This window comes from Symphalangus syndactylus, chromosome 13 (assembly GCF_028878055.3).
Source record: "Symphalangus syndactylus isolate Jambi chromosome 13, NHGRI_mSymSyn1-v2.1_pri, whole genome shotgun sequence".
NCBI classification, from domain to species: domain Eukaryota; kingdom Metazoa; phylum Chordata; class Mammalia; order Primates; family Hylobatidae; genus Symphalangus; species Symphalangus syndactylus.
The window spans coordinates 122,300,199-122,364,206 of record NC_072435.2 but is presented as its reverse complement, the minus strand read 5'-3'; the positions used below and the strand labels follow the sequence as shown (position 1 = coordinate 122,364,206).

General features: G+C 39.0%; 1 long non-coding RNA gene and 1 pseudogene across 1 annotated transcript; one reads left to right on the top strand and one right to left on the bottom strand.

Annotated features, from left to right (window-relative positions):
• Nucleotides 1-7,237: 7,237 nt before the first annotated feature.
• LOC129460407 (uncharacterized) lies at nt 7,238-11,240 on the top strand. The gene is made up of 3 exons (XR_008650217.1): nt 7,238-7,285; nt 10,112-10,207; nt 11,128-11,240. It is a non-coding gene; the product is annotated as an uncharacterized lncRNA (long non-coding RNA).
• A 7,568-nt stretch (nt 11,241-18,808) lies between these two features.
• LOC129460406 (NADH dehydrogenase [ubiquinone] 1 alpha subcomplex subunit 5-like) lies at nt 18,809-19,194 on the bottom strand (annotated as a pseudogene).
• Between the last annotated feature and the right edge of the window lie 44,814 nt (nt 19,195-64,008).

Genomic DNA, 64,008 nt, shown 5'->3' with positions numbered 1-64,008 from the left:
TTTTTAACTTCTGTTCCTTTGATCCAAACGTTGATTCCTATACCAATATTACACTCTCCCCATTTTTTTAATAATTGCTTTGTAGTAAGTATTGAAATTGAGGATTGTGAATCTTCTAACATCGTTCTTTCTTACCAAGATTGTTTTGGCTACTATAGGTTTCTTAAATTTCCATGTGAATTTTACAGTCAGCTTATCAGCTACCAAAGAGAAGTCAGCTAGAATTTTGACAGGAATTGTGTTTTGCCTTTAGATTAATTTGAGAGGTGTTACCATGTTAATGTTGTTAAGCCTTTCAGCTGCATAGAATCTTTTTCCCTATTTTAGATTTTTAAATTTCTTTCACCCATGTTTTTAATTTTCAGAGTATAAGTTTGTACTTCTTTTTAAAATGTATTCGTGATTCATTCTTTTTACTGCTATCGTAAATAGAATTTTTTTCTTAATTTTATTCTCAGATTGCTCATTGCCACAATCTAGAAATACAATTGATTTTTTTTGTTTTGTTTGTTTGTTTGTGACAAGAGTCTTGCTCTGTCATCCAGGCTGGAGTGCAGTGGCACAATGTCAGCTCACTGCAACGTCCACCTCCCAGGTTCAAGCGATTCTCCTTCCTCGGCCTCCTGAATAACTCGGACTACAGGTACGTGGCACTATGCCAGGCTAATTTTTTGTATTTTTAGTAGAGACAGGGTTTCACCATGTTGGCCAGGCTGGTCTCAAACTCCTGGCCTCAAGTGATCTGCTTGCCTTCACCTCCCAAAGTGCTAGGATTACAGGCGTGAGCCACCCCACCCAGCCACTTTAACGAAAGTTTGAAAATTTATAACTCAATCTACTTAATGAATGTGGACGTGTTTAGAACACTGTTCTCCTCCTCCCTGACCGGTCCTTTCTTCTCAAATTCTGCCTCTTGGTGAGTTGCCATTCTCTCTGTGCCCACTCATTGCCTTTTTACAGTGTAGAGTAGAAAAAGCATTGTTCTTCAGGGTTCTTTTCGCCCTTACAGAGTCGATTCTCATGACACACCACTGGGCCCCCAAGGAAACTGGTTGTGTAGCTTGTCATCTCCCGAACTTACCATTATGTGAAAAGAGCAGTTTTCTTGTTCTTTAAGGCAGTTTGATTTCAAGATTCTATGACTTCTAACTTTTTTGTATTTGAAATAACCCCAAACATATAAAAGCTGGTATTATTATATTTTCTCCTTTGTAGAAAATAAAGGTAAGTGACTTGCAAAATACCACAAATTCTGAAAGTAGTAGAACTAGGAATTGAATTTAGTTCTACAGATGAAATCAGAAAGGACATGCTTATGTAAAATGATTGACCATAGTGGAGTCAAACGTGGATTCTATGCTCATAGAATTATCAGGAAAACAAAACAAAAAGAAAAAAACAGCAACGTAATGCTTAGATTCCTCCATGACAACAGCTGCCTGGAGCTTAGCCCTGCATGCATCCGGAAGAAGCATGATGTCTTCAGTTCAACATATTCACTGTTTGTGTACAGTAATCTCATTGTCCTTCCTTATCTTGCATTGATCCTACTGGCATTTGAGTTTACCCCAATTGTGAGCTATTTCATGGCAGCACCTTATGTTTTTATCCCTCATAGTGGGGTTTCCAAACTTAGCTACCCTACAGCGGCTTTCCATTATTCTAGGTGTGGAGATGGCCAGCAAGCCAGACAAGACCAGGCCAAGGCCAAGCCTTGAGCAATTCCACCAATAGAAAACACAACAAGCTGTTTTTTTCTTCTTTTCTTTTTTTTTTTTTAATTATACTTTAAGTTCTAGGGTACATGTGCACAATGTGCAGATTTGATACACAGGTATACATGTGCCATGTTGGTGTGCCGCACCCATCAACTCGTCATTTACATTAGGTATTTCTTCTAATGCTATCCCTCCCCCAGCCCCCCACCCCCTGACAGGCCCCGGTGTGTGAGGTTCCCTGCCCTGTGTCCAAGTGTTCTCATTGTTCAATTCCCACCTATGAATGAGAACATGCGGTGTTTGATTTTCTGTCCTTGTGACAGTTTGCTGAGAATGATAGTTTCCAGCTTCATCTATGTCCCTGCAAAGGACATGAACTCATCCTTTTTTATGGCTGCATAGTATTCCATGGTGTATATGTGCCACATTTTCTTCATCCAGTCTATCACTGATGGACATTTGGGTTGGTTCCAAGTCTTTGCTGTTGTGAATAGTGTGACAACATGCACATGATGTTTATAATAAGCTGCTTTTAAATGCAGACAGTTGATTGCACCCTCAGTTCCTTGTTCCACACACAAAAAGACAACACTAATAGAGTCGATGCAGCTAAGTGGTTTTGTAGTCTGCTGCTCCATTCCAAAGGAGGAAAGGCAAAATGCCTCATGCCACATCAGAATCCAGGAGCTCATGCTTCATGGTAGCCTCCCAGAAGAGAGAGGGAAGAGAGCAAGGGAGAGTCTCAGAGCAGCTCCAGAGGCCTCCCCTCCTGTCATGTTCAAAAGCATCCCACGGGGTTCTTCCCAGACTTAGATCAGGTGTGGTTCATGCTTTGCCTGGGTGGCCATTGTAGATACACACAATGGCAGGGTTCCTCTACAGGGGGCCTGTTTGCAACCACGGTCTACATTTTGTGAATGTGAAACTGTAATAGAGAAAGTCAGAATTTTTCTTTCATTTTTTCACTCTAATAGAAAATTCAAAGGATATATAATTTTATATAAAATATAAGATTAATAGTTGTCTATCACTTCTATGAACTAACATTTTTCCATACAATTATCTTATGGTAAAAATATTAATATTTAGGTAGTAATATACAGATTTTCTGATGATATATAATCATTTTTAGCTTTGATTTTCTGAAAGCACATTATGCTAATGATGCAAAGCTTTTGTTTCTGAAGAGTTGAATATGAATGATGCGAGATTTTTCAAGGGTCAAAAATAATGATTTTCCCCTTAATTATTAATTTATGAAAGCAGAGAACAAAGAACACTGATTCGCAATTTAAAGCCATTAGTGTAAGCTGTCAATTATTGAGCCCTACCCAATCTTAACCCCTTCTGCACTGTAATTTGGAACCTTTGATTGCAGTTCACTGTAGGTCCTGTGCCTTGCCACTAATCCCCACTGCCTAGAGGCGCTCAGAATTTAAACTACAATATTTGCTAACAAACAGAAATTTGATGTGTCTACTGGGAATCACCCCAGGACGTGGAGCAGTGAGGGCCACTCACAAGAACGTGTTTTTACAACAGTTTTCACCTCATTTGAAAACAGTTCCTTTTTAATTCTCACAAGGTCGCATTTCCCTTCCCTGTAAAATCCTTCTAAATTTCAGACCATTTTACTTAAATCAGGGTTTCTCAACCTGAGCATTAGTGACACTGAGTTGTATCATTGTTTTGTGTGTGTGCTGTCCTGTGAAATGCTGAGGTCTATCAGCATCCCCAGTCTTCACCCATTCACCGCCAGGAGCAAGTCCTTCCCCAGCCCCTGAGTGCTTCTAACCAAAAATGCCTTCACATTTCCAGATTTTCCCAAGAATAAACTTACCCCCATTTGAGAACCACTGATTCAGATGATTAGTGACACACCATACTCCTGATTTTTTTTATTAGGTAACAGAAGATACAGATTTGGGGTGCAGAGAGTGGCAATTTTAAAGATATCGCAAAGTTTAGGGACAGAAAATGAGCAATCCTCATTCTTTTAAAAAAAATTAAAGCAACAAGTCCCTTTGGCTTAGCAATTGGATTATCAAAGAAAAGCTGTCAAGGTTTTTATGGAAATAAATAGTATTATCACTGAATTGTAAAAAAAAAGGAAAATAAAAGCTATCAACATTACTTACTGAAATAGGGTAGTTCAAAGGTGAAGTGAAAAGGTGGCAATATAGTAATGGTAAATGGATTCATATACTTTAAATTTGGAAACAGAGGTTTGAGGCCATGTTTTTCAAACACAAAAAGGATAAGAATTAGAAGTGAATATATTTCCAATAACGTAGAACCGGAAATACTTCAAAGAGGCTGGACTTTTCTTTTTCTCTTACCACTGTATAATTTTGTGATGGGTAGTCCAGAGAGAGTTCAGAGAAACTTAATTGCCATCATTTTTCTAAGGCTCATTCTACCTTTAAGCTTCAGTCATTTTCATCACCCACTGTCATCCTTACATTGTCTTTTTACTGCAAGTGGCTTCTGTAACACCAGCCATTGCATCAACATCCCCAGAAATGGAAAACTAGAAAGGATTAAATGCAACTGAGTCAGTATCTTTTTAAAGAGCTTCCCTGAAAGTTCTATTCAACAACTTCCACTTATATCTGGTTATCCAAAACTATGACCCTTGGCCATCTCTATCTCTAAAAAAGATTGTGAAAAGCAATCTTTATTTTTACCCAGGCTCATGGTTACCTCAACATGTCAGAGTGCTGTTACTGTGACATACAAATGCAATGGATATTGTTCAAGCAATACAGGAATACCTATCATAAAAAGATTGAATGTTAAGGATGGAGGAGGGATGTCAGGATTAATTTTAATGTTTCACAAGCATGTTATTTATGAACTAGTTACAGGTTTTGACATTTGCTCAATATGTATTTTTAAATACGTTTATTTGTTTAACTTCCTTTTATTTGCTTACAAAATAAACTTTATGATACACGATAATGGAAAAATCCTTTTCCCTGATATATGCAATGTATGTGAATATAAACTGTGTCACTAAGCTGGTGATGTTGCCATTTCATTGCATGGAATCTCTTTTTCTGCATCAAAGATAAATGTTTTTGAAAGAAAAATTCAAGGGAGTTTTGGAAAACAGAAATGGAACAGTAGCCACTATGCTCAGAAGGTTGTCATACAATGAGGAACAGACCCAGAGATGCCAGCAGCTTCCAGAACTTTCTCTCTCTCCTTGCTGTGCCTCCAGCTCCTGTGGCAACCTCTGGCCCTGATGAACAACAATGACCCCAGGCCCACCCCCAGTCCAGAGGCACAGCTGTCTACAGACTTCTTGATACTGTGCCAGCTTCCCTCACAGTTGGTAAGGCAGGGCTTTTCAACCTCGGCACTATGGACATGGTGGGCCAGACAGTCCTTTGTGGTGGTGATCTGTCCTGGACACTGCAGGATGTTTAGCAGCATCCTTGTCTTGTGTGTATAAATGCCATAAGCACATCCCCAATTTTGACCACCAAAAATGTCCCCTGGAGGGCAGGGAGAACAAAACCATCCCCTGCTGCAAACCACTGGAATGATGTTATGCTTATAATACATTCTCTATTCTACAACACTCGTTTCTGTTCTGCTTCCTTGGCTAAATTCTGGTTAATATAGAAGATAACTATAGAAGTACAATCAGGTGATTCAATAATGTAGAATTTTTGCTGAAGATTTTTTTTTTTTTTACTTTTATTTTAAGTTCAGGGGTATAAGTGAAAGTTGGTTACCTAGGTAAACTTATATCATGGGGGTTTGTTGTATAGATTATCTCATCACCCAGGTATTAAGCCTAGTACCCATTGGTTATTTTTCTTTTTTTTTTTTTTTTTTTTTTTGAGACGGAGTCTCGCTCTGTCGCCCAGGCTGGAGTGCGGTGGCGCGATCTCGGCTCACTGCAAGCTCCGCCTCCCGGGTTCACGCCATTCTCCTGCCTCAGCCTCTCCGAGTAGCTGGGACTACAGGCGCCCGCCACCACGCCCAGCTAATTTTTTGTATTTTTAGTAGAGACGGGGTTTCACCGTGGTCTCGATCTCCTGACCTCGTGATCCGCCCGCCTCGGCCTCCCAAAGTGCTGGGATTACAAGCGTGAGCCACCGCGCCCGGCCTACCCATTGGTTATTTTTCCTGATCCTCTCCTTCCTTCCACCCTCCACCCTCCAATAGGCCCCCTCGTGCATTGTTCCCCTGTATGTGTCCACGTGTTCTCATAATTTAGCTCTCAGTTGTAAATGAGAACATGTGGTATTTGGTTTTCTGTTCCTGCATAGTTTGCTAAGGATGATGGTCTCCAGCTCCATCCGTGTCTCTGCAAAGGACATGATCTTGTTCTTTTTGTGGCTGTATAGTATTCCATGGTGTATATTTACCACATTTTCTTTATCCAATCCATCATTGACAGGCACTGAGATTGACTCCGTCTCTTTGCTATTGTGAATAGTGCTGCAATGAATATACCTGTGCATGTGTCTTTATAATAGAACAGTTTATATTCCTTTGGGTATATACCCAGTAATGGGATTTCCAGGTTGAAAGGTACTCTTACACACTAACGAATTCCAATACCGAGACTGGGTCTCTATTTTCTAGACAGAAAACTTGGAAATTTTAAAAATCTTGTTAGACTCTCCCCTGATGTAGCAAGAAATAAAAGAAAGTTAAAATGGAAATAATTTCTCAGCAAATGATGCAATGTTTTCTGCTGTTGTGCCTAGTGCTGGCTAAAATCAGCTTGTGTTCTCATACAGCCACAACTCTCTGCTTGGGAAACACTCATGTATGTTAACTAAAGGCTAGGAAGACCAGTTAGAGGATGTGAGTTATCCAAGATTTGGGCAGAGAAAGAACACGTCATTAATTTTTATATTTTCTAAATTTCTGATATATCTATATTCATGATCATCCCAATATATGTTATCCTCTTTCAAGAATGCCCAGACATTCAGGCATCCATAATTCTTAGACCCTAGAATACAAGCTATGTGGCTGTATGCAGCTGGAGTACCTGTGTTTGGAAATCAGATATGTTCCCAGTACTCTGCAAGGTAATAGATTGATGTTGGTTTATTAAATAGATATGGTACATACCCTTGTGCAGTATAACACCTAATAGCTGATTTGCTTGAAGGGTCAAACACAACAACAACAAATCTAAGAAAACTTATTCTTCATCAAATAAAAAGTATGTATGGAGTTTATTTCAAATACAAAATATACGCACTTTGCCGTTTTTTCCTGTGTGTTTTTATTAATTGCATTTATCCACTAAGATGACCCTGATCCTCAATCTGACTCTGTCTTTCTGCTAAGATATAGCATCACTTCTATTCTTTGGGCATATAATTGGAACTGATGAAAAACGTAGTTCTTTGAGTTCAAAAACCAGTACATTGTTTTATTTCTGTCCATAGAAAAGTCAATACATTTTCCAGTCCAACTTGATTTTCTTTTCATCTTGTTGCTAAACAGATTTCCATGATTCTATTTGGAGTTACAAGGAAGCACAGGAAACATTAAATGGAAACATGCCGAGATCACGAAGCCAGACTTCAGTGGTGAGTGGAAAGACATCCATCTGTCTTAGATGAATAATGCCCTTAATATGCCTGCAGGCTTTGCTCTTTGTGCCTCATGATCGATTAAGCAAGTTCATTCTTCCATGCCTCTAAGCTCAGACGTGAAGGCTATGTCAAATGTAGCAAGAGCTGGTCTCTACGGCCTTGAGTTAGGAGGATTGCTAAAAACACTCAGAACCAACAGCCAGTGGCCCGCCGGGCTGAGCTTGCAGCATACAGACCAATCATCTGAAGCAATTCCATGCAGCTCAAATCCCAAATCGAAAGCCAAATCTGAAAGTTTTAACTGACTTCTGCAGGCAGCATTTTATCTAATGGCCTATTGCTTCTCTGCTTTGCCCATTTAGTGGTGACCTGGGCAATGTTAACAACAAAAATAGTTGCTTATGTGAACTCAAAACCTGGAAGCATTCACATTCAATGCCATATACCTGGTATCTCTTGGAAAAACTATGATTTCTGGCAGTTCTCAGATCATGCATCTGCCTAGCGACAAACAGGGAGAAAAAAAAGACAGCTTCTGCATCTATAGGGTGTGAAATCTGTAGTTCCCACAGTCCTTCCCACTGCCTTGGTCTGGCCAGCTTATTTTTACCAATATGGACCTAGTAAGCATATGAGTTTATGACTGTTAATTCTGTCTATATCTCATAAGTGCATAGTTTTATACTTATCCATTTTATTTGAGCCCAATTATATATTCAATGGCATCTTATACAAACCTATCTTTCAAAAAATGACTTGAGGATGTCCATACCTGTTTGAGCAACTGTTCTTCATGGTTAAGGTCAGGCACTGTGAAGTCAGACTGTCTGGCTGTGTGTCCTACCACTGATGCTTACAAGCTGAACGACTGGGACAAGCCTCAATCTCTCTGAGCCTCAGTGTTTCTGTTCTGTACAATAGAGATACTAATGTTTCTCTCTTGTTAGGAATAAATTAGACTGTGACTGTTAGGAATAAATCAGAGAGTGCAGGCAAAGCACTTAGCATGCTGCTTTGCATAAAGGAACTCTCAGTGTTTGCTGTTACTGGCGCTGCTGTCATCACTGCTGATGCTGTTAATTATTTTGCTCGGCAGTGATGTATACAGCAGGCGTTATGTCAGGCACTGCCAACTGCTTCCTTCATTCTAACCTAATCTCCCTCCTACAGCCAAAGTGATGTTTTCACCACAAATCAGATGGTGCTGCCTCCCTCTTTAGAAGAAATCTTGGTGTCTTCCTCCAAAGTATGGCATCCTCAGGCATCTACTTCTCTGTCCAGCCTCCTCCTTCTGTGTGATAGCTCATCTTCCAGCTCCAACTGAAGTAGGAGACTGGCAGGACTTCTTTTCTGGTCACAACCCTGCTGACCAAAACAGGATCTGGTCCAGATGGGATGAAGTGAAGAAACTGGCTGAAACCAGCAGATGGTGCTGAAAACAATCCCTAGCTGCCATCACTGTGATTTAGCGTAAGACATTCCCACCAGTGTTATGACAGTTTACAAATGCCATGACAACAACCAGGAAGTCACCACCCCTTTCCATGAAAGTGACCTGGAAGTTACCACCCCTTTTCTAGAAAGTTTGAAATAACCCACCTTCAATTTGCATTAACCACTCCATAATTTGCATATAATTGACAGTAGGTGTAAGTGGGTATGAATACAGTTGCCCGTAGCCCATAGGCTACTGACTCTGGGCACACTGACTATGAGTTAGCCCTGCTCCACAAGGAACAGTACCATTCAATAAACAATTGCTGTCTAACACCATTAGCTCACCCTTGAATTATTTTCTGGACAAAGCCAAGAACCCTCCCAGGCTGAGCCCCAATTTTGGGGCCCACGTGTCCTGCATCACTGCCACAAGGATTTTCTTCAGTTTCTTGTCTTCCCCATGGTCTTTCTTGCTGCAGGCCCTTTAGATGTGCTTTCCCCTCCTTCTGGAACTCCGGTCTCTCCCATCTGCATCTTCTTATCTTCTACTTGTTGATTCACCATAGTGAGATCAATAGTCAGTTTCTCATGGAAGAATTCTCCAACCTCCTTAACAGGGACACATTCTTTCATCATGAACTTTTAAGAATTTTTTTTTAATTTTAAATTTTTATGGGTACATAGTAGGCATATGTATTTATGGGATAAATACCTCATATTTTGGTACAGGCATGCAATGTATAATAATCACATCAGGGTAAATGGAATCTCCAACCCCTCAAGCATTTATCATTTCTTTGTGTTAGGAAAATTCCAGTTATACTTTTACTTGCTTTAAAATGAGCTTTTAATACTTGTTCTTTCATAATTTACATTTGTTAGTGTCATTATTTAGTATCCTCCAATGCATTGCATGCCCTAGGAGAAAATGCTTTGCTGTCTAGCCCAGAATTTGGAACCCCAACAGTGAGCAATAAATATTCGGATGAATAATTAATAATGAATTAATAAGACTACAGCAGACTCACATTTAAATACTCTACTCAAAATCATCATAAATACAATTCTGTAATAAATCCTATGTGAAGCGAATCACCTACCTTGAAATTCAAGCGTAACACTGATTTCAGAACACCAGATTTAGTGATAATGAGGTCCATTCGAAATGCCAATATTTGGGGAAACATAAAAAGTGATCCTTGTGATAGCTGGGGTTCTTTGGCTGAAAATAACTTTCTATTTCTTGGGCTACTGAGGAGGGCTTAAATCCCAGGAGTTATCTTTGTTGTGTCCAGAAGATGAACAAACTTAGTCAACACAAAAGTCTCTGAGAAAAATAAAGAGAATTCTGTTTTCTCCTTCCCCCTACATAATGTGTTTCAGTATTTGGAAGTCTAAATGAAACACTGAAACCCCAGAGAGGTGAAGAGACTCTGCAAATCGCATTGGGAATTCCTTTTCAATTGATCCTACTCAGAGGTAACTGATTTCTCCCTTACTTACAAGATTTTTACAGCACACATTTCAACAGGCGTATGATAAACTCTGTTAACGTTCTACGGTATATTCATTCTTCTCTTCTTTATTAAGGTGAGTAACTCATATTCTATTAAAAAGCAGGAATCTGGCTGGGTGTGGTAGCTCTTGCCTGCAATCCCTGCACTTTGAGAGGCTGAGACAAGGCAGATAACTTGAAGCCAGGAGTTCAAGATCAGCTTGGGCTCCATGGTGAAACACTGTCTCTACAAAAAACACAAAAATTAGCTGGGCACGATGGTGCGCACCTGTAGTCCCAGCTACTCAAGAGGCTCAGGTGGAAGGACTGGTTGAGCCTCGGAGGTCCAAGCTGCAGTGAGCTGAGATCCTGACACTACACTCCAGCCTGGGTGACAGAGTGAGACCCTGTCCCCGCCCCAACCCCCACAAAAAAGCAGGAATCTTTCTTTTCCCCCTTAGCTTTCTTTGCAGTAGTAAGTGTCCATTTGACTCAATTTTAACTAATAATTACTAAGTATACATCTTCTGTGGAGATGGGGCTTCCTGGAAAGCTTTTGTGACACTGATACCTGGGAGACCTAAGTGGTATTACCCTTCCATATTACCTTTGTCTTGCATGGAATTGGGTTGTAATGGCTGGAGAGGCAGCACACATCTTAAAAACCATGAGGAAAAAGTGAGAAGACCTGCATAGACATCTTCTTTGATTCCACTGAGCTTCTGAATGAATACCAGAATTCTCTGGAATTTTGTATAAGAGAACTATCACCTCTCTTTGTGGAATTCTTACAGATTTTTTCCCATTACTTGCAATAAACACAACCCCAATCAATAGAAAATCAGAAAACTCATCACAGTTTGCCATAGATGATAGTGATGCACATTCCCATTTGTTCTTCCAGATTGAGAGTTCTTCGGGGATAAAAACTATGATTTGTTCACGTGTATATCCGTATGGTGTCTTGCTTACAGTACGCTATTTTATTTTGAAAGCTAACCCCTGAGGTGATGGGATTAAGAGGTAAGTCAGCCTTTGGGAGGTGATTGGGTCACAAGGACTCTGTCCTCATGAACTGAATTAGTGACCTTATTAAAGAAGCTGAGGGAACTTGAGGGGTGTTGGTCTCACCCCTTCTGCTGTGTGAGGACACAAAACAATTGTGCCGTCTTTGAAGCAGAGGAGGGGCCCTCACCAGACACTGAGTCTGTTGGTGCCTTGATCTTGAACTTCCCAGTTTCCAGAACTGTAAGCAGTAAATCCATCCTGTTTATAAATCACACAGTCTAAGGTATTTTGTTATAAAAGCCCAAACTGACTAAGTGCCCAATTATGCCATTTTTGTCATTTTTACATCTGGTTCTATCTATTTATTAGCATCCTGGATAGGAGCTATTTTTTTCCTGCTTCTTTTCATGACTGGTAATTTTGAATTGGATGATAGAAATTCTAAATCTTATACTGTGGGATGTTGGATATTTTTATATCCCCATAAATATTCTCTAGTGTGTTCTGAAACACAGTCTTGTTACTTAGAGTAAGTTTGGTTTCTCAAGCCTTGCTTTCAAAGTTTGTTAATGCAAGTTTAAATTATATTTTAGGCTGATGAAAATTCATCCTCCTACAGGGTAAGCATCCCTAATCTAAAAATCTGAAATCCTAAATGCTCCAAATCTGAAAATTTTTGAGTGCCACATGATACCATGTTACATTATTTATTTTCACTGTATTAATGGTGTGTCATATTTTTTAATTTTTAAGTATTTGTATGTGCATAAGTATAAGAAAATATTTAGGCCAGGCATGGTGGCATATGCCTGTAATCCTAGCACTTTGGGAGGCCGAGGGAGCTCAGGAGTTCAAGACCAGCTCTGGCAACATAGCGAGATCTTATTCTACTAAAAATGAAAAAAAAGTAATAACCAGGCATGGTGGTGCATGCATGTAGTCGTGGATACTCAAGAGGCTGAGTCAGGAGGGCTGCTTGAGCCTGGGAAATCAAAGCTTCAGTGAAAGATGATTGTACCACTCCATTCCAGCCTGGGTAAGAGAGGAAGACCCTGACTCCCAAAGAGAGAAGGCGGGGGTCAGGGGGAGGGAGGGAGGGAGAAAGAGAGAATAATTGCTTATTGGTAACATACAAATTCAGAATCAGGAATGATAGCTTTGGCAAACATTTGCAGATTGTCCACATAGGTTGCTGAAATAGTGACACCTTGGCTTTCTGACAGTTAAATGTACACAAACTTTTTTCATGCACAGAACTATTAAAATATTGTATAAAATTACCTCAGGCTATGTGTATAAGGAGTATATGAGACATAAATAAATTCTGTGTTTAGACTTTGATCTCATCCCCAGGATGGCTCATTTTATATATAAACGCAAACATAAAATTTGAAAAAATACCCAAAATCCAAATCACTGTGGTCTCAAGTGTTTCAGATAAGGTATACTCAACCTGAACCAAGGGAATAGCTTTTTGAGGACTCTATTTGATTTCCCAATTATTAAAAGGCGCTTACATGTTTGTCTACTTGGAGCAAAATCTAATCCGAAGCCTGTATGACTGCAGGCGTTCTGAGTATAATTCCGCATACTTCTCTCTAGGCACGCCTCCCTGGCCTCAGATGGTTTGCAGATTGGAACTCACACAAAGACTCCAGGGGGCTCCTCTTCAGGTGTCCACAAAATTCTTCCATGTAGCTCCCTCCACTCTGTTGTTTTTTCTCACAGCTGATGGCTATCTTGGCTTATGTAAGATGTGTCCCCTCAACTCAGTGAAATCATAAGCCATTCTATTTTATGCTGCAGGCTACAAAATCTCCTAATAGGTGGGGTAATTACAAGGTTTACTTGTTCCTCTCTCTGAGATCAGTGTCTTGCACTACCCATTATCCAACGCCTGGAAATCAGTTTTTCATTTGTTTGTTTTTGTTTTTCTTTTTGTTTTGAGTCAGAAGGTTAAATTCAGTCACAATTACTCCTTTGTGACCAAAACAAATATACCTTTTGCAATTATTTTAGAGAAGTACTTGTAGTGATCAGTATTCTGGTATCCACAAGAATACTAAAAATTATTCCAATAATTTAACTTGGCAAGTATTTAGAAACAAACATTGTGTGCCAGTCACTATACCTGACTCTGATCTTTAAAAAATGAATAAAGTCCTTTTTCTACCCTCATGGCAGTCACAGTCTTCCTAAAGAGAAAACAAACATCTCAAATGCAAAGTGATAAGTGTCATAGCAGAGACATATGAAGAACATAGTAAGAACAAATCTATTTGCACAAATACAGAATTTACACAGCAGCTACCAAAACAACAACAACAACAACACACACACACACACACACACACACAAACTTGACTCACTGGATTTATGCCAGAAGGAGGCTTGCTTATTATCGTCCTGGTTAGCCCAACATTTGTGGAGATTCTAAATGTATGGGCACCTCAAATACTATAACACTTTTTTATTTTATTTTTTTTAATTTGAGACAGAATCTCATTCTGTTGCCTGGGCTGGAGTGCAATGGTGGGATCTCAGCTCACTGCAGCCTCTGCCTGCTGGGTTCAAGTGATTCTCCTGCCTCAGCCTCCCAAATAGCTGGGATTACAAACACCCGCCACATAGCCCGGCTAATTTTTGTATTTTTAGTAGAGACAGGGTTTCACCATGTTGGCCAGGCTGGTCTTGAACACCTGACCTCAAATGATCCGCCTGCCTAGGCCTCCAAAGTGCTGGGATTACAGGCATGAGCCACCACACTCAGCCTATTATAATTATTATTTATTATAAATACTCACTGGTACTTGGGAACTTTCTAATACTGACTTTTTCATGTGAAGAAAGATGAGTGAAAATTTTAAAATTTTTATTTTCTTTCCCCCTGACTCCTGCAACCTGAAACAAGAAGTATTTCAGGAAAATCCAATCCCCACTTGGAGGACAATGAAGATCTTTCCACAAAATTTAGTCAACAAACATTTACTGAGTACTCACTGTGTTCTTGGCACAATCGTCACTGGAAAATAAAACACACAGAAAATGATCATTTTGTCATTTTGATCATTTGTCCACATAGACAGTCAGGAAATTTATGCCAACTTATAACACGATTCTCAGAGCAACATCTATTTACTGCATCCCTTCAGTAAGTCATATATGCCCAGAAAACTTGAAAATATGACAAATTTTAGTATGCATACATATAAAAGATAAGTTGTATTAGCTGAGATGCCTGGGTTTATTGCCAATAAAGATCAAGTTTTTGAATATTAATTGAAATGTAAAACTACAAAGATTTACTATTCTGAAAATTGAGTGCTGCAAATTGGTCCCACAGAATTAAAAGGGCATTTGAAATCAATATTTGACTCACATAAAAATATAAAAGTTGGGAATATTACAGCACCAATTATTAAAAGACAAACTATCATTCTAGACTCTTTATCCTGATGTTTCTGATCTTCAAAGTAGCTTATAGCCTCATCAAATGTAACTGGACTGATCTAACTCTACAAAGCCTGTATTATTCTGTTTGTGCTGCTGCAACAAAGAATCTTAGACTAGGTAAATTATGAAGAACAGAAATGCATTTCTTGTGGTACTGGAGGCTGGGAAGTCCAAGATCCAGTTGTTGGTATTGGTGTCTGGTGAGCATTGCTCTCTGCTTCCAAAATGGCACCTCGTGGCTGGATTCTCAAATAGCAGAAGGTGCAAAGGCAAGAAAGCACTCCCTTCAGAGTTGAACCCTTTTATAAGGATGCTAATTCCCTTTATGAGGGTGGAACTCTCATGACTTAATCACCTCCCAAAAGCCACAGCTCCTAATACTGTTGCACTGGGGATTAAGTTTCAACATGAATTTTAGAGAGAACACCACATTCAAACCATAGCAGGGTACAATATGATTAATACCCCTGGAATTGCACAGAAAAGAGATACTGGCCTTTCCCTTCAAACATGCATACACCGAAGGCTCTAGGTTAACAGGCCAACGCCAGAAGTGATAAAGGAGGCTGGATCCCATCACCCAGAAGACTGACCTCTTCAGAATTTCAGATGGCCCTAGCCTGAATTTTTATGGACATCCCAATGAGTGGGCTCCAAGATGAAGACCCTTCTCTGGGCCACATTTTCTCTCTTCTCTTTTGTGCTTTGATCTCTGTTCTAAAATCCTGCCTTTTATAGGGACAGCTAGAGCATGTGGGGAGATGGTGGTTCAAATATTTCCTGTAGATCGTCCAATTCAACTCCAACCGAGCCACTGTTCTCAACAGAGCACCCTGAGAGGCTGCAAGCAGCTGTGCCCTGAAATGTTCAAGGGCAGCCAAAAATGTTTTCGAATCTTGATCAAGACATCTGGTGAAGCCATCTCTAACATATAATCTAATTTGAGATGAAATATAGCTGTATGTAAATAAAATACATCCTATATATGCACAGCAAAGTCCACTAACTATAATTTAATGACTTATATGTTTTAAATGTTTGAACTAAAAGATGATTTACAATTACATAAACTAAAATATTAACTTAAAAATAATTTTGTATTTAGGAAACCCAGATATAAAGAATAATAAAAATAATAAGAATTAAAAAAATAAAATACAGCTGAATACAAATTAGTTATACAAAAATCAGTAGCATAACAATATCATAATAATTATAAAAAGGACCTAAAAATGCAAATGGGAAAAAATCTCTAAAGTGACAATTATGTAATATCTAGGAAAAATGAACAAAAACTTCAGTCTTTCCTTTTCAGTGTAGCTGTCCATACAGATGCAGTCTCAGACCTGAATTCTAACTCTTAAGATAAGTCTTCATTTCCTGATGCTCGCTACCGTATCTCCTTCTTGCCCTGGATTAGCAGAGAATGCAAAGCAAACACCTCTCTATAAAATTACAAAATGATTAAAATTGGGTATATAAACTTTGAAATGATTAGTAAGGGATATTTGCAATGTTATGTACTGTCAAAACTTTGGCAGTTCACACAATCAGAAGTAAATGACATACTGATCATATTTTCTAATTTAATTTGGATTTTTAATTCTAGTTTTTAACTCTAATTCAATTTCTACATGAAATTTAAAATATTATAAAAATCAGAAGATTTTCTGCAATTTTTTAATATTATTATAAAGGAGATATAAAATCATAATAGAAACTAAAAAAATTGAGAACAAAAGAAAATATCAAGTGATAGATAATTTTTATGTGTGTCTCATGTGTGTCCATGTGTTTTTATGCACATCAATGTAATAAAATTTTAAAAAAGAAAACGAAGCATTTGTTGGCTCTGATAAAATGAGCACATTGATTGATTGTGTCCCACTGCTTTGTGGCATATGTCACCACCAGAAGATAAGCTCTGAGGATTTATTATTTCATCATGTGTCTTTGAGGTTGGGGAATTATTTATTTTCTTTTCCTCTCATTTGAACTGACCTTGATTTCATAATTCCGAAGATAGTAAAAATCATCTTATGTCTTACAAGATATGTGACTGCTTCACACTTTCATCATTTTTGGACTGTATTATGAAAACATAAAGTACTAAATCAAGTACATTTTGCCTAAACACCCATTTTGTGTTAGATGCAGCAACATTGCCACATCTATCCATCATTAGCCATCTCTAGAGAACCATTAATTCGGTGTCAGACAACTTGGAGGTTGTGCTGCGGTAACAATTATAAAATTTGGTGGCTTGACAAATTGAAACTTTTTTTTTCCTTGCTCCTGCCAGTCTAATGTAATTGAGTGTTTTTTGTCTAGACACAACTTTTTAATTTGGACTGCATGTTTTTTACAAAAAGCTGGTACACTATATTACAGTCATCTGCTTTCACCAATCCACATAAATGAAAAGGGAGAACTATTACATTTTGTTATTAAACAGTCTTTTATGAAAAATATGCAAAAGTATTATCATGTACTCTCACTTCAGTGCAAGAAAGACTTGGAAATGCAATTTCCTGTGAACCCAGAAAGAGGAGAATATATAGGATAAAGAAAGTTCACTGCAGTTTCTAAGTGATGGGTTTGCCCTACAGATACACACATTGTTTCCCAGTAGGTCTGTCATATTTTTAACATCTCCTCAAGGTTGATAATGTTGGTCTGTAACCAACACCATAGGAATTTTTTGAAATTAAAATTATTTTAATATGTCTTTTCCTTTGGCATAATAAGCTGTAGAGATAAAGCTGGAAGTCCCTGAAGCTGTCTTTACTAACAAGCTGAAGAAACTTTATAAATATGAAGGTCCCAGACAGAAGGCAGATCTGAAGATCTCCCCAATCTAACTTTGCCTGAAGGCTATCTTACACTTGGATTTTCCAGTTATATGAGACAATTTACATTTTAGGATTTTAAAGCTTAAAAATATATGGGTCTTTTAAGAATATTATAGATTCAATCCATATCATGGGTGTTTGTCAGTGCTTACAACAGTGATCTACAGATTTAATGCAATCTCAAAATTCCAATGCATTTTTTACATGTAAAGTAATTTTATTTTTGTTTGACCTTCAGCTTGCCAGCTTCTTTCCTTGTGCAGCATTTGTCTTGTTTGGATACTTAACTAAACCCATATTAGAAATGTAGTGCAAATTACTTAGTGATTCCTCTTTGAATCTGTAGCCACATGACTAAGATGTTTTGAATATAGGCCTATCTGTATGCCAGATGAAACTTTAGGAACTCTTACTGTCTCTTCTTTCACAGAAATTCTACCTCTATCCTGATGTAGTTGGGTTGATTAAGAAAATTAAAAGCCATAGGCCATGGGCTTTCATAAATATGACAAAAGGAAAAATTTTTCCAACTACCTCTATGCAATAAGAAGTCTTTCTTTAAGTACCAAATCAATTTCTTCAACGGTACAATGTATTCTAATTTGATAGTTTTCAAATATAATCTATTAACAACAAAATATCATAAAATTATGACTATGAAAACAGAGGAAATGGAATAATTCAAATAATGAGTAAAATAAAAGAACATTTATTATGGAATTTGTAATCAGTATATAATTATATATTTAAATTTTTCTATACATACGTAAGATCACAGCCAAGAAAGTTAACTATAATTTCAAATTGTCAGTGACTTGGGCTATTTAATCACATTTGAAAATATTTACTCTTACTATTTACTTCAAACAGTGATCTATACGTTTGTTTAGACAATAATATTTAAGGGCCTTTTCTTCTTCAGGATAATAAAAAAATTAAATGACGCATTGAAGATTCTACTAAAGAAATTTGCTTTTTGAAAATGGCTTCTGCACGGAAGATTTGGAAGAATTTTTCTAGTTAATTTCAAATCTTCCCAGGACTTCTCTGTTCAAAGACATATCATCTTTGTAATAATTTATATGAATACTTTACAAATAAAAAATTAATCCACAAGACTGTTACCATAATCACTAATTTTAACAAGCCCCCCAAATATTTTCTACATCAGTTTTCTTGATTATAAAATGTCAATAACATGGACATACTCTTAATATAACAGTCTATTTAATTACATCAGTTTCCCATCAAGCCACTAAAGTCATTTAATAATTATATTGGCCATTTCCACTGACTAGGGGGAGGCTCTTCCACTAAGAGCTCCCATGGTTTCCTCGGCCTCATTTTTCTCGCCAGACTTAGATCATCTGCAGTGTGAAGAATCACCTCTTGTACTTGACCACCTTGAAGCTGATCTTCTAATTTCTTAACATCTGGTTCCACTTTACCCATAGCCAGCTTCTCCTTTATAATCTGCTCTGTATACTTTCTATATGCTGCATTTTTAGGGATTTGCTCAAGAACATCGGTAATCTTTCTGTACCATACTCTTAGCCTCTTACATTTTAGCAGACTGGCTCTAGTTGCTTCGCTCCTGTGGACTCCCACATACAGCTAGTCCCACAAGGCCAAGTGGTCTTCTTCAGCAGACCCAACATGACAGTGCCCCTAATGCGTTTTTTACAGAGTCAGTTTAAAAAATTCCTAAAATTCAAATGGGACCACAAAAGATTCAAATAGCCAAAGCAATCTTGAGTAAGAAGAACAAAGCTGGAGGCATCACACTTTCTGATTTTACAGTATGTTAAAATGCTAAAGCAATTAAAGTGGTTAGTAATGACCTAAAAACAGACATGCCAGTGGTGCAGAACACGGAGCCCAGGAATAAATCTGCACATTCACTGTCAACCAATCTTCACCAAAGTTTCCACGAACACAGTGGGAAAAGGATAGTCTCTTCAATAAATGGTGTCAGGAAAATCAGATATCCACATTCAGAAAAATGAAATCGGACCATTATTAAACATCATGTTCAAAAATAAATTCAAAATGGATTAAATATTACATGTAAGACTGAAACAAAATAACTGTAAGAAAATGGAGAGGAAAGTCTTGTTGATTTTGGTATGAGTAAAGATGTTTTGGATGTCACACCAAAAGCACAGACTGAAAAAGTAAAACACACAAGTAGGATTGCATCAAACTAAAATGCTTCAATACAGCAAAGGGAACAATCAACAGATTGAGAAGGCAATCTATGCAGAGGAAAAAATATTTGCAAACTATACATCTGGTAAAGAGTTAATATCCAAAATATATAAGAAACTCAAACAATAGCAAAACAAACAAACAAACAAAAAAACCCAAATGTAAAAATGAGCAAAGGACCTAAATAAACATTTCTGAAAAGATATATATAAACGACCAACAGGCATATGGACAGGTGCTCAACATCACTCGTCATCGGGGACATGCACATAAACCACATGAGACACCACCCACTACTGTTAACATGGCTAATATCAAAAAGACAGAAGATCACTGTGGGCAAGGATGTGGAGAAAAGGAAATTCATGTATGCTGTTCACACGAATGTAAATTGATACAGCCATTATGGAAAACAGCATGAATCTTCTCCTCCTTAAAAACAGGAGTACTAGATGATCCAGCAATGTCTCTGCTGGATAGATATCCAGTGAAATTGAAGTCGGTATCTTGAAGATATGTCTGTATTTCCATGTTCATTCCAGCATTATTCACAAAATCCAAGATGTAGAAAACAATATGTTAACAGCAGAACAGATGAAGAAAATGTGACCAACACACACACACACACGTGTGTGTATCTATCAATGTGTATACATACACATACATACACACACACAGACACCACACACATATACAATCATGCTCCACATAATGCCATTTCAGTCAGTGACTAACTATAACTACATATACAGCTGTGCTCCCATAAGATTATAATGGAGCTAAAAAATTTGTATCACCTAGTGATGTAGCTGTAGTAACATCATAGCACACTTTTGTTTTATATAAATTTAGCATAGTCTGGCAGGGCACAGTGGTTCAGGCCTGTAATCCTAGCACTTTGGGAGGCCGAGGTGGGCAGATCACCTGAGGGCAGGAGTTCGAGACCAGTCTGGCCAACATGGTGAAACCCTGTTTCTACTAAAAAACACAAAAATTAACTAGGTATGGTGGTGCATGCCTGTAATCCCAGCTACTCGGGAGGCTGAGGCAGAAGAATGGCTTGAACCCAGGAGGCGGAGGTTGCAGTGAGCTGAGATTGCACCATTGCACTCCAGCCTGGGCGACAAAAGAAACTCCATCTCAAAAAAAAAAAAAAAAATGAGCATAGCCGAAGAGTCCAGTGTTTATAAACTCTACAGTAGTGTACACACTCACTGACACACCCAGAGCAACTTGTAGTCCTCCAAGATCCATTAATGGAAAATGCCCTAGGGGTACCATTTTAAAATCTTTTATAGTGTATTTTTACTGTATTTTTTAAATGCTTAGATATGTTCAGATACACAAATATTTACCATTGTGTTAGAATTGCCTACAGTATTCAGTAAAGCAACACACTGTACAGATTTGTAGCCTAAGTGTATAGTAGGCTATACCATGTAGGTTTGTATGAGTGCACTCTGTGATGTTTGCACAGGGACAAAATTGCCTAAGGACACACTTCTCAAAACGATCCCCATCAGTAATGATGCATGACTGTATATGTGTGTGTATATATATATATATATACACATAACATATGAATTCATACCTATATATGTGATGAAATATTATGTGTGTGTGTGTGTATATATATATATATATGATGGAATATTATGTAACCTTTAAAAAGAAGAGAATCTTGTCATTTGCAACAATATGCATAAACCTGGATGACAATGTTAACAACACAATGTTTCTGAAACCATCTATAACATTTCTGCTCTCCCCTCCAGTAAAATAAGCCAGACATGAAATGACAAACACTGTGTGACCTCACTTGTACATGGAATCTGAAATAGTCAAACTCATAAAAGCAGACAGTAGCATGGTGGTTGCCAGGGGCTGACGATGGATGAAACAGGAAATGTTGGTCAAAGGGGACAGATGTGAAGTTATACGATGAACACGTTCCGGAGATCTGCTGTATGGCAATGTAACTAGAGTTAATGGTAGGATACTGCATACTTGAAATTTGCAAGAAGGTAGATCTTAAGTGTTCTCACAACACACACACACACACACACACGCACACACACAAGAAAGTTCATTATAAATAAAATGATAGATGTGTTAATTATGGTGATTATTTCATAATGTATTTGTAAATCAAAACATCAAGTTGCAAAATTTACACTACATTTGTTTGTATTAAGTGGCCCAGTTTAATTATATATTTAAATAAATAAATATATATATATATATATATACACACAAATTTTTGAGACAGATTCTCACTCTGTCACCCAGGCTGGAGTGCAGTGGCACAATCTCAGCTCACTGAAACCTCCACTTCCTGGGTTCAAGGGATCCTCCTGCCTTAGCCTCCCAAGCAGCTGAGATTACAGGTGCCTGCCACCACCCTCAGCTAATCTAAATATGTAATTTTTATTTGCCAGTTATATCTTAATAAAGCTGGAAAAACTTTTCTGCATAATAGAGGCCCGTAGTCAATGTAATTATAAATCTTTGTAATAAAGCACAATAATATAGATATTATTATATATATAACACAACTATATATATATCACAACTGTATATATATATATATATATATATATAGTTTCAGTACAGCAAAGGACTTTAGAAGCTCTCATTTCCTTTGTAGAGAAACCGAGGTCCAGCAATGTGAACTGGCCTGACAAGAAACTCACACATCCTACCCCATGAATTGCAATCTAATATTATTGCTAGTACTTCAGGATAGTCTTATCCTGAGCAGATACTGGGAGTAATTCAGGGAGAGTGAATTTAGCACTCCCTGTGTTCATAGTATTTGACACTCCACTTAAAATGCATTTGAGATTTGGAGCTTCTGACAGTGACTGCTTCCCCCAGTGAGTGAGCTGTGCTGAAGGGGAGGAAGGAGCAATTTTCTAGGTATTTTCACAAGCGTACTGCATTAGTAACATTGTCATATTCTGTCTCCACTTCCAATGGTAAATTTCAGGGAGCTTAGATGTCACTCTGTTTTAACCTAGAGTCTTTCTGGAACAAAGGAACTATATGATGCATATGGGGTTTAGAGAAGGGAGTAATGAGGCAAAAATAACTGACTTAAGTCATTTAGCTGAAAGTGAAAATATATTATTTCAGACATTAAGTCTCTAGACCTTTCCCTGGTGCCCAGAATTCATGTTTTCACAGTTGGAAAGAGCAAAAAAAAAGAAATAGGACATTTATCTTAAGATTTTCCAGAACAGACACGAACTAGGCAAATATTGTGGTTGTCTCAATTTACTTTGCTAGAATATTCATCCAAATTTAATGAGTTTGTCTCCTGTGTGTCTTTGAATATAGCTGTATCACCATGAGGGCTTGGGCATTCTGCTTAGAAAATTAATCATCCCAGATTTAAACATGGCCCTTTTAAAAGCTCTTCATCCCACCAGCCTAAATCACCACACTAATAGTCACACTACTTCCTAGCATTTCCTTTGATGCCAGATTCAAATGTATTCTCATCTTTATAATAATTATGTGCTTCATGAAAAGTTTCCAGAACTGAAGTATTTTTATTTTTCCACTTCAGCCCATGACTGCATCCTCAACACGAGTTCTGCCTTTGAACATGTATTTAAAATATTCCGGCTGGGCATGGTGGCTCATGCCTGGATTCCCAGCAGTTTGGAAGGCCGAAGCAGGAGCATTACTTGAGCCCAGGAGTTCGAGACCAGCCTGGGCAACAGAGTGAGATCCCTGTCTCTAAAAAAGTAAAACTTAGCCAGGCATGGTGGCTTGTGCCTGTAGTTCCAGCTACTCAAGAGGCTGAGATGGGAGGATCACTTGAGGCCATGAGGTTGAGGCTGCAGTGAAGTGAGCCATGATCACACCCTGCAGCACTCCAGCCTCGGTGACCACGTCGCTGAAAGAAACAACAACAACGACAAAATTCTTTTCATTGCTATTCATTTCAGTTGTTTCTGTGGAACTTGAGTATTTTCTAGACTTCAAGTAACAAATCATGCGTGTATGTGTGTACAAATAAATACAAATATACGTATACATACATATGCACACAAACACATAAATAGGAGAAGCTTGGAGAGGCAGAAAAACACACAGTGGAAAGGCTTCAGCATGTTTATACTGTCTTTCCTGCATTCTTCAGCCATGAATGGGCATTGGTTGCAGGCATATGAAGGACCTCCGACTCTCAGTATCTCCCAGTCCTGTTTATCCACCCAATAGGGCTTCAAATATAAAGGAGGCTTCATCTATTGCTTAACTTTTCAAAAAGATTACTATGATAACATGGTACAATTGAAAAAATACAGTCTTTTTATAAATATGCTGCTATAAAACACACAGTTTAGAGGTCTAAAAATATTATCGATGTCCCCAAAGTAAAGCTCTATGGCCAATTACTTATTATTAAACATAATGTGTTTTTAAAAGTGTTTTTAGGGCTTCCAGTCTACATAGCAGCAGCTGAGGAGTTGCTGCTATCCTGCTTTCCCTAACTACGAGAATAATGAGAACAAGCCAATATGATAATGATTTAAATGTATGGAGTGCTTAATTTGTGACAAACTATTCACATGAATTATCTAATTAAATAAATACCAAAAATAGTTCTGAAAGATAAATACTTTATCCCTATTTTAAAAATTAGAAAACCGAGGCAACCCGTCAAGTGCCATAAATGCTGTTATAAAATGTTATAAAACCCTGACATTGACCCAGATGATCTGAGATTGGCAGGAGTAATTGCCCCTCTGATGTCTCCAGTTGGACACTTTCTACTCCATTGGTGTTCATGCTGTGTACCATGTTTTACAAGCATATGCTATGTAAACATTATACAACCTAATCAAGTGTGGTAGAAAACCCCAGTAGGATAGCATATTAAGTTTACACAAGGAGTTTAAGATATACTTTATTTACCCTATCTTAGATTTACACAGTATCTATTCCCCTCCATCAACAAACCAGAAATTTCAAGGGAGAAGTGAGTGGGGGTTATGTTTTTTGCTCATGTAGGCAATTCAGTATTTTGTTTCTATAGTTCTTGTAGTAATCCTAGACATGGTTACTGTGGGCAAAAAGCAATACTCACAACTCCTTCCTTATTTTGAAATTTCTGGAATTCTCTGCTAAAGTCAGAACCACCAATTTGTTTATACAGCTAATTTGTCTTCTTCTTTGAGTGCACTTCTTTTGGTAACACTTCACATTCACAGTATCAAATCAACAGCAGATATAAAGAACTGGTTTGATGATGTGGTCATGATCTAGGTAATTAAGCAAGAGAGAAAATACATAGGAAATATAGCCATTGCCTTTGATGAGACAATAACTATGTAAACTAAAGTCACTAGTTCCTCAAGAATAATAATCATACACAACTACTGAGTTTTTTAGAGGATGAGATTTTTTCTTTTTAATTGAGATATATCAAAATTGTTTTTATAAAATAACCAGTCATTGTAGCCATAATGCCAGATATAATATGAGAAAAAAAAACTTTATTGTGTTATACTCCTATACTTTTGAAGATTGTTTATTATAGAAGCTAATCTTACTTACCTTGACCAAATAAATTGTATACACTGTCTAAAGTTTATTCACACGTGTGTCGTGTTATTATCCTTACTCTGAGAGATCTTGAAGCTTACCCCCTCTTTGCATGCTTTTCTTTCAGTTGGGTTCAACAAACTTTTTTACTATCATGTATCTGGAAACTTATGGGTAGAAACAAAAAAATGGTCATCACATACTTAATGTGAGAAATTACACACTTTAATATGTAGATGTTTGTCACAGGGTACAAAGTTTCAGTAAGAATGAATATATTTTGGAGCTCTGATTATAGCATGGTGACTGTAATTAACAATACTGTATGGTATTCTATATTTGAAGGTTGCTAAGAGAGGAGAACTTCAGTGTTTTCAACACACACAGACACACACACGTAAGTAACTAGGTGAAGTCTATATGCTAATTACCTTGACTGTTGTAATCATTTCACAATGATCATTGTATATCAAAACAGCACATCGTACGCCTTAAACATATACAATTTGTATTTGTTAATTATACCTCAATAAATCTTGGAAAAATAAATGAAAGAAATCTTATTTGGTTACAAAAATCAACCATGTGAAATAGGTACCATTAGAACTTTTTGTTAGAAGTAAAGTTGATACTAATGAATACCATATATACCCCAAAGTGCTCAAAGCATAAGTATTTAGATGCATTTAATGTAAAGGACTAAGCTAAATATGTCAGATTGGATTTTAAAACTATAAGCTGCTTACAAGATGTATACATTTCAAATTAGAACACAGAAAATATGAAAGTCAAAGGATGAAAAAAGATATAACACAAAATTCAAATATATAGCTATATTAATATCTGATCAAGTAGTAAATTAAAAGAAATATTATTATAATTAGAAAATCACTTTTCATAATGAGAAAGCGTCAATTCACCTGAAAAAAATAATTATTCTCAACTTCTATGTGCCTAGTTGTGTAGCCTCAACATATATAAAGTAAAAAATTAACATAAATAAAAGGAGAAATAGGCAATAGAGTTCAGTGCACTGGAAGATATAACAATCAAAACTTATATGCATCTACTAACATAACCTCAAAATACATAAAGCAAAAATTACCAGAAATAAAATATATATAAGCAGTTACACACTTGTAGATTACACACTTATATGCCCTTTTCTTGGGGAAATAACAGAGTTCACATGCCTCAAAGATGGCTACTTTGGGATTTGAGATGAGTTTGATAAAAAACTAGATGTGTCCTAACCACCATTTACCTCCTTCTGCCCAGGCTTCCCTTCCTGGCTCTTTAATCTTCACCTGCTTCTACATTTGGTTTCCTCCATGTTAACTTCATGGTTTTGAGGAATGAATTAATGGTGCTTTATCTTTGTAATTCCAGAAACACATGCATGATACCTGCACATCATAAGTATTCAATAAATATTTGAGGAGTAAATAACACAGGTGTTTCATGCCACTTTAATATCTAGATGTTTGTCACAGGGTACAAAGTTTCAGTAAGAATGAACAGTGAGGGAATCAGCATTTTTGACTTTAAACATTCAAGGTATGGTCCTTTGGTAAAAATTTTCACTCTTATTTTATAGTGAGATGGAATATACCACACCTGGGGAGAGATGTTTGGGCACTCTTGTCTAGTATCAGTGCAAAGGCTTGAATAGTTAATTACTTCTTTTGCACTCACTATTTTTCCAAAAAAGTGCATGTTTAACTTAAATGACCCCTGTCATCCTTCATTTTGCTATCCACCCTTGCTAAGGGTGTCTTGAGCATCTTGAATGATTTCAATGTACATACAGAAGAAAGGAAAATTACTACTTTCAGAGCCAAACTGTGTGTACGTGTGTGCGTGTGTCTGTGTGTGTATAAGAAATTATCCAGTTTTATAGATAAATTGTCAGTCTGAATATTGGCATTTTTATCTTTCCAGATGTCTGATCAATACATTGCTCACCAAATAACTCTGCACTAGTTAAGTCATCCCCGATAATGGTTTCTTTACAAGAAAATAATGAATATTGCAAACTATTTGTTCTGACAAATAAGTTCTCCCGTGTATCACATTTGATTGCCAATTTTATGCAAATATGTATTTATATGGTCAGTCTACAGCACTTCACATTACTGAGAAACATATAATAATTCTTTATGATATAATAGTTTTCATTTTTCAAGAACTGAATGATACCTGAAAGAGAATGCACAATTACACTGAATGTTGTTTTCCATTAATACATTCTGAAATCCTTCAGTAGAGAATAATAGATATTCAAATTTAAGCAAGGATCTCATACACACTACAAAGCTATTTTCAGAAAAATTAAAAAGATTTGCACTTCCATCAACAAAAAAAAGATATAAAACAAGATAAGGGCATATTGAAGGATTCTTCTAATACTCTCCCATGAAAAAACATGAGAATATCAGAAGAATCATATATAGCCAATTTCATTAACTTATTCATTTCAGACATTAAAAAAGTTTTTAAAAGAATAGGGTTTACAGGTGGTATAACTAAGTAGCTATAAACATTTTTTCTTTTCATACAGACTTCCAGAATGTGCCTGCAGGCAATCAAATTTTTAGCAGGTAATTTATGATGGTCAGTTATATTCAGATTCTGTCCAAATTGATATTCTTGAAAAAAACAAAATGTACAAATATTACAATGGAAAAAAAATTATCACAAGCTGCAAGATTTCATAGGATGAAATTTCAGGCATTGATTATGGAATTGGGTGCAATTTTATGTTATGTGGGAAGCAAGTACTTGTCTTTGAGAGTTTATAATAGTAACAGTTTCCACTTATTAAATAGATGTGATATATTAAGAACACTACTCAGATATTTACACCTAATGTATAATCTTTGCAACAACTGTATGAGATAACTTTATTCCTATTATAATAATGTGGAAATTGAGCTTCAAAGAGACTGCCACTTGCCCCTGGTTATGCAGGAGGCCCTTAAAAGACCTGAATTTTGGCAGGGCATGGTGGCTCACATCTGTAATCCCAGCACTTTGGGAGGCCGAGGAGGGTGGATCACAAGGTCAGAAGATCGAGACCATCCTGGCTAACAGGTTGAAACCCCGTCTCTACTGAAAAATACAAAAAAAAAAAAAAAAAAAAAAAAATTAGCTGGGTGTGGCGGTGGGCGCCTGTAGTCCCAGCTACTCAGGAGGCTGAGGCAGGAGAATGGTATGAACCTGGGAGGCAGAGCTTGCAGTGAGCTGAAATTGCACCACTGCACTCCAGCCTAGGTGACAGAGCAACACTCCGTCTCAAAAAAAAAAAAAAAAAAAAGACTTGAATTTTTACTTGGGTCTCATTTAATCTGAAACAATTTTCCTCTTAATATGTCCATCTGGCTAGCTGTCTTCAGGTCCCTGTTGAACTATCACTTTATTAAAGAAGACATTTAATAAAACACATGTTAAGGAATTTGCAACTGTTTCCAGCCCCTTGACACATACCTTATCTGACGCAGGGGGTATGTATGGATCTTTATGTTTGCTGTCTGTGTCATGCACTTAATTATCAGCTCCACAGGGTGTGAGGCTTTGTTTTGTTCACTTCTCAGTCCCCAGCACGCAGAAGAGAACATGGACTATGCATTCCAATCCTTCATGAGGAATGAAAGGATGAGCGAATGAACGCATTCAAGATATTGTGCTCTTAAATCCTTTGTGAAACTGTCTGCAGGTCTCCGCAAGTTCTCTATTAGGTGAATAATTGTACAATGGGTCACGATGACCCTTGTCAAAAAACCTCCCCCCACCTCAGTTTCTTTATGTGTAAAATAGAGATAAAGATCTACCTTACGAAAGTTGTTATAGGGCTTAAAGATAATTTAATAGATGTCAGCAATTTGTTAAATATAAAGCATCATGGAAATTCTAGTGAGTTTACTACTCTTGTTCACTTTTAAAATAAGATGATCATTCCTGGTTCTGGTCCAAAACCAAACAAAAATGGTAAATCACTGTCACAGACAGGTATATACTGGCCAGTTCTTAACAGGAGTAATGAAGCTGTCCTGCAGTATTTGTTTTATTTACCCACACTGATTGCATGCGAGGTACAGCTGAACTTCCAGTAATTGTCCTCTTTGCTAGATACCTTCTGTTTGCTTCCCTCTTCTGCTTTCCATCCTTCTCCACCCTGCCCTGTTCTTTAGAGTACAACAAGGAAACTGACCTCTTTGGACGCTGAGCTTCCTTGTTTGCTGCCTTCTAGTTGTGTTTGGCCAATGGGAGAATTTTGGAGCTCAGAAGCAAGAGAAGCCAAAGTATTTTATTCTCTCCACTTCCTCCCTGCCAGGTCACAGCTTGGAGGTGTTTGCCTTCCTCGGCCAAGGCCACAGCCCCCAATGAGGTTCTTATTGTGTTCTGGGAATAGCTTCTTCCTCTTGCCCTTTCAGTTTTGAGCAGTAACTCCTTCCCACGTTTGGTAGTTCTTGCGTGTTTCATCATATGTTATTGCTTCCCCTGATTCTGCCAACACCTGTTTAAGGAGTTCTTGCACATTAAAATTTATGCTTCCCCATTTGAGTGTGACCCACAGTCCCTTTCAAGATCGTTACAGATACACTGTATGTAGGACAATTAAGCTGGCACTTGCATATTGCTTACTTCATACCACAGAGTTGTAGATGTTCAGGTACTTTGGAAAAGATATGGATTTTATAGATGAGGACACTAAGGCCCATGGATGATAATTTGTCTAAAGTCACACAGCACATAAGTAGCATAGATGTGACCTGAGACAATTTGGCTTCAACATAGCAGTTTGCTACTTTTAAAATCTTAAATGAGGGCCGCTCAGGATAGTGACTTTTCCAATTACAAAGCCAGTGGTGTTTATTACATGATTTACTATTCATTTATCACCATTCACTGTGAGAAGTGCTTATTCGAAGTCATTAACTGAGCTCTCCGGTCACCCAGTGATCCTTAATTCAACAGAAAATTTTGTTTTTTTGTGCCCCAGCTAATCTGTGCTTGTTAATGTATAATTAGTGTGCAGTATCTTACTCTTTTATAGAGACAATGCAAAACCAGGCAGAACAGGGATAATTTACACATAATCAAAGATGATTACACATTTTTTTTCAAATTAATCGTGTAATAAATTTTCACAGCCATTTTTACACCTAAGTTTTCTTGCATTTCAACACAAAGGCAGCAGAAATAAAGGTTGGTAAGCATGGTATACTGAAAGCCAACTCATATCAGCTTATCAGAGTCAGTTAACAAGAATTTTATGAGCTTACTGTTAAGTACAACCACTATTAAACAATGTAAAACCAAATAATGCTCCAATTCCTGCAACTGTTCCCCAAAAAAGTGCTCTTGCAATGAACAGTGCTGAAGTTGAAAAGAGTTTCAGTGTAATGAATATAAGTTAAATGAATGTTAAAAATAGTGTAAAAGTACATCGCTTATCCTATTTAATGACAATAAATGTAATGGGAAGAGCAAACTTGAGATGTAATTCCATTAGAAAAGAAACCGTTTTTGGGGGGTGGGAAGAGGGAGAGAATCAGGAAAAATAACTAATAGGTACTAGGTTTAATACCGGAGTGATGACGAATCCACGGTTCCGTATCTTGGTCGTCACAGGTGCAATTTATTCAGGGAAAGCCCATTCTGTTTGGCTATAAGTTTTGGTGTGGTGCCGTATGTCTGGGCTACACTTGCTGGTTTCAGCCGTATCAGGGTAAAAACCCAAATACTAAACATGAGGCATATGGTGTTGTTGTGTCACTTGTCTGTCAACTTAGTGAGGCACTTACAGAGGCACACTCTGCACAATACCATTTTGTATTCGATAACTTTTTCACCAGTATTGCACTTCTTGATAAGCTCAGTTCAATGGAAAATCGGGCAACAGGTACAGTGAGAAAGGATCACATTGATAAAGCTCCACTGAAATTAGATGTAGCTCTAAAGAAAAAAGAAAGAGGCACATTCCATTATTGAATTGATGGCAAAGGCAGTCTTGTCTGCAGACGGAATGATAACAGTGTCGTCACTGTTGCCTCTTCTGGTGCTGGAATCCATCCCCTCTGTCTTGTCAATCTTTATTCCCAGAAACTGAAAAAGAAGACCCAAGTTCAGCAGCCAAACATGATCAAAGCGTATAACCAGTGCATGGGGAGCATAGACAGCGCTGATGAAAGCATTGATAAGTATCGGGCATCTATCCGTGGAAAGGAATGGCATTCAAGCCCTCTTCTGTTCTGTTTTGAATTGGTCTTACAAAATGCTTGGCAATTGTATAAAACGTATGATGAGAAGCCAATGGATTTTCCGGAGTTTTGTTGATGCCATTATCTGGAGACCCATGGTCACCCTCCAGAACCTGGCCGAAAACAAATTCATACATCTCTCATTGCGTTTGCTTATGAGAGGTTGCGACTTGGAAAACTTGTCCGTTGGATCCAAATTTGCATTGTCAGCAACATGCAAGTTAGAAAATATAGTTTCAAAGTGGTCACATCTCATGGCAGCACTAACCAGTATATTATGTGCATCTGTTCTTTTTTCCCAAAACATATGCCTTCGATGAGCTGAGATGCAATCATTCAGAAAAATAATTCCTAGGAAACATTTGAGTTCGGAGCTTTTTAAGCCACGATGTACACCCTTACTTCGAGCGTGTAAGTTGGAGTACCTGACAATGAGTTCAACGACCTTGTCATCAAGAAAACATTCAAGAATTTCTGTGGGAGTTTTCATTTCGTTGAAGAAATCATTTGGTGGTTCTGTAACTCTAGCTGCTATGAGTTGTGCAGTTAGGTCATCTTTTTTTCCATTTGCAAACAATTTTTGTCACTTTCCTCTTCCTTGATGGTGGAGGTTGCTGCACAGTAGAGGCAGATGGAACTTCGTCGGGAGAGTCATCTTTAGGTGTGTATGAGGGATCATCTGAGTCAGACTCAGCATGAGTGCCATCTTGAATAAGATGAGCAACTGTGTGCAACAAAAAGCCTGGCAGACTAGTTATTATTCCACCTTCTTCATCTCCTGAATCCTCAACAGAAACAGGTGCTGCCGCAGTTTCAGGTTGTTGTAGCACTATAGCACTTGAGTCTGTGCTGTCATCTGTCTCTAAAAGGTCAATTATTTCATGTAAACTTACAGTTCAAGGCATCTTGGGACTAACACAGAAAAAAAAGGTATTATTAGTCCTAGTGGCAGTGGTTTTGCCTAGTGTTCTAAAAATGGAATATGAAAAATGCCAAACCCATAATTAATGCAACTATAATCATTTCTGTATTTTCTTTTTAAAGCACAGTAGTATAACTAGTAGAGAAGTAATAAAATAAATTACTAGTCTAGGATGTAGTGCAATGAAGTTATATGTACCTGTCTTCGGATACTTCCTCAAAAATGTTTCCCAAACTAACTTCACTTTTTGACAAGCTCCCAGCACACCCGTTTCTGCAGCAGTGACTAAGGCTGTGCACCATGTGATAACATGTACCCTCAGGAGGCAGACACGTGTGAAAAATCAAATCTTGGTGATGATCTTGAGGAGTAGGATATAAATAACTCCCACATGCTTAGTGCTCCAATAATGGAACAACAGGTGTAAATTAAGTAAGGTACAATTAAAAAGTCAGCAATTTTCCCAATATTTTTCTAGGGTAACTCATTAAAAAAGTGGTCCTTTCACATGGCTCTGCAGTTTTGGTTTTGTCATAAATAAAGTAACTGCTGGCTGATTTATCCCTCTCTGTACCTCCCTGTCCTTCCGCCTTATTAATTTTATACAAAAGCAACTTTGTTATTTGTGGCCTTTCACAAAAGTTTTAGGATCAGCTTGCCATTTGATCCTTTGCCAAGAATTTAGAATCATCATTTTGTCAATTTCCAACATACACAGTCACACACAACCTTTCGCATTTTTATTAGAATAGAACAGAATCTGTATATCACATGGGAAGAACTGACATTTTTATGATATTGAGCCATCCAATTTATAAGCATGATATACTTTCTGTTTATTTAGGTCTTCTATTGTTTCTCTAATAAAGTAGTGGTAACGCTTTCTGTGTAGACCTGTCCCAAAGTTTTACTTCAAAGATTTATTCCTAAGTATTTGATGCATTTTCATCTTTGTTTTCTTTAATTTTCCAAGTGTTTGTTGTTAAAATATAGAAATTTAATTCCTTTTTCATATATGAATATTAACCAAAAGTCTTGCATATGGTTTTTTTGTTATTATTATTATAATTTTAGACAGAGTCTCACTCCGTTGCCCAGGCTGGAGTGTAGTGGCACTGTCTTGGCTCACTGCCACCTCCACCTCCTAGGCTGGAGCCCTTCTCCTGCCTCAGCCTCCTGAGTAACTGAGACTACAGGTGGGCTCCACCAAGCCTGGCTAATTTTTGTACTTTTAGTAGAGATGGGGTTTCACCATGTTGGGCAGGCTAGTCTCGAACTCCTGGCCTTAAATGATCTGCCTGCCTTGGCCTCCCAAAGTGCTGGGATTACAGGCCTGAGCCACTGTGCCCAGCCTTGCCTATGTTTTTAATATTTTATCTGTATATACATCTGTTAATAATGACAATATGTTTAAATTTTCATTTCTGATAACTTTTATTTGGTTGGTGAGTGTTTCCAATGTTTAACTGAAGCAGTAATAAATATCACACTTGTAATAGCTCCAACCTTAAAAGAATAATTTTCTACATTTCATTATTCAAAGTGTGATGCTTGGTTAGGCTTTTTTCTAACATTTTCTCTAATAAATACGTTTTTCTATTATCAGAATATCTTAATGAGTATATTTTAAGTATTAAATCATTTCTTTGAATTTTTTTTCTAATATTTTGGGTTCAAGGGCTTTTCTTGTGGTCCTCAGGGAAAAAAGTAGTGACTATTCTCTAGAATTAACTAGCATTATATTCTTGAAAGTAGTGTCTCTTATGATTTTCTTTTCTTTTTTTTTTTTTTTTTTGAGATGGAGTCTCACTCTGTCGCCCAGGCTGGAGTGCAGTCACGTGATTTCAGCTCACTGTAACCTCCGCCTCCTGGGCTCAAATGATTCTCCTGCCTCAGCATCCCAAGTAGCTGGGATTGCAGGTGCCCACCATCACACCTGGCTAGATTTTGTATTTTTAGTAGAGATAGGGTTTCACTATGTTGCCCAGGCTGGTCTTGAACTCCTGACCTCAAGTGATCCACCTGCCTCAGTCTTTCAAAGTTCTGGGATTATAGGTGTGAGCCACCATGCCCAGCTTATGATCTTTCATTTTGCATTTCTTGGTTAAAAATTGCCTTAATTAATGTTTTTTCTTTATAAAAAGTTTACATTTTGTGTAGAGCACCAACTAAAATTTAGTTAACAGGACTTCTGAGATGGCGACATGAGGAGTTCCATGGAGGAAGAAAGAGCACTACGGGTGAAAACTATGCACAGAGCAGCTGTGAGAGTCTCTGGCCATTGTCTCAACAACATACAGCAAAGGAAGAAACATGTGTTGTAGAAAGCCTACCAAATAGCAAGAATCTGAGGCACTCAAGACATAATCCACCTCCTTTCCCTCAGTTCAGCAGATGGAAGCTCAACTCCAGAGATATGGAGGAAAAAAGACAGAGCTCTCCCTTTCCTCAGCTCCCAACCAAGGAATATTATCTCAGTGGGAGGTACAGGCCACCAACATTTCATGTCTCCTCTAATTCCAAGTTGAGGCTAAATTGCTAGCAAGTACAATTGAGAGGTCAGAGGATCACTTCCTCAGCCTGGCCTTTCCTCTTCAGATAAAAGCTTTATCCCAGGCATTTCAGGCTGACTTGAAGGGCATGCCCCAGATGACCTGAAGGATTCTGGCTGGGAGAGACAAGTCTAGAAAACCATAGGCTGTACCCAGTACCTGTAGTGGTAGCTCAGAGATTGTGCCAAGGGAGAATGGAAGTGTATAAGAACAGAGAGCCCTGACTCTTTCCCCAAAAGAACTGAATGTATTTGAAAAAGAGTGGGGGAAGTTCAGATCTAAGGGCTTGAAAACAATGGAAATGTCGGTGGTATACAAATAATAAACTGGTAATTCCTCATAATTAAGAAGAACATGCTAAAACATAAACCAATTAGTTTACTTGTGAGAACCAGATAATGTGACTGCTATGAATAACCCAAATGTTTGAGGTCAAAGAAAACCTCAAACAATGGCCTCAAAAACTACAGTTTGCCCAAATGTATTGCATCAGACCACGGGGCAATGTATAATCCAGGACATTCTAGAAAACAACAGCATAATCGACCAGCAATTAGTGGAGCCTAATAATTGGATGTGAATCAAATGAGGCAGACAGGTTAACAGAGAGATCAAGGAAAGAAACATTCAAAGAAAACCTTGTTTAAACAACAGTAATCCAATGCTTACCCTGTCCATGTCCAAGGCCGTGCCCTCCGAGGAATGAGCACAAAAGCCTTCACTGTGGATAGTAGACTTTACAAAATAGGTTAGGCAATAAATAGGCAAACAATAAGCAAAGCAGATCCCGGAGAGGGGAGAGGAAAATCTGTATCAAGATTGACTACATTTATTCTTTAAAGTGTCCAGTTTTTCATGACTAAGACAAATGATGTGACATCTGAAACAAGAAAGTGTGACTCATACATAGCAGGAAGGTAGGCAACAAAAACTTCCTGTGAAAGGACCCAGATGTCAAATTTAACAGACAGATTTAAATATGTTCAAACCATTAGGTGTTTGTCCTAATGAATGCAGGACTTAAAACCTAGATGATGGGTTGATAGGTGCAGCAAACCATCATGGCACATGTATACCTATGTAACAAACCTGCACGTTCAGCACATGTATCCCAGAACTTAAAAAAAAAATAAAAAAGTAAAATGAAAATAAAACCAAAAGAAAACACACACAAACATATAAACAATGCTAACAACGCCACATGATTTCAAAAAGAGATAAAAGTTATAAAAAAGAACCAAATGAAATTTCTGGATTTGCAAAGAACAATCATTAAAATGAAAAATTCACTAGAGAGGCTCAACAGTAGATATGAACTGGAAGAAGCAAGAACCTGTGAACTTGATAATAGATCAACAAAGTTTATATAATCTGAATAACAAAAGAAAAAAGAATGAATAAAAATAACTAGCACCTAAAAGACATGCAAGATGCTATTGGACACCAGCATATGCACAATGGGTGTACTAGAAACAGAGGAGTGATAAAGAAAAACAAACAAATATATACTTGAAGAAATAATGGTGGAAAATCTCCCCAATTTGCGGAAAAACATTAATCTACACATCAAAGGAGCTCAACAAACAAAAAATAAATACAAAGATATCTACAGCTAGCAACATCATGGCAAAAACACTAAAAGCTTAAGACAATAAGACAATCTTGAAGGTAAAATGAGAACAAGTTGTTGCATACAGGTAACCCCAATAAGATTAGTGAATGATGTCTCACAAAAAGCAGTGGAAGCTAGAAGGTAATGACATATTTTAAATGTGAAAACAAATGAACAAACACTGTCAACAAAAAAGCTTATATCCAACGGAACTATTTTTCAAAAATCAAACAAAGTAAAGGTATTACAAAACAACTCAAAAACTCAGATAATTTATTGCTGGCCACAGAAAGTAATCCAACTCCTGTGAACAAACTAACAGCACTGGTTAAGATGATTATGTAATTATAAAAGATAGCATGAAAGGATATTTATTCTCCTTTTGTCTCTTAACTAACTTAAAGTATAATTGTATACAAAATAAATTCTATAAAACACTGTGTGTGTATATCCATTCATCCATCATGTAATCTAGCTATTCATCTACCTAATCTCTTTTATCTATTGATCTATCAAACCATCTATTCATCTATCTTTTCATTTATCTCTCATCCATCCTCCATCTATTTAATCTATCTACTTATCTATTAATCTATCTACCATCCTTACATCTATTGTTATATGTAGTTAGGCCAATAATATATACAATATATGGAAAAGGAATACATTTGCAAATGTCAGCACAAAGGTGGTGGGTGACCAAACTCACACTTTCCATTTACAAACTTACTGCAAAGCTGAAGTAGTCAAAGCAGTGTGATCTTGACACAAAGATAGACATATAGACCAACAGGACAGAACTGAGATGTGAGAAATAAACACATGCATGTCAGGCCTCTGAGCCCAAGCCAAGCCTTTGCATCCCCTGATGGCCTGAAGTAACTGAAGATCCACAAAAGAAGTGAAAGTAGCCTTAACTGATCACATTCCACCATTGTGATTTGTTTCTGCCCCACCCTAACTGATCAATGTACTTTGTAATCTCCCCCACCCTTAAGAAGGTTCTTTGTAATTCTCCCCACCCTTGAGAATGTACTTTGTGAGATCCACCCCTGCCTGCAAAACATCGCTCTTAACTTCACCGCCTATCCCAAAACCTGTAAGAACTAATGATAATCCACCACCCTTTGCTGACTCTCTTTCCGGACTCAGCCCGCCTGCACCCGGGTGATTAAAAGCTTTCATTGCTCACACAAAGCCTGTTTGGTGGTCTCTTCACAGGGACGCGCATGAAAATGCATATATAGCCAATTGAGCTTTGAGCAGCAAATAGACAATCACCATGATTTTTAAGCTAAATTAATTGTCAACATTTAAGGCCGAGGTGTGCGGATCACCTGAGGGCAGGAGTTCGAGATCAGCCTGACCAACATGGTGAAACTCCATCTCTACTAAAAATACAAAAATTTGTCGGGCGTGGTGGTGCGTGCCTGTAATCCCAGCTACTCAGGAGGCTGAGACAGGAGAATTGCTTGAACCCAGGAGGCGGAGGTTGCAGTGAGCCAAGGTCATGGCACTTCGGTGACAGAGCAAGACTCTGTCATTAATAAATAAATTAATTAATTAAAAAATAAAATTTGTCTGGTTTCCCTAAAAATTTGGAAAATTCATAAACACCAGGCTACATTCCTGCATACAAAGACTTGGTTGGGGGTGAGTGATGGTTCTATCCACTGACGTTGGGCCACCCTCACTCAGTTCACCACAGTCCCCAAATGACCTGCTACATTTGCATCTTCTCTATGGCTCATTTTGGTGTTTTTGATGACTGCCCCTGGAAAAAATAATTGCACCAATGATTATTTAATTACATGTGTTATGAGTCCTTAAAGAGGAATTCTGAGAGCAGTTTATTGTAACGGGAATCTCTTACCTAGTTTCAGGACTCCATTCCCTGGGAATTCCTCTAAGCGTTTTTGTCTGAGTTAACTGACAGAAAGAGACAGTTAACACTTACTCTTTCTTAGCATGCTTTAAAATTGAAATAATATTCGATAACAATTCATTGTTGCTTCATGATGTGTATGTTATGAGTAATATGTCAAAAGAATTGTGGAAAAAGGAGCTGTGCAAGTTGTCACTATTTTGGGAGTTAAAAAGCTGTTGAAAAGTATATCTATGGCTAACGAGGATATAAATTCTGGTATCTTGACTTTAAGCAAGATACTGAGACATAATATTCAGTTACTAAAATGCTGTAAGGCAAATGTTTCCAGGCCACATATATTCATCTACTTGGCATTCAGAAAATCATGTTGTGTGTTTTGAAGAACGGCATGTGTTTGAAAGAGCCAGAAGTTATATCTTCCAGCCTGCACACTGGCCGGCCCTGGGAACCTTTTGTAATGCAACAAGGTGGACACATTTAAATGTCTTAAAAACAGAAAATACTCACGGTTCTCAGGATATCAGGAGAAGTACTTTAAGGCCAGAAAAGTCCACATATGGAAGAATATGTCTTTCTTTTTTTTTTTTTTTTTTTCACTTTTAGTAGATGAAATTAGGCCATCACGAAAATTACTTCATTTTCGTTATTGTAATCCCACCCAATCAACTTCAACATACCTGGCTTTGTATTGTCTACTTTGCACGTATTATGTTATTTTCTTTTCCATATCATAGGTAACAAAAACAGCAAGCATCTACTGCGTGCTTACCACATGCCACGCTAAGCCATTAGTAGTCTACATAAAATACTTAATATAACCCTAACAATGGCCTTATGCAGTGGTTATTATTACATTCCACTTTTATGGATGGAGAAACAAGGCTATAAGCAGTTAATATGGCCTGAATCAAAGAGCTAATAAATGCATAATAATAAGTGTGGATCAAGCTATAAATCCGTCTCTCTGGTATCATAGTTGTTTTATCTGTAATGAAAACCCAAACTTTTCCCTAGTGCACACTTCCACGCCATATACATGTGTGTTTGCATTTTACTCTTGCCTCACGTTTGATGTGTCTGCAAATGGTCATCATGCTAGTAATATACATATACATTACAAACTTAATATAAAATGATAAGCTTAGTAAAAAACAAAAAGGTTTGTCAAAATTATTAAAATACACTGTCTATTTGCAACTATATAAACACATAGATACATAATAAGTATTGGTAGTAATATAAAAGGCAAGATTCCTTTAAAAACATGCCGGTACTGTCTTCTCTAAGTCTTTCAGCTCTCTGAACTGGTTATTACTGTACCTCCTCATTTCTTATGATCTTGTTCCTAGGATGAAATAAAGAGACAAACTCAGTTTACGAAGGTTGTAAAAGAGCCTGAAGTCCAATTTTTGTCTTCCCCTTGTGAGTGTACTGATAACTTGATTTAATTGCTCAGCCCCTGTGAGGAAGCTTCCAGTAGAACTTCTCGCTCTCTGCAAGCCAGGCATTGCAAACAACATTGAGACTGATACAACTGTACTTGCGTCTCTGTGTTTCCCTTCTTTCCTGAATCTTGGCCCTTCATGTTCTAATTACCTTAGTAACCCTGCATTCCACTTGTATTTTTTCAGCCTCCTGGGACTACCTAAAACCCTGTCTACTTTATGTTTTCTGTGAGGATTTCTGTTTGACTTCTCAACCTCTTATTCCATGTTGCTTATAACCAGCAAATCCTTGAAGGAAAAAAGTGAAAATGTCTGTTTCACCCTGATAAGTTTCTGATCCCTCTGGCATCCTGCTCCTCATATACTGGATGTCTCAGTAGCTCCTCAATGTCATCAGGTTTTTAAAAAAATGTTTCCAACTTTCTTAGTTTTTCCCAATGGTAGATTGGCTCTGCAGCAAACTAACCCATCAAACCCCAAAGTGGAATGTCTCTCATCTACTCTTCTTTTATTCCATCCTCTCTGAATTTCACATCGTTCTGCACTTTTTGGCTTAGTTAGAAACTTGAATCCCTCTTATAGCCTCTCAAAAGTTGTTTCTGGGGCAGAGAGCTCAATAAGTCTCAGGCAGCGCAACTAAAAAGGAAGACATTTTTTCTCCCATTCACCTGAATCTAGCCATGAAAAGAGCCTTAAAAGGAACAGAGTGATAGTCTCTGCCCTGGTCTTTCCCTAATCTATACTAAATTAACATCAGTTTTGTGTTTGAGGCAGAGAAATACACATAACTTTATATTAGGTCCTAAATAATATTTTTAGTAATACCGTCAAGAGCCCTCTAATTGGCATCCACTTTAGCCTTTAACTTAGAAAATCTTGGAGAATAGTGAAGGAAAAATCTATAGTAATTAGATTTCTCAGAGAACAATAAATACCCCTGGGACTAATGCCACTTTATTTGCCAAGGATTTGCTTCTGTAACATGGCGTAAGAGCAGCAAGAAACAAAATCAAATAACTTCACTTGCTTTTTACGTGGCAGGCAAGGGCCATTTCGTTGAATATCTGCACACGAGTCTACATTTTAACAGAGATGATGATGGATGTGTTTCTCTAAAGAGAGAGTGCTTCCCTGTGAGAGCTGTTTCTGAAAAGACAGAGCCCTTATTGTGTGCCAGTTGCACCAGACACTGGCTTTTCCTGCTCCGTGTCACTGTTTGCAAACCGGAGTTTCACATTTAAGTCTATGCAGAATGTTTCAGATGTATGGCTTGAACTGGGTGCCTATTTATGTGTGTCTCCTAAAACGATACAGCTAGTATATTTTCCTTTTTCTTTCTTTCTTTTTTTTTTTTTTGAGACGGAGTCTCGCTCTGTCACCCAGGCCGGAGTGCAGTGGCGCAATCTCGGCTCACTGCAAGCTCCACCTCCCAGGTTCACGCCATTCTCCTGCCTCAGCCTCCCGAGTAGCTGGGACTACAGGCGCCCGCCACCACGCCCGGCTAATTTTTTTTGTATTTTTAGTAGGAACGGGGTTTCACCATGTTAGCCATGATGGTCTCCATCTCCTGAGCTCGTGATCCGCCTGCCTCGGCCTCCCAAAGTGCTGGAATTACAGGTGTGAGACACTACACCCGGCCTATAGCCAGTGTATTTTCATTGTATGAATAAAGCAACTAACATCACTCATCTTCTGGGTACACAGGTTCGGGTTTTAGGCCACATGGGCCTCCTTCTGGTGCCGAGCACACACACTTGTTTGTTCTTGCAGCCGGGCTTTTGCGCTTTCCTTTTCCTTAGCCTGGATCACCCTTTCCCAAGCTCTGTTCCCTGACTGGCTCCTTCTCCCTGTCCCGATTTCAGATTCAGTTTTTCCATAGAAAGACCTTCTCCCACTGTCGTCTGTTAATTAGTTTCTCCCTGTTGCTTATTCTCTGCCGTGTTCCTTGCCCATTTCTGTATTCGCCTTCTTATTATCTGTGACTGTTCTATCTGATTACTTGCCCCGGGCTCATCTCCCCTCAAGGTGTGAGCTCTTAAAGATTACAGCCTCTCTATGCCTGGTTCAGCTGGGTCTCCCATTACCAGGCTCATATTGAAGCAACAGCATCAACTTAATAAAATTAGCTGAATAAATCAATGATGGAATAGATAAGCAGTATTTTAGCTACCACACAATATCCGATTGTATGCCATCTGTTGATTATTTTGTGTTGGTTATACTACTGATTCTATTTTTTTTTTTTTTTTTTTTTTTTTTTTGAGAGAGTCTTGCTCTGTCACCCAGGCTAGAGTGCAATGGTGCGATCTCGGCTCACTGCAACCTCCGCCTGCCGGGTTCACGCCATTCTCCTGCCTCAGCCTCCTGAGCAGCTGGGACCACAGGTGCCAGCCACCACGCCCAGCTAATTTTTTTGTATTTTTTTTAGTAGAGACGGGGTTTCACCGTGTTAGCCAGGATGGTCTCGATCTGCTGACCTCGTGATCTGCCAGCCTCAGCCTCCCAAAGTGCTGGGATTACAGGCGTGAGCCACCATGCCCGGCCTGATTTTATTTTTTTAAAAACTATTATAACAAGATTCTTGAACTGGGTCTGAACTGAGATTCAGTCTCAGAAAACATTGCTCTCCGCTTTAGGGATTTCTAGAATGTAAAAGTGGAGGTAAAATTTGAGATCCTGCCAGATGGCACATGCTGGCTGTAAGCACAGGGTCTATAAACATCCCCAAACATAGCCATCGCACAAACGCACGGGACTGCAGGGAGATTTCAGGCTACCCCCCTATACCTCTTCAGGGTTGCTCGGACATCTATGAAAAGAAAACCAAAACATATTTTCTTTCTTTCTCATTAAGTGTATCGTGTCTCCAAGCATTGAGATTTGGCTTTCTTTGTAGGTGTGGCACATTTGCTTACCAGCTAGAAAAGCCCAAAATATGCATGAGATGACATTCTGATTTGGCTCTCAGCTTGAATGTTGTTGATGTATAGAAATGCTACTGAGTTTTGGACCTTGATTTTGTGTCCTTTACTGAAGCTGTTTATCAGTTCTATGAGCTTTTTGAAAGAGTCTTTAGAATTTCTAGGTTTTATATCATCAGTGAAGAGAGATAATCTGACTTTTTTTTCCCTATCTGGATGGCTTTGTTTATTTCTTAGCATAGAACTTCCAGTACCATGTTGAATTGCAGTGGTAAGAGTGGGCATCCTTATCTTGTTCCAGTTCTCAAGGAGAATGATTTCAGCCTTTGGTTTTCCAGTATGATGTTGGCTGTGCATTTGTCATCGATTTCTCGTATTATTCTGAGGTATGTTCCTTTGATGCCTAACAACAGTGGACTGGATTTTAAAAATGTGATTCAAATACCCTGTAGAATACTACACAGTCATGAAAAAACAAAATTATGTCCATTGCAGCAATATGGAGGCAGCTGGAGGCCATTATTCTAAGCAAATTAACACAGAAACAGACAACCAAATATTGCATGTTCTCTCTTATAAATGGGAGCTAAATACTGAGTACACGTTGACATAAAGATGGGAACAATAGACCCTGTGGACTATTAGAAAGGGGAGAGAGGAAGGGGTTGAAGGTTGAAAAACTCCCTATTGGGTACAGTGCTCACTACCTGGGTGACAGGATCATCCATGCCCCAAACCTTAGCATATTCCCATGTAACAAGCCTGCACATGTACCCCCAAACCTAAAACAAAAGATGAAATTTAAAAAGAAAGAAAGAAAATTCTGTGAAACATCACTACAAATATATTTTTGACCACTTCATTAATATTAGAAATATTTAATTCATATAAAACACAAATTGATTATTTAAAGAAAAAGTATATTCACTTACATAACTTAAAAATCTTGGGATATCTGACACCAGGCATGGGTGGATCCAGATACCCAATTAATATTTTCAGACTCTCTCTTGCATTATGTTTATTATTTTGTTTTATGTTATTTTATTTTATCTTATTTTATTTTTCTGAGTCAGGGTCTTACTCTGTCACCTAACGTGGAGTGCAGTAGCGTGATCCTGGCTCACTGTAGCCTCGACTTCCTGGGCTCAATCTATCCTTCCCCCTTAGTCTCCTGAGTAGCTGAGACCACAGGCATGTGCCACCATGCCTGGGTAATGTTTTGCAGTTTTTGGTTTTGGGTTTTTTTTTTTTTTGTATTTTTCGTAGAGACAGGGTTTCATCATGTTGCCCAGGCTGATCTGGGACTCCTGGTCTCAAGCTATCTGCCTGCCTCGGCCTCCCAAAGTGTTGGGATTACAGATGTGCACCACCACACCTGGCCTGTCTTGCATCGTCGTTTAATTCCAACAATATTGATTGAACAGTCACTGTGCACATGATACATTTCTGAATAAAGAAATACAGCAGTGACCGAAGTAGATGCAGTCACTGTTGCTGCAGAGCTGACATTCTGGGGGGCTTGGGGTGTGTCTTACACGCTGGTCACATGCTCTCACTTCTCGACTGTCCCTTGAGGTGTCTTAAACTTTAGCAGGGCTGTTTCCAATGGTTGGAACTTAGCTGTTTAGCTTTGATATCTCTCTAGTAAAATGTACAGTAAAACTAAACAAACAAGAAAAATCTTGTATTTTTCACGACACTCTCCAAATGGTTTTAGACATCAGTGACACAGACTAATATTCAGTTATATTCTTATTCCCGAACCAACCAGGGGCGCTGCAGAAATGAAATGTGCTATTGTCACCGGACGCGGTGACTCACGCCTGTAATCCCAGCATTGTAGGAGGCTGAGGCGGTGGATCACCTGAGGTCGGGAGTTCGAGACCAGCCTGACCAACATGCAGAAACCCCGTCTCTGCTAAAGATACAAAATTAGCCAGGCGTAGTGGTGCATGCCTGTAATCCCAGCTACTCGGGAGGCTTAGGCGGGAGAATCACTTGAATCCAGGAGGCGGAGCTTGCAGTGAGTCGAGATCATGCCGTTGCACTCCAGTCTGGGCAACAAGAGCGAAACTCCGTCTCAACAACAACAAAAAAAGGAAAGGTGTGGATTGTCGTAGGCCTGGAACCCAGGTGAACTGGGACTTGGGTCAACCCCACTAAACACATAGCCTGAAAGTGAAGAAGGGTCGCCAAAGGAGATTTGGGCTCTCAGTATCAGAAGGAGAGGATGTTTCCTAAAAAGGAAAATATAACCAGCACCCACATCTTCAATAATATTTTCTCAGGATATATGCTCCAAAGTGAAACTGTAGATTCAACAGATAAATTTGAAGTGTGTTGATACATTTTGTTAAGTGTCTTTCAAAAGACTGTCAATTTATTGTAATTCCAACCTTGCATAACTTCTTTACATAGCGAATACATTTCTTAAAACAATACAAACTGTGATTGAAATGTGAAATGCCTTCATATATTCTGAGATAATTTTCCTATGATTAAAGGCTTTCCAATATGTGTATTAATCTGGAACTTTCCATTAGTTCAAGTTTCAATGATTTCTAAAATGATACCTTATCATGGTTGTTAAAATGCAGAAAAAAAGCAAGACAAACGTATCTTCTTTGGAGAAAATGTAACTTTTTCATGCTGCCTTCTCAGATAGATAATTTTTCAATTACCTTATTTTGGAATTTTGAAAGCAGAATAATTTCTTCCTAAAAATGACCACAGTTCTCCTTTTCACTGGCAGAAGATCGGCATAGGTTTTTTTTTTTTAAGTGCTTTCCCAAGAACATTTAATCAAGTAGAAGGAGACAAAATAGAAAGGGGAAAATTCTAAACTTATAGATTTAATATAAAGTTTCCCCAAATAGAAATGACATAAATGTTCTGTTACCAGATGATGAAACTCTCCAGATCTGCCTGCATTTTCTCACTTCCAGAGCTACTGTGCTTTGAAATATCCCTGTTTATTGAGAGTGTGGTTGGTTGTGGTGCACTGAAGGCAGCTCTTTCACTTTTGTGCCCATTTTGAATGAATAAGAAGAGAGTAGTATCTTCCAGGCCTTCACCGCCAGAATCCACTTCGCAGTCAGAAAGTCAGAAACGTCTGCTGCACCTGAGAAGCCTCTTGCTTCACCTTCTTTCAATATAATAAGAAAAATACCTGACGTCAACACAGCCCTGCTTGCCCAGTGTAGTCTGCACTGGGCTCATCTGCTGTTTGCCCCATGTTTCTTCTTGACCTTGACTCTGTGCAATTACCCATTGGCAGGTGGACATCACCTGGTTACTACGGCAACCAGTCCAGACCATCACAGCAAGAACAAGTGATGGAGACACTGCATGGCCTCTTAGAGAATTGATTGCTTCCTTTCTTTCTTAGAGAATCATACAGAAGTCTTGTCTGGTGGCCACCGAGAAACTAGTCCAGCAGTTGAGGGTCCAGCCCACACTCTCTCCAGACCCAGGAGTAACTACGAAGTGTTACACAATTCTTTTTATGAATTGAGGCAGTAGATACATGATTGATAAGTAATGTCTGTATTGTACAATATTGATGTAAGTATTGTAAAAGGATTAATTAACACTGAAATGCACAAAGTAGGAAAATAGATGCTGTCTGTCTCCACTGCTAGTCTACTCCCCTGAGTTAGTGTGCTTGTAGTCTATCCTTCTAGGCTAAATGCAAATCCAAGACGCTAAACACTTGGATAGTCCATCTCAGCGTTTCCTTAAGGAATTCAAGCACATGACCTCTGCCGATAGATATGCTCACATCCGCTGTTGGTTTAGATTTCTTCTACATATTTTCTGTTGTGTTTTTTTTTGTTTGTTTTTTGAGACAGTCTTGCTCTGTCACTCAGGCTGGAGTGCAGTGGCACCATCTTGGCTCACCGCAGCCTCCACCTCCCGGGTTCCAGCTATTCTCCTGACTCAGTCTCCCGGGTAGCTGGGATGACAGGCATGTGCCACCAAGCCTGGCTAATTTTTGTATTTTTAGTAGAGATGGTGTTTCACCATGTAAGCCAGGCTGATTTTGAACTCCTGACCTCAGGTGATCCACCTGCTTCGGTCTCCCAAAGTGCTGGGATTACAGGTGTGAGCCACCAGGCCCGGCCTCTTCTAGGTATTTTTCTCTTCATGACAGAGGTCTTTGATAATACCCTAGAGAAAATGACAGCCCCCAGTGTAGCGTCGTCTCTGTTTTCACCTTGCCTCATTTCCCTCCAGACCATCCATCAATACATCTGTATCGGCATTATTTATTTCACTGTCTTTCTTTCCTCATTTGACTATAAGCTCCATGAGTACAGCAACTTCATGCCTTTTGACCAATGGTATAACCCATGCTCAGAGAAACACCAGCCACAAAGTGGGCCTTCAATGTAAATTCGTTGAAGGAATGGGCAATGTAATGAAGAAACAGATGCAAATACATGATATAGGTATGTCCACATTCTTATTCTATGCCTGTGCCTGTCATTGTTAATCACTCGCAGCCCTTTTTTCCCACTCAATCTGCATCTCAGAGATTGCCTTTACATTATTGACAGTAAACAGAGCTTTATGCATTGTGGAAACTGTTTCCTATCTCTCCTCTATGAGATAAAGTCTATTATCTTGAAAACTACAGAATTTTGGAATCAGATGTTCTTATTCTAGTAAAATTAATAAAAATAATTCCTGTTCCTAAAAGTTACTTCACATTTATTCTTTAGAAATGATGAAACTTACTCAGGGACGGGGACTGGGCTGTTTTAAAGAGGACAGATGCTCTCCCTGCATTTGAATCCTGGCCAACATGCTAGCTGCTAGATTTGGGGAAAGATATTTTCCACTCTGTGTTTCAGGTGTCTCATTGGCAAAATTAAAAAATATACATACCTACCTTATAGAGTTATTACCATATTAAATTAAAATATGTGAAATACTTCAAACATGGCCCAGAAAACATAATTTTCATTTCTAAATAAATTTATAGAAAAATTTATTTCACTATAAATGTTTACTGCATAAAATGTAACAATGTTGTTTTTTAATTATCATTTTCATAATGATCACTAAAAATCTGTGCCCTTTCCCAATCAACACCAATAATAAACGGCTTTTCTCTGATTGCAATGTGAACTAGGCATTTCAAGGTATGGGCTAGAGGAATAGATTGTATTATATTTTTAATCACAGCTCATAGTTGTATGGAGTGTGTAAAAAGTACACAATAAAAATATAACTCTCAGTGTCTATGTACACACACACATACACAGATAATGGAAACACAATTTTACGAATCTACTTTTTTTGTTAAGTGCGATGAACTTAAATACTTTCTTCTCTTTTCTGTTCTGTTCCATTTTGTATCGTCCTTTCACAGTCTGCTCTACCTCATCTAAAAATGTTTGCTTCAACTCATTTATTTGATGCTAGTAATCACTGCAACCTAAACGAGAGTCATGAAGGAGTTATGTCCAACAAATAGGTGCAAAAAATCAGACTTTTATTTAAAAAAATACACATAGAATGTGATAATAATATATATTTTTTTTCTTTTTTCTTTTCTTTTTTTTTTTTATTATTATACTTTAGGGTTTTAGGGTACATGTGCACAATGTGCAGGTTTGTTACATATGTATCCATGTGCCATGTTGATTTCCTGCACCCATTAACTCGTCATTTAGCATTAGGTGTATCTCCTAATGCTGTCCCTCCCCCCTCCCCCCACCCCACAACAGTCCCCGGAGCGTGATGTTCCCCTTCCTGTGTCCGTGAGTTCTCATTGTTCAATTCCCACCTATGAGTGAGAACATGTGGTGTTTGGTTTTTTGTCCTTGCGATAGTTTACTGAGAATGATGTTTTCCAGTTTCATCCATGTCCCTACAAAGGACATATTTTTTAATGAGCTGCCAAGCTATGGAAAGACATAGAGAAACCTTAACACAGATTGCCAAGGGAAAGAAGCCAAGCTAAAAAGGCCACAAAATATAACATTTCCACTATATGGCATAATGGAAAACAAGCTATAGAGACAATGAAAGGATCCGAGATTGCCAAGGGCAGGGGTGGGGGAATGGATGGTTGGAGAATGGGGCATTTTTAGGGCAGTGAAAGCATTTTTCTAGGATACTATAATGGTGGATACGGGACGGTATGCATCTGTCAAAGTCTATCCTAGACTAAATGCCAATCTAAGACTCTAAACACTTGGGTAGTCCATGTCAGCTTTTCCTTAAGGAATTCAAGCACACGGCCTCTGCCGATAGATACGCTCACACCCTCTGTTGGTTTAGGTTTCTTCTAGATATTTTCTTTTTTTTTGTTTTCGTTTTTTGAGACAGTCTTGCTCTGTCGCCCAGGCGGAGTGCGGTGGCACAATCATGCCACCGCACTCCGGGTTAGGTGACAGAGTAAGACCCTGACTCAAATAAAATAAAATTAAAATAAAATAAAATAAAAAACATAATGCAAGAGACAGTCTGAATATATTAATCGGGTATCTGGGGTTAGCATATCTATGCATATATATGTATGAGTGATAAAAATGCACAGTACAGACAGTGATCCCTAACATAAACTAGACAATTTAGTTGGTAACAATGTATCACTATTGGCTCATCAATTGTAATACATGTGCCATTCTAATGCAAAATGTTAGTAAGAGAAGGAAGTGTATGTGGGGGTGGGGGTGGGAGAGGATCCATGAGAATTCTATACTTTATGCACAATTTTTCTGTAAACCTAAAACTGTTTTTTAAAAAATAGTGTTTACTAAAAAAATGTAGACTCGAATGGAGAGTAAACGTAGCATTTCCTGTGACATTTACGAAAACACAAACACCGTGTGCAGGAGAGGAAAAGTCCGTCTTTCCTATTGGTGGCATTTTAATATGCTTCTTTCCCAGCCCTCACTGTGCCAAGAGGCTGACTGTTTTATCTCGACAAGGATGCCATGCTAGCCATACTTTTATGTGACATTTTTATGCACTGCACAGAGAGATTAAAAAATCATTAAAGGCTCTAAACTCATTCTCCAATTTTCGGTGTGTCTGCGTGTTTCTTTCTAATCCTTTATCTGCTCGTGCCTCGATGCCTTGTTTGGGACAAAATTAAGAACATGAGGTGAATTAGTCTAAGAGAGACTCACATTCATCCTCTCAGCTCCTCCTAACTTGCTGACAGAGTAACCAATTTAGATTGCCAGGATTTCTTTGCCTCTTCCAACAGCATGGGTCCTTTAGACAGATTGCTAAACAAGAGTGAGCAGCAAAGTACCGTGGGTTTCCATGAGGAGCAAGAGTCCGGGTAGAACAGGGGTTAAAGAGGGTAGAGAGAGCAGACAGTGCAAAGCAGGCAGGGTGATAGGAGAATGCCCTGAAGGAGAAAGTTGTGCTGAGTCTTTGGTAGAAAATAACAAAAACTGATTTGGGTCATCAAAATATGGGGACATACTTAACGAAGGACGTGAGGTTTGTCACTGGTATCAGAATTAAATAGAAAAAGTAAGCCTTGGAAAAAAACAGAAACCGAAACAACAGTTCCAGGGATATGACACACAGGAAAAACTTAGTCAATACCCACCCCCGCTCCACCCTGTTTTTCTGGAAGCTCAAGATTCACGTTCCTGATTGGCCCAGGTTGGTTCAGACTCTCTCCCCTATGCCCTCCCGTTCTACCTTGACTATGGGAAGGTTGAGAGTCACGATGGACAGCCAGTCCCTGCTAATTTTATCATATAGGAGTAGGAATGTTCCCCCAGAGTAATCAAAAGGCCAACAGCAGAAGATGGGGGTAGGGAGAGATACTGGATCATACATCAGTAGAATCCCCTACAAAGTAATGAAGATAATCACTTACTCAAAGAAGACACGGGACAAGAAACTTAGACAGAAGGAACAGTGTATGCAGAGGCACGCATATAAATTACTAACAGGAGAGCTGGAAAATGGAACTCAAGCAATGTGAATGAATGGGTTGTGAAGTACAGTTGATTCTTATCATTCAAGGTAGCTATAGTCTATGAAATCACCTGCAACACTGAGCAATTAGCAAATACCGAATACTGCTTCTAAGGTAAATATGGAGCTGAATTCCTGTGAATGTTGTGTTATGTTTTTGTCAACAAATCAGTACATAACCTTGTTTTATTTAATACATATGGTTTCATTAACATTGAGCTCATGGTCAATAGCATAATAATTCATATTTCCCTGGAAAATCAGGGGAAAAAATCTAGAAGAGAATCTTTTTTCAATTAAGAACTAGTAGTCTGGCTGGGCACAGTGGCTCACGCCTGTAATCTTGGCGCTTTGGGAGGCTGAGGCAGGTGGATCACAGGGTCAGGAGTTCAAGACCATCCTGGCCAAGATGGTGAAACCTCATCTCTACTAAAAATACAAAAAAATTAGCCGGGCGTGGGAGCAGGCGCCTGTAATCCCAGCTACTCGGGAGACTGAGGCAGAGAATTGCTTGAACCCAGGAGGTGGGGGTTGCAGTGAGCCAAGATCGTGCCACTGCACTCTAGCCTCCAAAAAAAAAAAAAAAAACTGGTAGTACATAATCACAAAAATAATGGGTTTTAAAAATTAATATTTCAAAATAAATCCGGTACCTTTTAAAATAAAAATGAGTATACATATAGAGAAAGTTGATTATACAAATTGCCTCATTGTCATACTCAAGTCAACCATTGTAGTAGGCAGGGGGAAAAGCATTCTGGGTTCATAGCATCGGCGCCAGCAGTTAAATTTTCCACAAGTCCAGCGGCCGGGACTGCCTGTTGTAACTTGAAACCAGTTTTATCTAACAGCTACTGAAACAAACTGCTGCCACTAGCTTTACCCTAGACCATCACCCACCAGTCAGAGACTGCCAGCTTTCCAAAACTTTACAGTGTCAACGAACTTTCCTTCAATACAATACATAACACTTTTCCTTTTATAAAACCTCCAACCTTCTCTTTGTTCCTCAGAGATACCAGAGAACACCCAAGTTTGTGTTGAAGCCCCAGATTTCAATTCTTTCTTCCCAAATAAAATCTTTTAAATGAGATTTATCTCTATGTTTTATATGACTTGGAATATATATATATATATGTAGAGAGAGAGAGAGAGAGAGAGAGGGAGAGGGGCAGTTTTTGTAATTAAAATAATTGCAATTACTTTTAACTGCAAAAATCACAATTACTTTTGCACCAACCTAATCTGTGTGTGTGTGTGTGTGTGTGTGTTTACCCACACAATGGACAATGGCATGAGCATTTTCCCTTTTCTTTTAGAAAAAAAGAAAGTCAACCCTTCTCTAATTCCTGCCAGCCCAGTCTTGTTGCAGGCTGGCCAACGTCTTTTCTCAGCAAGATGGCCAGAGAGAAGAGAGAGAAATCATAGGGTCAGGGAAACACTAAGTATTTCTGTTGCTGTATAATTCCTCATATGAGCAATATGCTAATAATCTCTAACTAACTGATTAAGGGCTATGAAGTTTTAACTTAAAATAACTTGATATTCACAAATTATCTAACACAAATGTTCTTTCCAGGGAGTACCCAAGCAACATGCCTTCCAGGAGCCCTCAACCAGGGCCACTTGGACTTGTATTCCAATTTTCTCTAAAGCTTCAATTTCTAGGTAATCGATTAATCTTTTTAACTACCATGAGGAGCTTTGCGCAAAAGGCAGTTTTTTAGCTGGGCATGGTGGCTCACACCTGTGATCCCACCAATTTTAGAGGCTGAAGCAGGGGGATTTTGAGACTAGCCTGAGAAACATAGTGAGACTGTCTCTCTCAAAAAAAGAAAAAAAAATTAATTGGGCATGGTGGCACATGCCTGCAGTCCCAGCTACTTGGGAAGCTGAGGTGGGAGGGTCACTTGAGCCTGAGAGGTGGAGGCTGCAATAAGCAGTGATCACACCACTGCATTCCAGGCTGGATGACAGAGTGAAACTCTGTCTCAAAAAAACAAAAAGGCAGTTTCTTTGTTTGTTTTGTTGTTGTTTGTTTGACTCTTTTTTTAAAATTTTTTATTTTTTAGATTGAGTTTCGCTCTGTCACCCAGACTGGAGGGCAGTGGCACAGCCTTGGCTCACTTGCAACCTCTACCTCCCAGGTTCAAGTGATTCCCCTGCCTCAGCCTCCCAAGTAGCTGGAATTACAGGGCACATACCACCATGCCTGACTAATTTTTGTATTTTTTTAGTATAGACGGGGTTTCACCATGTTGGCCAGGCTCGTCTCAAACTCCTGACCTCAGGTGATCCACCCGCCTCGGCCTCAGCCTCCCAAAGTGCTGGAATTACAGGCTTGCGTGAACCACCGTGCTCGGCCAGAAAAGGCAGTTTCTTATATAAAGGTATTTCTTAAGCTCTGCTGAAGGTTTGGACAGCTGCCATCGAACAGCAGGAGAAGCAGTTCTTCTGCAGGACACACCAGGCTTGTCTCACCAGGTAAAACAAATGTAATTAGTGAAGCAGGAAATATAAGAAAAATAAGTAAACAGAAAAACAGGTTTTCCTATACTTGGCTGACTCACTCCAAGGCCAGCAATAGGCAGGGCCTTAGCGGGGCCTTGATAGCACTATCTGAAAAGCCAGAGCCCAAAGGAATGAGCTCCAGAGACTCTCCCAACACACCCACTCCCTAGAACAAGGATAAGAAAAGCAAGTTCTTCTTATGAGTTTCCCCTTTGAAATTCTTTCCATATACCATTATCCTCTGATCTGCTCTCACAACTACTTTTGTAAGTATTTCTGCAAATTTGCAAGGATTTTCTAAGTTCCTGTTTCCAGCTGTGCAGTATGGCGAAGGTCACAAGACATGTCTGAGTTGTAAAACCTGTCACCGTTTGATAAACTGTCCTTGTTCTACCTGCTTTCACGCCACTGAGTTTGGCGCCACAGATGCATGTATAAAAGTCAAAGCCCTGTCCAGGGCTCAGCTTTTTGGATGCGAATCCGCTGAGCCGGTGCACCTAAATAAAAATCCTCCTGTCTCACCCATTGGTCTCTCCGGTCTCCTGATTCCCGCAACATTAGCACTGTCCATCCATCCTCATAAGGGCTCTACTGGGTAGGTATGAGCATCATCATCTTTTCTAAAGTGAAATTTGTACTATGACATAATTGTAGATTCACACTCAGTGCTAAGTAATAGTGTGGAAGGATTTTACCCACTCTTAACTCAGGTAGTCCCAATGGTAACAGCTTGCAAAACTACAGTACACAATCATCACCGGGAAATTGACACAGAAATGATCTGATCTTATTCGGAGTTCCCATGTTTATAGCTGTATGTCTATGTGTGTGCATTTAGTTCTATGTAACATTATTATATGTGTGGTTTGTCTCTCTACTGCCACAGTCCCGACACAGATCAGCTCCATCATCACAAGGATCCCTTGTGCTGCCCCTTTATAAACACACATCCCTCCTGACACTGCTACTCCCAGCCCCAGCAACCACTAATCCATGCAACCTCTCTATAATTTTGACTTTTAAAGAATGATTTATAAATAGAATTGGATAGTATATTATCTTTTTACAGACAAATAAATAAGACACAAGCAAGCTAGTTATACAACTGGAAGTTCCAGTGGAAGCCACAGGATAGCTGAGGATTTTACCACTGTGAATCTTTGCTCCCAATCCCTACAGCACACCGTCTCAGACTTGTTCTGAAATGGGCTTTATTTTAATCATTTTCAAAATTTCACTTGCATCTTTGTGAACAAGAACAGAAACTTTAACTCAGTATGATTTCACTGATTTTGAAATATTCTGATTAAGTGAAAAGAGAAAAGCCTTTTAATGTAAAAGGAGAGAAAAAAATGCAGCCCTCTTTTCTCTCCAGACCCCATGTTACAAACCCACATTCATCCAGGCAAATGCAGTCTGGAAGCGTGTGCTGTTGGACATGCATCATGTTAAACACATTCCTTTCATCATTTTCTGCCATATAGAATTCTGGTGATGTAACATACTATCCATCTTTCTGCATTTTATTAAAACATTGGATGTTTTGGAAACACTGGCCCTATCTTTCCATTTGAACAGCAGGTGATCACAAGCCTTTGGTGGGTGTGAGTCCCAGCTAGCTGTGGTCTTCACCTGGTCTGACATTGGGAAAGATGTGCTGGGATTTGGCAGCCCCTGATTCGGCAGCTGCTTCTTCTGCTTCTTACTGTGCCAGAAGTGTTGAAGCTGCTTCCAGCCAGGCAGCTGTCCAGCTAGGGGATGGTCCACTCCCTGGGCCATGCAACAAGAGGGCTGCAACACTGCCCTCCATGGGGCGGTGAAAACTCTCTGAACAGCATGCATGAACTCTTTCATATAGACCTACCCTGGCTGTTAGACCAGCACTTAGGAAACCTCATTACGATGCGGTTTCCCCAAACAATATATGTCGTGGATTGAACAACTTGTGTGAGTATACTCTAATAAGCGATGTTTTAACATTATTTCGTTTCTTCCTTACAACACTATGCTTTGAAATAGGTGCTATTATATATTTAACCGTATAAGGGAAAAGATAGCTCATAGCACAGGAAAAAACAAAACTTCAAGTTAATAGATGTAATTTTTTTTTAGACAGTCATGCACTGTATAGCTACATTTTGGTAAAAGACAAACCACATATATAATGGTGGTCCCACAGGATGATCCTACTGTTTCTATTGTACTTTCTCTATGTTCAGATATTCTTAGATACATAAATACCCTTGTGTTACAATTGCCTGCAGTATTCAGGATAGTAACATGCTACCTAGGTTTGTAGGCTAGAAGCAATGGGCTGTCCTCTAGCCTAGGTGTATAGCAGGCTATGCCAGCTAGCATGGAGTGTGTGAGTACACTCTATGATGTTTGCACAATGACAAAATCGCCTAATGATGCATTTCTCAGAAAGTTTCCCCATCATTAAGTGACACGTGACTGTGTCTTATTTCTTAAATGTCGTCCATATCAGAATTCAGTGTTTATTGGTTTCCACCTTAACAGAGAACACTAACTTGGATGTATTTTGCTAATACAATTTCATTTTTCTGCATAGAGCGCTGTGGTTTTTTGAAGCTCTGCCACTTGAACAGGTTCTGTGATCCAATGATGGAACTTGGTTAACATTTTTCTTAAAAATGACCATGCAGAAAAATAAATACTAGGAAATGGAGCTCATATGTTTGACTAGATGGTGAGAGGAGAACAAATTCTCCCTGGTCATAGGAATCCCATGATTCACTTCATACGAAAGCGGGCTCTAAGAGTATCACATTTGAAACAGAGGAGCTCCTCTTTCATGGTTTCTATTCTAGACAGTGTGGCATGATGTGATGTAATGAATTCACCACAGAATATCAACCAAGCTTGTAAACGTCAGGCGCAGAGGGAGACACCTGGTAGCCCAGCATGTGGGAAGGTGTGCAGCATGCAGGGAAGAAGAGTTTAACACAACAGACTTGAAAGGCTTCTCTGAATGTAGCCCCTAATCCCTCATGACCCCTTAGGCAGTCTCCTAGATCAAGAAGACATGGCCTCCCATCATTTTCCCAAGGCGATGTTTAATGTAGAAGTAAAAGAGTCTATCTAATTTCTTTTTAAAAACCGACTCTTGTTCCCCAAGGACTCCCTCTGTGCCAGGCAGTGCACTCAGCAGTTAATGAGTTTAGTAATTCTCCCAGTAGGCTCATGAAGAAGGGAGTAGTATTATAGCAGGAAAATAAAAAGCCTGCCCTTCTGCATGTGAAAGCATGCTATCTACTTTCTATATGTTACCTCCTGTGATTGTAGCTCTTGCATTTAGGCAGTGCAAATATTCTAATCCTGTGTTTATCTACCATCTCCACATTTTCAGAGGCAGGGAATCAGGCTGAGGGCAGATCATGCCCTGCCACTGATCCTCCAAGACGCTTGCTCCCATTTACGTGTCCTTTCCACCCTCTATCCCAGCACATGGTACCTCAGCCATGGTCTCAGTGATGGCAAGAGTTTCCCATCATGCACCAGTACTGCTCCAGGTGAGATGATGCTTTCTTATCCTCTTACCTAGGCCTGGAAACATGTGCTAGGCTTCATCCTTCACAGACAACCACACTTCCTCTGGGAGAGATTGTTAGTTAGCCCTGACATTCGTTCCTCCTCAGTAATGGAACTTCCGATTTTAACTTGATAACTATGTATTAACTATAGTAACGTTAAAAAGCATATTATCCAGCCTCCATTACAACTACATTTTTCCCGGTGACCAGATTTCAGACAGTGGAATATAAGCAGAAGAGTCACATGGCAGCTTCTAGGACAAAGCAGCACATGTCACTGACCCACATGTGTGCCTTGTCTCTTCCTCCTTCTTGTATTCTGTACTTCCAGATGATTGATAGAGCTGGTACCAGCACTTGTGAGGAAGCCTTGGAAATGAAGGCCCCACACAGCTGAGTACAAGCTGAAAAGGACCTGGATTCCTCAGGACTTCAGCCCTAGGCTTCTCACCTTTGGACTTTGATATGGGAGAAAAATAAAATTCTCTCTTGTTTAAGCAAAATTACATTGAGTCCTTTACTTGTGATTTGAATCGAAAGATGACCAAGTCAGGGTCACTGCACTCCAGCAAGATGCAATACCTCAATGAGGGTACATGGTTTGATGATGCTTTTAAATCCTCTTGTCAATCCTTGTTATAATACTAATGTTTATTGGAAAGCGATGACTAACCTCACTGGACTACCCTCTGTGTTTGAAACCAATTGAATGTTTTTAAAAAATAAGGTTAAATACTTATCAAAAATATTAGCTTCATAGCTGCTAATGCTAGGTTGGTTGTATCAGAGGTAAAATTGGTTTCTTAATACAGTTGACCCTTGAACAATATGGGTTGGAACTACTAAAGTCTACTTATGTGCAGATTTTTTGTTCAGCCAAGCATAGGTAGAAAACACAGTATTTGTGGGATCTGAAATCCATGTACATGGAGGGCTGATTTTTCACATATGTGTGTTCTGCAGGGCCAACTGCAGGACTTGAGTATGCACAGATTTTGGTTTACATGCGGGTCCTGGAACCAATCCCTCTGCATATACCAAGGGATGACTGGACTTCACACGGCAAGTCTAGACCCATGGACTCATGCATGCGGAGGACAAAGGCTGCCTGCTCCCAGCCAGGCACAGAGAGCTCAGCAGACTCACCAGCGAGTTTTTCTCTGACAAAGCAGTTCATATATATATATATATATATATATATATATATTTTTTTTTTAGACACAGTCTCATTCTGTGGCCCAGTCTGGAGTGCAATGGCACTATCTCAGCTCATTGCAACCTCTGCCTCCCGGGTTCAGGTGATTCTCCCTGCCTCAGCCTCCAGAGTAGCTGGATTACAGGCACCTGCCACCATGCCCCAGCTAATTTTAATTTTTTTTTCTTTTTTGTTTTTTTTTGGAGACGTAGTCTCTCTCTGTCGCCCAGACTGGAGTGCAATGGCGCAATCTCGGCTCATTGCAACCTCTGCCTCCTGGGTTCAAGCGATTCTCCTGCCTCAGCCTCCTGAGTAGCTGGGATTACAGGCACCCACCACTACACCTGGCTAATTTTTGTATTTTTAGTAGAGATGAGGTTTCACCATGTTAGTCAGGTTGGTGTTGAACTCCTGAGGTGATCCGCCTGCCTCAGCCTCCCAAAGGCATTTCACATATTAACTGCACTCAATAGAGAGGTGACCAGAAGGATATCAGCATCTGCCATCTCCCTAATGGGACACACCCTTTGCCCTTCCACAAGGATGTACAAGTATTTGTGCATGTGTGTGGTGCGGGGCGTCCTAACATTCCAGAGGGCTGGAAGCTTCTATTTCATGGTCCAGCAGGAAAACGTGGAGAGACAAAGAAAACCTCCCCCTGTCCTTTGGGAGATGCTGCTTAAGACAAAATAGAGACCAGAGGTAATTTTGTTGGTAAAAATGAGCCACATGAGGGATATGTGAATTGAATTTGGCACAACAGAGCAAAAAGCCTGGTGATTCCAAGTGCATATAATTTTAAGTTATTTCTTGGACAGAACTCTCCTTACACTATATTTCTCTAAAGGATATGAAATGTGATTACCTATTTCTTACATTTTCACATTTTGTTATTTTGGTTTTGGTTGCGGAAACTTTAATTTATTTATTATAAGGATCGCTGCCATCCAAACAATGAATCCAATGCAGATTTTACCCTCATGGTCTTAACGCTTCCTGCCTCTCTTTGTAGGTGGTGTAGAAACCCCTTGTGGTATAACTGTGTGTGTGGACCTTGACATCAGGACTATTCCAAGCCCAGTTCTCTTCCTTGGTCTACTCCCTCAAGCATCTTTCTTTTGATAAGGCTGCCTCTGACTCAAAGAGTTCTCTTTTATCAGAGAAACAAATGAGCCTGGCTAATGACGGGGATGAAAATTGGACCCATAATGGGCTGCTTTATCAGAAGCGCATGTAAATTACATATTCGGTGCTAGCGAAAGTTTTAACATGACACAATACCTTGTAATTACATAGATTCAATTAGTACATGCAGAAAATTTTTCATTAAGAATGTCTCACTAGGGCCAAAAATTCCTTCAAAAATCTCTCTTATGCATGGGGGTTTGAACAAGCTATGAAGGGGTTCCCGGCTGCGCATTCAAAAGCAGCGCTGTAAACAAAATGATGGCACACTCCAGAGGAAGAGACATTCAAAGGTTTAAAGACTACACCCACTTCCTGTATAGTTGTGACACTGATATATTGGGCGCCAAATATAATCATTGTCAGGTCACTGTTCTTATCTGAAGGGAAAATAAATTCTTGGAAACAAAATTTGGCCTGAAGATTTTTGCAAGATTGGAAAATCCTTTCTAATTTGTTTGTGGTTGTCCATATGACCCGCAGATATTTAATGGGTATCTCTCTTAAAAAAGTATATTTTAAAAACCAAAATATTACTTTACAGATATAGTAATAATAATTCTTTATTATCATCAACTATGCAGTAAGCATTCAAATTCTCCAATTATGGAATCCTATTTTATTTTACTTTATTTTATTTTATTTTATTTTATTTTTGAGATGGAGTCAGCTTCTGTTACCCAGGCTGGAGCGCAGTGGCACTATCTTGGCTCACTGCAACCTCCGCCTTTCGGGTTTGAGTGATTCTCGTGCCTCAGCCTCCCGAGTAGCTGGGACTACAGATGCGCACCACCATACCCAGCTAATTTTTTCTTCTTTTTTTTTTTTTTTGTATTTTTAATAGAGATAGGGCTTCACCATGTTGGCTGGTCTCAAATTCCTGACTTCAAGTGATCCGCCCACCTCCACCTCCCAAAGTTCTGGGATTACAGGCTTGAGCCACCTCGCCTGGCCAGAAGCGTGTTTTAAAGCCATTAACATATCATGTGTGGATTTAATTTTTCTTATAAATTAGCATGCCAGCCTTTCATTCTCCTTTGTTCTCACTGTACTCAGCAAATCCTAGTACTAGGTACATCTTTGCCTGAGTTTCTGCAGCTGCCTTTTCTGGCAGAGCTTGTTTTGTTGCAAGACACATGTTATACAATTCAATTGTCCAGATAAAAACCAGGCTTAGCTTGGTTTAAAAGGCAAACATATTAGCAGCTTGGTGGAAAAATAACGGCATTTGACTGGAAGAAATGAAATCAGCTTTTGAAAGAATGAAAATATGCATGAACAGTAAAAAAGGTGAGAACCACCATCACTAGGGAAAGAACAAGGGTATTAATATCTTCTTAATTTATAGAATTGCTTGAATAATGCTGGGGTTGATTTTCATCTGATTATCTCAGATACAAATAGGAAAAAGAAAAACAGGCTTATAAGTGACTCATACCTACCATGAGTGACTAATTCCAGTTCTGTTCTGTTCTGGCTAACAAAGCAAATAGTTTGTGTGTAGGTTGTTTTTGGAAGGAAAATGATTTGAAACAAGGGTCTAAGCTGTTTCAGCAAAGTATGTTAAGCCATCAGTAGTTTTGAATAATATTTCTATATTCCTATGAAAATAAAGATAAGGCTTGTTAGAGAAGAAATATAAGCAAACCGATATATCCCTATCATCTGAGCATATGCTTTGGTTTTTCTCAATATTATCAATAAATAGCTTTTTGATAATTGGCCAGGTAGTAAGTAATCATTATGGTCAAGCTATCGACACTATTGAAGCCTGTCTTTCATTTTTGAATCAGTCCATGCCCATCCCATCCCTTTGAACTTGCTGCTGCTTCTGCCTGAACCCTCTGCATATGGCTGGGTTCTTTTTTTATCCTTTTCTAGAAGAAGGATTCCTTATGTCACCTCCTAGGAGAAGCCTTCTGTGTTCACCCTAATAAGATAGCCCAACCACCCCCATTCTAGTCTCTCTTCATCAGATTGGCTTCTTTCTACCCTTTAACCCCGGCATTATCACAGTCTGAAAATAGTCTGTTTCCTTGTTTTATTGACTGAATCCCTGTGTTAGGCTGTAAGCTGCATGAGACCAGGATCCTAAGCTGTCACTTTCAACACTGTTTCCCCAGGAACTAGGAAGGGGCCCAGCTCACAGTAGCCATCATGAGGAAGAAAGGAAAGAAGGAAGGAAGGGAGGAAGGAAGGAAGGAAGGGAGGGAGGGAGGGAGGAAGGGAGGAAGGAAGGAAGGAAGGAAGGGAGAGAGGGAGGGAGAGAGGGAAGGAGGAGGGAGGAGGGAGGGAGAGAGCAGGGAAGGAAGGAGGGAGGAAGGAAGGAAGGACCTACAGATAGAGCTCAAGGACCATTCATCTCTTACTGAATTCCTGTCTGGAAAACCCAGAATCATAAGGCAGTTCTGGCATAATTATCCTTAAAAAAAAATGGGGGAGGGAAATAACAGGAGAAAAAAGCTAGGGAAACTTTTATTTGTTGATTTCCAAATAAGGCACTTAAAACATAGCAGAAGTTTTAAAAGTAAGCCAGAGAAAGTTTAATATCTTGTTGACAGAAGGACGGAGTTCTGTGAAATAGTGAAGACATGCAGTCTGCTTTTACCTTCAAAGTGCTGTCAGTCACTCGTGCCCTCTGCTTTGACAGTAAGAATGCAAAGACACAAAATACCGCCTTGTACCTAATCAAGATTCTCTCTCACCACAGCAAGAGGAATGCAGACCCTGAATCTTGGTGTCACTATAATTTAAATATAGATCATGACGAAGACGCCGTACATTATGTCTAGTTTAAGTAGCTCAAGTAGAAGGAGGAGTGTGAGCGTGGGAGTGTGTGCATTTTGGGGAGTGAGTAAATATAAGGAGAATATGGTACAAAGCATCACCTTTATAAAAAGAAGAGCCCACACCCCTACACTTTCTATGTGGTTGTGCCTTGTCTTCCCAGACAAGGTGCAAACTTTTTGAACGGTAGCACATATCTTTTTATTTTTTCTCGGAAACCAGCACACTAACCTAGACTTGGGTGCACAGTGGATTCCGTATAGTCTATGCTACGTTCACCTGCCTGTGTCACCATGGATGCCTCAGGCACTTGAGCTGCAACTAAAGGTCACTCCACCACAGTGCTGGTGTAAATAGAGTCCACATGTATTCTGTGCTTCTGCCAACCCACCCATCACATAGTATTAATTCTTTAACCTCATGTCCAGGCCCAGTTAAACTTTGCTTGCTTTGTCTTTCTTCACAAGGGTGCTGTGGGATTAATTCATCCCTGGGCATTGAGTTGAGGGATTTGGGAGCTGGACAATTTCATACATATCCGCAGGGGCTCTTTGCATTATTTGCCTGGCGGCAAAGCAGTACCAGAAAATATGCCTTTCCGTATATAATTCCATGCTTTCCTCTAATAATAATAATACACTATTTAATAATAACCATGGGCCGGGCACGGTGGCTCACGCCTGTAATCCCAGCACTCTGGGAGGCCAAGGCGGGCAGATCACGAGGTCAGGAAATCGAGACCATCCTGGCTAACACGCCGAAACCCCGTCTCTACTAAAAATATAAAAAAATTAGCCTGGCGTGGTGGTGGGCACCTGTAGTCCCAGCTACTGGGGAGGCTGAGGCAGGAGAATGGCGTGAACCCGGGAGGCGGAGCTTGCAGTGAGCCGAGATGACGCCACTGCACTCCAGCCTGGGCGACAGAGCGAGACTCTGTCTAAAAAAAAAAAAAAAAAACACATGAATTCTATATAGGAAAGTTGCTATATAGTCATTTTAATAACTGATTAAAAGGTAAGAATTACAGCCTAGAAACTACAGACCCAAGCTCCAAGCCTGGAATCATGCCGTACATCTCGAAACGGGCATATGCAATTAAAAATCCTTCAGCAGGGAGTTCAGCCATGGAGGAAGGAACATATTTTGGTCTTGAAATTTGCTTTCAGCTTCCCCAGCACTTATAATCCGATTTTCGCCTGCGGAGATGAATAATAACCCTCCTCAACCTATTTACGGCGGATGGAGAAGAATGATGATCACACATATTGATTTTCCTCCCCCTCCTTCTTGTTGCAAGAGACTTGAGGAAAGATGATCTCGTTTATCTTGAGCCCTGCTGTGCTGGGGATGGGTGAATAAGCATTTCCAAGGAAAAAGAGGAGCGGCCGGCCACTAAGGTCCCAAATCAATGAATGCGTTTGTGGGAGGGTTTCCAGCTTTGGGTCGCTGGGGAAGCTTAAGAATTTTCAACAAACAAAATGATGTTTAAAAGAAACGTCTCATGCATGTTCTGAAAACAGGACAAAATGCATAGAAAATATGTTTCGTGTGGCCTGGAGCTTGTTTAATCTACTATTAGACAAGAAAAGATCCTCTATGTGTTTTCTCCACGGCTTGTTTTTAGTCAATTTTAGTGAGTGTAATTATACAATGAAAGGCACCCACGTTACGTGCGCAGGTGGGAGAGTTCTGACGGGAGCCTGGGATTGTCTCCTGCCACCTCCTCTGAGCAGGCTTTTTTCTCTCCAGGGTGCCCCTCCTGGGTCACAGAGCCCCCCACTCCTCTGGAACCCTTTTCTCCTCCCCTTCTCCTCTTCCCCATCTCACTGTGGATTGCAAACTGCCACACTTCTGAGCCCCTCTTCTGAAGATCGTCATGCAGAGAAGGGAGTTGGGGGGCGGGCTGCCATTTTC